Source organism: Monodelphis domestica, chromosome 4 (genome assembly GCF_027887165.1).
Source record: "Monodelphis domestica isolate mMonDom1 chromosome 4, mMonDom1.pri, whole genome shotgun sequence".
In the NCBI taxonomy this organism is placed as follows: domain Eukaryota; kingdom Metazoa; phylum Chordata; class Mammalia; order Didelphimorphia; family Didelphidae; genus Monodelphis; species Monodelphis domestica.
The window spans coordinates 357,711,570-357,775,105 of record NC_077230.1 but is presented as its reverse complement, the minus strand read 5'-3'; the positions used below and the strand labels follow the sequence as shown (position 1 = coordinate 357,775,105).

The following is a 63,536-nucleotide window of genomic DNA, read 5'->3' as shown; positions in this document are numbered from 1 at the left end:
CCCTAAATTTTAATCTTTATAATACATCTATAGTTAGAAGGTTGTAGGACTACAAGATGATTCCATTAAATGATCAATGGGGAGACTAGTCTCCCAATGATCATCAGGGGGATTGTGAAGATTGAATTTAGCTCTCCCCTGATTGTAACAATGAAGGTACTTAACACTTCCTTAATTGTGAAGATTGAATTGCAATCCTCTGTCTATTTATTTATTTAATCCCCAGAAATGTAAGCACAATACTTGAAGTTGAGTGGGAAGATCTGCCCATGTTAGATCTGATTACCAAGGGTGTAAATCTCCCACTTAATCATGAGGTGGGAGATCTGTGACCCATGTGCATGATCGTGGGTAATGAATTAGAATCGACTAATTGCCTCTGGGCAGTCCTAGAGCAGAGTGTCTGCTGTGATTTGTAGAAATGAAATTTAGGGGAGTTGACACAAGAGAAAAAGATCTTTAAAAAGAGGACCATGGAAGGGATTGGGGATGGAAGAACTCTGACTCAGTGTAAAGTCTGGAGGACATACACTTGAGGAGAGACTGGAAAAAGAACTGGACCCTGGAGGAACTCATGTAGGAGACCTCAGACTCCTTTTCTTTTAGATGGTCACCGTTGGTGAGTGAAAGGCTGACTTAGTGGCCCCACGTTTCTGGAGGCATGAAGCCTCCAGGAAAGGCCCATCATCTTGAAACTCTTTTCCCCTGGCTGGGGCTTAGAATTTCTAACTGGTATCTCTCTCTCTCTCTCTTTCTGTTTCTCTCTCTCTCTCTCTCTCTCTCTCTCTCTCTCTCTCTCTCTCTCTCTCTCTCTCTCTCTCTCTCTCTCTCTCTCTCTCTTTCTCTCTCTCTCTCTCTCTGTCTCTGTCTCTCTCTCTCTAATCTTCCCTCTATTGTAAGTAAACTACAATAAATTCCATTTATGTTAGTAATTTATTTCAGGATTTAGAAATTAAATCCCTGGTGACCACATGTTAATATTTTTCGGTCTCAACCACAATTACATTTAACAAATCCTTTGACTATTTAACATTAGGGAAATGGTTCTCATTTTTATTAATTTGATTCAGTTTTATACTCAGTATGTATTTGAGAAAAAAAAGCTTTTATCAACGAAACTCACTGTAAAATTTTTTATATTACTTCATTGTCTCTAGTATAAAAACATGATTTATCACTTGGTTCTATGGGTATATGATTGGGGGTTAAAAGATCACTGTATTTCAAATTTGAATAATATGGAAATATGTTTTGAGTAATAATACATGTATAACTGAGTAGAATTGCTTATCACCTCCAGGATGGGGGGAGGAGAGAAGAGAGGGAAAAAACATGAATCATGTAACCATGGAAAAATATTCTAAATAAATTAAAACATTTTTCTTCTAAAATTTAAAATTTTATTTTTTTCCAAATTACATCTCATAACAATTTTTAACATTAGTTGAAAAAATTTTTGGATTCTAAATTTCTGGCTGCCCTCACCTTCAGAAGGCTAGCAATTGAATATAGGTATATAAATATGGAGTCATACAAAACATATTTCCACATTAATCATGTTATGAAATAAAATGGCGCCCCCCAAAAAGCAAGAAGAAATATTAAGTTAAAAAAATTCAATTTGTACTTGGACTCCATCAATTCTTTCTCTGAAAAAGGACAGCACTTTCCATTATAATTCCTTTTGGAATTGTCTTGAATCATTGCACAGCTGAGAAGAGCAAGGTAATCTACACATGATCTTCATATAACATTGCTATTACCATGGAAAATGTTTTCCTGTTTTTGTTCATTTCATCTTGTATCAGGTCACATAAGTCTTTCCATGTTTTTCTGAGAGAATCATGCTCACTGTTTCTTATAGCAAGATAGTATTCCATTATAACCATATACCACAACTTGTTCAGTAATTCCTTAATTGATGGGCATTCCCTCAACTACAAAGTTTTTTGAAACCACAAAAAGAGGTGCTACCAATATTTTTCTATATATAGGTTCTTTTTCTTTTTGTTCTTTATTTCTTTGGAATAGAGAGCTAGTAGTGCTACTGTTGGGACAAAGGGTATGCATAATTTTATAGTCCTTTGGAAATATCTGATTATCTCTTTTTAGTTGTCTATTTTTGCTTTTACTTTAACTGCTATCATGATTATTATCTCAGAACGTTTTTGCTTCAACTAAAGCATATTAGAATCTACCCCAGTTTTATTTTATCTCTACATGTATTTTTCTGTTATAACAGTATCTCTTATATACAATGTATTGTTTGGTTGTGGTTTCCAATCCATTCTGCTATCTGCTTCTATTTTATGGTTGAATTCATCCCATTCACAGTCATAGTTATGATTACTACCTGTGTTTTTTTAATCTCATTTTCTTCTATTTCTTATTTTCTCTCTTTTTATACTATCCCTCCACATTAATCTATTTTGATCTACAATCTATTTTTATTTAAAAATCCAAGTTAAGACTTCTGGTCAAGATGGTGCCATAGAGGCAGTGAACTTTCAGACCTCTGAAAACCCTTCCTTACCAAATACAACTAAATGCTCCCAGGGAACTGAAAATCAAACCTAACAACAAGACAGAGCCAAGGGACCCTCCTTCTGGACTCAACTTAAAAGGTACACCCCCCCAAAAGCCAGAATTCGAGAACACTCCAGTTTAAGGGGAAGGAAGGAGGTCCCAAGACCCCTCCCCCACCTGGAGGACTAAGCCCCCAGTGGAAGCTGGAAACTCTGGGCAGGCAAAGGTGTTGATCTGGAGGGAGTACCTTGTGGGCAAAGTTGTGCTAGGCTCAGAGCATCCAACACAGGCAGTGGGGAAGCAGTTAGAGAAGAAACACAGAGTGCAGAGGGGGCACCAGTTGCAGTAGCAGAGACATTCCATATTGCCCCACCTTCCCAAGGTTTTGGCCTCAGGGAATATCCAGCAACCCAGCTGGACTTAATCCTATCAAAGCCTTCAGAGATCAGGGAAGCTCAAGCTCCATCACTTCTCCCCCACAGAGTGCTGGACTTAATCCCATCAAAGCCTTCAGAGGGCAGGGAAGCTCACGCTCCAACACCCCTCCCCTACAGATTGCACTGAGAGATTTATTGAAAGGGTGAAGATGGACAGAAAAACCACAAACCACAAAAAAATGAGAGGAGTAAGAGGTCAGGCAACTGTAGGGAGTAAAGAAGGGGTAAATATGAGCAAACAACAGAAAAAGAAAAAAGAAATTACAATCGACAACTTCTATACAGGTAATGAACAAAGAGCAAATGGAACCGAGAAGGATGAGGGAACACCAAGCAAAAAAAAAACAAACAAAAAACAGAAACCCAAGTGAATTGGATAGAGGCTCTAGAAGAACTCAAAATACAATTCAAATCACAATTAAGAGAGGCTGAAGACAACTGGGAAAAGAACTTTAAAACTAAGATAAGTCATCTGGAAACAGAGGCACTTGAACTAAAACAAGAAAATAGTGTCTTGAAAGTCAAAATCAACCAGCTTGAAAATGATGTAAAGAAGATGAAAGAAGAGGCAAAGGAGATGAAAGATGAGGTAAAGAGGATGAAAGATGACCTCCAAAGAAAATCAGACCAAAAGGAAAAGGATAATCAAAAAGCCAGGGATGAAATCCAGGCTTTAAGAATCAGAATACAACAACTAGGATTAAATGACCTCACAAGGCAGCAGGACACTAAAAAACAAAAACAAAAGAATGAAAAAATTGAGGAAAATATGAAGCATCTCATTCACAAAACAGAAGATTTAGAAAATCGCTCAAGGAGAGACAATTTAAGAATCATTGGTCTACCAGAAGACCATGACAAAAGAAAAGCCTGGACATCATACTACAGGAAATTATCCAAGAAAACTGCCCTGATATTCTAGAACAAGAGGGGAAAGTGGAGATTGAAAGAATCCACAGATCACCCCCTGTACTTAATCCCCAACTGACAACATCCAGGAATGTTATAGCCAAATTCAAGAACTACCAAACCAAGGAAAAAATATTACAAGCTGCTAAGAAGAAGTCATTCAGATACCATGGAACCACAGTGAGGATAACACAGGATCTGGCTGAATCTACACTGAAGGACCAAAAGGCATGGAATATGATATTCCAGAAAGCAAGGGAACTAGGTCTACAACCAAGACTCAACTGCCCAGCAAAACTGACTATATTCTTACAGGGGAGAAAGTATGGTCATTTAACAAAATAGAAGAATTCCAAGCATTTGTAAAGAAAACATCAGACCTGAACAGAAAATTTGATGCCCAAGCACAGAACTCAAGAGAATCATCAAAAGGTAATTAAAAAAGAAGGGAAAAGAAAAACAAAAGAAAACAAAAGGATTTTTAAGAGATCTAATAGGTTAAAATGATATGTATCCCTATAAGAAAAGAGGTCATTGGTAACTCTTAAAAATTGTTATTATCACCTGGGCAGCTATAAAAATTACATTTAGAGGGAATATTGACAAACTGTATAGGATGAAATGCCAAGACATAAATATGTATATAGATATATGTATGCATAAATACATACATATGTGTATATATGTGTATATATATACATATATATATATATATATACAACTAGAGCTAAAAAGAGGTTAATACTAAAAGAAATGGGAAAAGAAACAAAAGGAGGTAAATTTATATGTAACAAAGAAGCTCATGGTGGGAGGGGGGAGAACATCAATACATTTGAAGGGTACAGAGGTTGGAGATAGGAAATACTCAACTCTTACATGCATTGAAATTGACTCAAAGAGGGAAGAACAGTCCAATCCATTGGAGCAGAGAATTGATTTGCACCATAAATGGAAGTAGAAGGGTAACAAAGGGACTGGTGGGGAAGGAAGCAGTACAAGGGAGGGAGAGAGTGGGGGGTAGTTTTAAAAGACTGTAAAGAAAATAAGGGGGGAATCAGAAGGGAGGGGGTAGAAAGGGAAGTAAAATAAGGGTGGGAATTAGGGGGACGGATTAAAAACAAAACATTGGTGTAGAAGGAAATAGTGAAAGAAGAAAAGGCAGGACTAGGAGTAGAAATAAAAATGCTGGGAAAAACACAACTGGTAAACATAACTCTGACTGTGAATGGAATGAACTCACCCATAAAATACAAGAGAATAGCAGAGTGGATTAGAATCTAAAATCCTACCATAAGCTGTCTACAAGAAACACATATGAGGAAGGCAGACACTCATAGGATAAAAGTAAGAGGATGGAGCCAAAACTATTGGTTATCAACTGATAAAAGGAAAGCAGGAGTCGCAATCATGATATCTGATGAAGCAAAGTAAAAATAGATCTAGTTTAAAGAGATAGGGGAGGTAATTACATCTTGATAAAATGCAGTATAGACAATGAGGAAGTATCAGTACTCAACATGTATGCACTAAATGGCATAGCATCCAGATTTCTAAAGGAGAAACTAGTGGAGCTCAAGGATGAAATAGATAGAAAAATTATACTAGTGGGAGATCTGAACCTTTCTCTATCCTCTAGATAAATCAAACCAAAAAATAAATAAGGAAGAGGTAAGAGAAGTGAATGAAATCTTAGAAAAATTAGAGTTAGTAAATGTGTGGAGGAAAATAAATATGGACAAAAAGGAGTACACCTTCTTTTCAGCAGCACATGGTATATTCAGAAAGACTGATTATGTATTAGGGCATAAAAACATTGCAAACAAGTGGAAAAGAGCAGAAATAATAAAGGTAACTTTCTCAGATCACAATGCAATGAAAATAATTAGCAAGGGTACATGGAGAGGAAAATAAAAAAAATTAATTGGAAATTAAACAATAAGATTCTCCAAAATTGGTTAGTTAAAGAACAAATCATAGAAATAATTAATAACTTCATTGAAGAAAATGACAATAATGAGATATCCTCTCAAAACCTATGGGATGCAGCTAAAGCAGTACTCAGGGGAAATTCATATCCATGAGTCTATATATTAACAAATTAGAGAGGGCAGAGGCCAATGAATTGGGCATGCAAATTAAAAAACTAGAAAGTGAACAAATTAAAAATCCTCAGATGAAGACTAAATTAGAGATCCTAAAAATCAAAGGAGAAATTAACAAAATTGAAAGTCAAAGAACTATTGATTTAATAAATAAGACTAGAAGCTGATACTTTGAAAAAACAAATAAAATAGGCAAATTACTGGTCAATCTAATTAAAAAAGGAAAGAAGAAAACCAAATTGACAGTATCCAAGATGAAAAGGGAGACCTCACCTCTAATGAAGAGGAAATTAAGGCAATCATTAAAAATTATTATATCTAAGTATATGGCAATAAATATGGTAATCTAGGTGATATGGATGAATATTTACAAAAATACAAATTGCTTAGACTAACAGAGGAAGAAATAGACTACCTAAACAACCCCATATCAGAAAAAGACACAAATTTTTTATGACACAAATATAGTACTGATTCCAAAGCAAGGCAGGTCAAAAACACAGAAAGAAAACTATAGACCAATCTCCTTAATGAATACAGTAGCAAAAATCTTAAATAGAATACTAGCAAAAAGACTCCAGCAAGTGATCATGAGGGTTATTCACTATGACCAGGTAGGATTCATACCAGGAATTCAAGGACGGTTCAATATTAGGAAAACCATCCAAGTAATTGACCATATTAACAAGCAAACTGACAAAAATCACATGATTATCTCAATAGATGCAGAAAGAGCCTTTGATAAAATACAACACCCATTCCTACTGAAAACACTAGAAAGCATAGGAACAGAAGGGCCTTTCCTAAAAATAATAAACAGTATATATCTAAAACCATTAGGAAACATCATCTGCTTTGGGGCCAAAATAGAAGGCTTTCCAGTAAGATCAGGAGTGAAACAAGGATGCCCATTATCACCTCTATTATTTAACACTGTACTAAAAACATTAGCTGTAGCAATTAGAGAAGAAAAAGAAATTGAAGGTATCAAAATAGGCAATGAGGAGACCAAGCTATCAGTCTTTGCAGATGATATGATGGTCTACTTAAAGAATCCTAGAGAATCAACCAAAAAGCTAGTCGAAATAACAACTTTAGCAAAGTTGCAGGATACAAAATGAACCCACACAAGTCATCAGTATTTCTATATATCTCCAACACATCTCAGCAGCAAGAATTAGAAGGAGAAATTCCATTTAAAATCATCCTAGACAATATAAAATACTTAGGAATCTATCTGCTGAGACAAACACAGGAACTATATGAACACAACTACAAAATATTCCCCACACAATTATAACTAGATCTAAACAATTGGAAAAACACCAACTGCTCATCAGTAGGATGAGCTAACATAATAAAAAATGACAATCCTACCCAAATTAATTTAATTATTTAGTACCATACCCATTGAACTACCAAAAAATTTTTTTACTGAATTAGAAAAAAACATAACAAAGTTCATTTGGAAGAACAAAAGATCAAGAATATCAAGGGAAATCATGAAAAGAAAAATGTGACAGAAGGAGACCTTGCAGTACCAGATCTCAAACTGTACTATAAAGCAGTGGTCATAAAAACAATTTGGTATTGACTAAGAGACAGAAAAGAGAATCAGTGGAATAGACTTGGGGTAAGTGACCTCAGCAAGACAGTATATGATAAGCCCAAAGATCCCAGCTTTGGAGACCAAAACCCATTATTTGACAAAAAAACTATTGGGAAAATTGGAAGACAGTATGGGAGAGATTAATTAGGTTTGGATCAACATCTCACACCCTACACCAAGATAAACTCAGAATGGCTGAATGACTTGAATATAAAGAAGGAAACTACAAGCAAATTAAGTGGACACAAAATAGTATACATGTCAGATCTTTGGGAAAGGAAAGACTTTTAAAATCAAGGAAGATCTAGAAAAAAATCACAAAATGTAAAATCAATAATTTTGATTACATCAAATTAGAAAGTTTTTGTACAACCAAAACCAATGCAACCAAAATTAGAAGGGAAGCAACAAATTGGGAAACAATCTTCATAAGGAAAACCTGTGATAAAGGTCTAATTATTCAAATTTATAAAGAGCTAAACCAATTGTACAAAAAAATCAAGCCATTCTCCAATTGATAAATGGGCAAGGGACATGAATAGGCAATTTTCAGTTAAAGAAGTCAAAATATTAATAAGCACATGAAAAAGTGTTCTAAATCTCTTATAATCAGAGAGATGCAAATCAAAACAACTCTGAGGTACCACCTCACATCTAGCAGAATGGCTAACAGGAAAGTAATGAATGTTGGAGGGGATGTGGCAAAGTCAGGACATTAATGCATTGCTGATAGAGTTGTGAATTGATCCAACCATTCTGGAGGGCAATCTGGAACTTGTACTATTTAAAAGAGTTGGTTGTCATAAACTGTAAAAATTAAAAGAGTGGGAGCCATAAACTGTAACAGTTAAAATGGTTGTGAACATAAACTGCAGTGAGTTAAATAGTGGAAGATATAAATTATGATAGATATAAAGAGTGGATGAATAAGTTGTGGCCACAGGAAATATGTTTTCACTACAGTGTTTTGTTTTTAAATCAAATATAAGGTGGTTGCCAGGGAATTATTCCCAATTATGAAATATACCCAAGTTAACTAGGTTTTATAGAGATTTTAATTAATACAAATGAGGAATTAAAGAAAAGGAGAGAAAGAGAGAAAAGGGGAATAATGAAAAAAGGATAAGCCGGCCCTGGCCAGTCCTGGTCAACCCAGGCCTAAGCCCTAAGAGAAAAGATCAGTCAGTCCTTAATCACTCACCACAAGATCTGTCCAAGCAAGGATTCTAGTGACACCAGGCCAGCTCCATCTCAGCTGACTTCACCAGCTCAATCCTCAATCTGAATGTTTCAGAATGTCCCCGAGAGAGTCTCGAGAGAGACCCTTCAAGGCAGCCTTTCCCAGCTGACTGTTTCCAGAGAGAGCTTTTCGTCTCTTTTTAAAGGGCATTTTCTCCTTTGTCACCTCCCCTAAATTCTTACATCTACCAATCACAGTAGATGTTTTTCAAAGGACAGACCATTCTTAGTTCATACCTAAGAAGGTGTGAACTTTTGAGTAATTCACACCAGGAAAGCTCTGAGTAAGTTTCTCAGCTTTTTGTTCCTTGTAAATTCACAAGTTGCTTGACCTTTATAGGTACTTAGCACCCTTTTGTATTAGTTCTAAAAATAGGCATGGCTTAAGTATGGGTTTAAGTACTTTTCATTGTTCAGCAAGGAGTTTTCTCCCCTAAAGCAGGCTTAAGTATGGGCGGAGTAGAGGTCTCACATTTCTGATCTAAGTAGAGTTCACTGCCCAAATGGGGAATGGTCTTAATCCAATCTTATGAAGTAGGGTCTGGGAATTTTTACAGTTCATAAACTATGCCCAAAGGGCACTAAAAGACTGTCTGCCCTTTGATCCAGCCATAGCACTGCTGGGTTTATACGCCAAAGAGATAATAAGGGAAAAGACATGTACAAGAATATTCATAGCTGAGCTCTTTGTGGTGGCAAAAAAATTGGAAAATGAGGGGATACCCTTCAATTGGGGAATGGATGAACAAAATGTGGTCTCTGTTGGTGATGGAATACTACTGTGCTCAAAGGAATAATAAAGTGGAGGATTTCCACAGGAACGGGAATGACCTCCAGGAAGTGATGCAGAGTGAAAAGAGCAGAGCCAGGAGAACATTGTACACAGAGACTGATACACTGTGGTATAATCGAATGTAATGGACTTCTCCACTAGTGGCAATGCAGTGTTCCTGAACAACTTGGAGGGATCTAGGAGAAAAACACATTATCCACATTCAGAGGGAAAATTGTGGGAGTTGAAACACAGAAGAAAAACAGCTGCTGCTTGAATTCATGGGTCAAGGGCATATGGCTGGGGATATAGACTCTAAATGAACATCCTAATGCAAACACCAGCAACATGGAAATAGGTTTTGATCAAGGACACATAATACCCAATGAAATTGCACATTGGCTGTGGGAGGGGTAAGGGAAAGGGAGGGAGGGAAATAATGTGATTCTTGTAACATGTTCTAAATTGGCTAAATTAATTAATTTTTAAAAAAGACAAAAAACCCAAAAAATCCATGTTAATAATAAATCCATTTTAATTCTAACCAGTCCCTCTCTTAATTTATCCTCTTTTTTTTAAACACTCTGCTTCCTTCTCTTATCTTCTTCCCTTGAGGTAAGTAACATCTCTACATATGATTGTGTTTGTGTGTGTGTGTGTGTGTGTGTGTGTGTGTGTGTGTGTGAGTGTATTCTTCCTTCTTTGAACCAACTCCAATGATGATGAGTTTCAAGAATTGCTCACTACCACCCCATTTTCCCTTACGTTGTGAAAGCTTTTCCCTGCACACCTCTTATATGTGAGAAAATATTACCCATTCTACCTCTCACTTTCTCCATCTCCCAGTGCATTCCTCTTCCTCTTTCTCCTCATTTTGTGTTTTTTTGAGATTATTTCAATATAATCTACTCATACTCATATATTCTGTCTATGTAAACTCCTTTGAACTGCCCTAATAATTATAACATTCTCATAAGTTACATGTATCAGAGACATTCTCAGTGGATTGAGAATCAGGCCTAGAGATGGGAGGTCCTGGGTTCAAATATGACCTTAAATGCTTCTTATCTGTGACTCTGAGCAATTACTTAATCTCCATTGTGTATCCCTTAAGATCTTCTGCTTTGGAACTGATACACAGTATCAATTCTAAGAAAGAAGGTAAGGGTTAAAAAAAGTCACATGTATCATCTTCCCATATAGGAATGTGAACAATCTAACACAACAAAACAAAAGAAAAAAAAAGACCACCACTTTACCTCCAAGGTGGAAGAACAGTAAGGGCTTGGACAATTAGGGTTAACAGGCTTGCTCAGAGTCATGTAGCTAGGAAATATCTGATGTCATATTTGAACCTAGGATCTTACATGTACAGGATTGTCTCTCCATCCACTGAGTCACCTAACTTCCCCTAAACATACTAATTTGTCTGACCTTCTTATGCTTCTCTTGTGTCTTGTGTTTGAGTGTCAAAATTTCTATTAAGAGCTTATCTTTTCATCAAGAATGCTTGAAATACCCTCTATTTTATTATATATTTGTTTTTTTCCCCTCAAGGATTACACTTAGTTTTGCTGGGTAGATAGTTCTAATCCTAGCCTCTTTGCCTCCTAGAATATCATATTCAAAGCCCTCTGCTCCTTTAATAGGGAAGCTGCTAAATCTTGTGTGATCCTCACATGGCTCTATGATAGTTGCACTGTTTCTTTCTGACTGCTTGAAGTATTTTTTTTTCTTTGACTTGGAAGCTCTTGAATTTCGATACAATATTCCTGGGTGTTTTCATTTTAGTAGCTCTTTCAGGAAGTGAATGGTAAAATCTTTAAATTTATATTGGAGGGCAGCCAGGTGACTCAGTGGATAGAGAGCCAGGCCTGGAGACAGGAGGTCCTGGATTCAAATCTTGCTCAAATACTTCCCAACTATGTGACCTTGAGTTAGGTACTTAAGCCCCCAATTGCCTCACCCTAACTGTTCTACTGCCTTGAAACCCATAATTAGTGTTGCTTCTAAGATAGAACATAAATGTTTTAAAGAAAACTTCTTTGGGGGCAGCTGGGTAGCTCAGTGGATTGAGAGCGATGGGAGGTCCTAGGTTCAAATCTAGCCTCAGACACTTCCCAGTTGTGTGACCCTGGGCAAGTCACTTGACCCCCATTGCCTAGCCCTTACCACTCTTCTGCCTTGGAGCCAATACACAGTATTGACTCCAAGACAGAAGGTAAGGGTTTAAAAAAAAAAAAAGAAAACTTCTTTGGCATGGAGTCAGGAGAACCTGGTTCAAATATGACTTCAGATACCTACCTATATGACTCAGGTCAAGCTACTTAATCTCACTTGCCTAGTCCTTGCTACTCTTCTGTCTTAGAATTGATTCTAAGACAAAAGGTAAGCATTTTTTAAAAAGTGTTTGAGGAAGTGAGATGCTTCTGTGGATATAGAGACAGTTCAAAAGGCAGGAGGTCCTCGGTTCAAATCTGGGCTCAGATACTTTCTATTTGTGTAGCGTTGGGCAAGTCACTTAACACCAGTTGCTTAGCCCTTACTGATCTTTTGCCTTGTGCGAAGGGTGAATCAAACTCTCTTTGCCTATCATTCAGAAACTTTTAAGTACCCCCTACTTAGTTCCTTACCAGTCACTAAGTATGAGAATTCATAAGTCATTTGCTAGAGTGGGTGACAACTCCAGAGGACACTGCCCACTGTAGTCGAGAAGGTTTGTAGGTGATAAAAGACACAGGATCTAGGAGAGACAGATGATGTTTAAGATTGGCTCAGAGAAAAGATAAGGGATTTGGAGATTTTACCCCTTCAGCCTTCCTTCTTCAGCTATGGCTGCTCTCCCAGATTTGCTCTTGTCCTTCTCCTCCTCCTCCACTACTAGAGACAAAAATGTTTCTTCTTAGAAAGATGTCTCTCCCTTTGAAGCTGTTCACTCACACTTGATTCAAATTCAAATTTAGGAAAGGGTAACCACTTTAATATCAATTAATTCAATTAGGGTAATACAAAGGAATGACTGGCAGGCTTTGGCAGCCTGAACCCCCTGAGAGATAGTTAGGTTGACTGACCCTGTGACCAAGGTTGGTTCCTTGGCCACAGTTCAGACCCAGGGCAACCAGAGCTGAGGTAAAGTCTGACAGAGACTCCAAATGTCTTTCTCAGGTTCCTCTTTAGTAGTCTTTTCAATTGGGAAATGTTGGGGGGGGAAGGATCTCCAGTTACTAGCAGGAAAAAAGTAACCCTCAGGAGAAAATCTTAACCAGCCCTCTCTCTTCAGTTTCTCAAAACTGAGAGACCAATTGCTCATCAGAAAGAACCTTCTGGCTCCTCAAGATTCCAGCCTCCTGGGCCCCCCCCCCCCATGAAAAGAAAGCTCTTCCTTTAGTGCAAGCCTCTGTCACACCACCCCCTGGGCAGTGCTAGGCAAATTGAAAGACTGTGATTCGTTTCCATAAAGTGGGGGAGCAACAGAAAATGACATCAAGAAAACTGTTTTAAAAAGGCCAGCTTGAGGATTCATTCTGTCTCTCTGTACTGGTGAGCCAGACTGGAGGGGGAGACTTTTCCCTTGGATCCTGTGGTGGTGAGTGGAGTGATTCCTTTCTTGGTTCTTCAATGCAGAGTCCCCCTCTGCTCAGTTGAAATTTTGGTGGGACATTCCCTTCAGCATGAGTTCTGGTGAGATTCTTGGTGGCTTTAGCTTCATGTGCACTGAAGGTTCTTGGTGGATTCTTCAGTGTCTCCTGGTTCTTCATTTTGGCTTCCTAATTAGGACTTTGGATTTTGGTGAGATTCGCTTTTGGATTCACATTTGTGGTCTGGAGACATTAGGATTAAACTTAGGGTATTTGTAGCTAGGCAGTACTTTCTGTCTCTATCTACATTTTTCCACTTTCACTCTTTTCACCTCTTTGTAAATAAAGCTGCTAAAAGTCATTTTGACTGGAGCTGTAATATTTTTAAATCAGTGACCTCAATATTATTTTAGAATTCTCATATTTAGCATAAAATCTAAATTTAAATCTTTATACTTAGTAACAATATTTAGTATTGAATTTTAAGGCAGAAGTTAAAAAATTTTAAGAAATTTTCTATTGGGAGGGGCAGCTATGTGGCTCAGTGGATAGAGAACCAAACCTTGAGATAGGAGGTTCTGGGTTTAAATTTGGCCTCAGATACTTCCTAGCTGTGTAACCCTGGGCAAGTCACTAAACCTCCATTGCCTAACCCTTAAGATTCTTCTGTCTTAGAGCTGATACTTAATATTAATTCTAAGACAGAAGACAAGGTTTAAATTTTTTTCTTTTGATTTCTATTGGAGTGTTTGGAATGGGAGGACTAGAGTCTTTTCAGGGCTATTCATCAACTTTTGTTTTTACCTTTCACTCAATTCTGACTTGTGACTCCAAGAAACATGCACAGTGGCCACAACCTGATAAAACAGTTCAGATGATAGTCTAAATCATATTGAAGATCACCAACAGGCATCAAACCCAGCAGTAAATTAATGGGAATGTTTACCTAAAGCATGTGAAAACTTCCCTCTAAGAATGGGTAGATGAGAACAATTTTTCTAATTGACATGAAGGTACATGAAGTGCACACCATGGAGTGCTTAGAGCTTGGTCAGACATCAAAGATGCAAAAGTCATCCATTTTATCCTGAGCCATCACCAGTTGCCCTGAGTTTTGTCCTGTCACTGGACTTCAGTGACTCTTGTGAAGATAGGATTAACTCTCCCCTTGCCCATTTCTAAATTAATCAACAAACACTGAAAACATCCTTACTTAACACTAAGGAGGGGAGGTACATAAGCCACTTACTAAAATGGGTGACAACTCCAAAAGTGACTGACCACCCCTTGGGCAGTGTTAAGAAAATTTAAAGACTGCAATTGGCTCCTGTGAAGTGGAGGAAGGGACAGGAAGTGATGTGAAAAAAGGACTATAAAAGTACTGAACTTCCTGTCCAAGGGGGTCTTCAGCCTGAATCTTGGGCTTGGAGGATCTTTGACTGGGACTGTGGGTTGGAGCTATGACTTGTGACTTCTACCTGGGACTCTGGCTCTGGGACTGCTTCTGGTAAGACTGCTCCTGTATCTTCTCCTTTGGAGCTTTGCTTGGGTGAGTGAGAGGCTGGCCCTCCTTTCCTGGCTTCTGGAGAGGCCTTCTCCTCTTAGAGGAGGCTGTGGGGGTAGAACCCTTGTTTAAATGGGTCCTCAGATTGAGGATTAAGAAGCCCTGCTGGGCTGACCCTGGTACTGGAGCAACATTTAGGGTGATAGGCTAGACATCTTCTCTACTTATATATTTCTCTACTTTCACTCCTTCCACATTTTTATAAATAAAACTACTAAAAGTCATTTTTGGCTTGAACTATAATATTTTTAAATCATTGACCACAGTATTATCTTAAAATTCTCACATATTTAGTCAAACCCTTAATTTAATTCCTATACTCTGGAAGAGAGAGTAGGGCTGATGATTTTGCAAATCTCAGTTTCACTTAACTGTAACTCATTTGAGTTGACCAGGGGTCCCCAAACTATAGCCTACGGACCACATGCAGCCCCCTAAGGCCATTTATCCAACCCCCACCACATTTCTGCAAGGGGCACCTCTTTCATTGGTGCTCCTGGGGTACTGTATGTGGCAGTGCCACAAAGCGAGGCATTACTTACATACAGTACTACTTCCGGTGACATAATTCTTTGCATGGTGCCTTGTTCTGAGAGTAACTGAATGAGAATGAGGCACCACTCAAAGGATTATGTGGTTGCACAATGGAAGACATCATCATGGTGAGAGGTGATCTGGGGGAGGAGATTCAGTACTATGTATACTGCTGCCTGGTATAGTGGTGGCAGTGATGGGCCTGTGCAAGGTGTGACAGACCCATCACAGCTAGCACTGCAGCCTCTGCTAACCCAGACAGCGGTATACAGTGTCACAGGCCCAGCATTGCCTCCAGTACTGTATATGGGCATCGGATAACAGTGATCTGGCCTGTGACATCAGTGGTGGGCCACTACTGTGAGAAGCCCACCACTGCCACTGGGTGTTTTATAAGACACCAACTGTTTTTTGGGGTCAAATTAATATAAGACAGTGGCTTATTTTGGGGGAAACATGGTAGTACAATGGCCCTCATACTCCCCTAGATGCACAACATAATGGCCCCTATATAGGGGCCATTATGTTGTCCGTTTGTTGATTTCAATTTACTTGTTCTTTATTTTAAATATTGTATTTGTTCCCATTTTGTTTTTTTACTTTAAAATAAGATATATGCAGAGTGCATGGGAATTTGTTCATAGTTGTTGTTTTTTTTAATAGTCTGGCCCTCCAACGGTTTGAGGGACAGTGAACTGGCCCCTTGTGTAAAAAGTTTGGGGACCCTGGTCAAGACGTTACTCTCACAATGTCATTGGTCTTCAAAATAAAGGATAAACAACAAATTTCTTTTGTGCACTCTGGAGCTAAGATATCAGGACAGTTTTCCTTTTTCATTTCCTAAAATATTATATCTAGGTTCTTTCTTTAGTAACAGCTTTCAGGTAAGCCCAAAATTCTTGCATTATCTTTTCTCAATATATTTTTCATGTCAGTTATTTTTCTGATGCATATTTTCTTCCATTTAAAAAATTTTAATCTTGTTTTATTGTTTTTTAACATCTGGTGGAGTCATTAGCTCCCACTTGTCCAATTCTATTTTTAAGCAGTTACTTATTTCAGTGAGATCTTGTATCTCTTTTTCCATTTGGCCAGTTCTGGGTTGTTTTTTTTTAATACTTACTTTCCATCTTAGATTCAATACTGTGTATTAGTTCCAAGGCAGAAGAACAGTAGGGGTTAGGTAATGGGAGTTAAGTGACTTGCCCAGCATCACAAAGGTAGAAAGAGTGTGAGGCCAGATTTGAATCCAGCATCTCCTCCTCCCTAGACCTGCCTCTCAATCCATTGAGTCACCTCACTGCCTGCTGTGGATTTTCTCTTGTATCCTTGTTCTCATAGGGATTGTATGCTGTTTATGTTTACAGTGCCCCTCTTAATTACAAAGAACTGATGCTCCCCAAGCCAATCCCCACATTTACAGGCAACAAAGATTGGGATGTTTCAGTTAAAGACAGTGAATTGTTATAGGTTTGATTGTGGTATTGCACCATGAGTATGGTTAGCACTATAGGGGGAAATTATTGAAATTTGTTCTGAACCAGTTTAAGTGACTCCATTGTTCCCAGTCTTTCTGTCTTCCAGTACGAGTTAATCAGTCTTTTGGGATAGGTGGCATGTACTTTGATCCAATTCCCTTGTCCTTTGGATTACCTGCGAATCAGCCCATAGCCACCTGAGTTTTCATCCTATCCCCTTTATCTCTAATCTTACTTCTCTATGATGTGGCAGTGATGGAAGAGCTAAGAAGCAATTGCCTAGTCTTTCTTGGAAATGTATCAAGATTGTCTTGCTCTTATTAGGACAAGCAGAGAACAGTTTGAAATTGTAGCCTGGCTACATTCAACACACTTTTGTTTTGGATGCTACAATTAAGTCCTTTAAGTTTTCTCTTTCTGGATTTGCTTCATTATTGAAGGCAAGGCCCAAAGAAAGACTTTATTTTAATAGTACCATTCTGCATTGGTGGTTTTTTCATTGGAAATTCCTTGTATCAGAGAAATTTGAGGTCCAGGTCCTATTACTATGTCTCTTGTTACTTCATTTCCCTCTAATCAGCTAAAAATTGAATTTTTCAGTAATCTACTAAGTTTTTCTTTCTCTAACTTTTCCCTTCTTCCCCTTTCACATTTTACTCTAAGATGTTCAACCTGTTACCTGATTAATGTTCCTCAAGAGCAGCTCTCATTCTATTACTCCAAAGTTCAACTTTCCCTTATCTTTAGAGACACTCTACTCCTGGATCTTTTCTATGTGTACCCTTCACTCCTCTGCTTGTTGCCACTACATTGGTGCGGGCACACATCACCTCACTCCAGGACAATATCCTTTTAGTTAATCTTCCTGCCTCAAGTGTCTCCCCTCTCCAACCCATCCTCCATTCAGCTATCAAATTAATCTTTCTAAAGCAAGTCTTATCATTTCACCTTTCCCCCATCCATCTCTCTATCACCCCCAGAATCACATTAAAAAATCCTCTGTATTATGTTCAAAACCTTTTATAACAAGCTTTGCCTCCTACCTTTCTAGTCTTCTTACATTTTACTGCCCACCAAATATTCTGCAACCCATCTACACTCAATCTCCAGCTCTGGACTTTTCAATGGCTGTGTCCCCTCCCTGGAATATTCAATTCTACCTCCTAGCTCCCCTGAGCCTTCCTTCAAGTCTCAGTTAAAATCTTGCCTTTTGCAAGAAGTCTTGCCAGATCCCCTTTATACTACTGCCTTTCTTCTGTTGATTATCTCCAATTTTTCACGGTTGATCAACTCCTGAATATATCTTGTTTGTACACAGTTGTTTGCATGTTGTCCACCCCTAATAGGCTGTGAACTTCTTAAAAGTAGAGATTACACTGTTGGTGAAACTCTGAACTGATCCAACTAACCATGTTGTAGAGCAATTTGGAACTATGCCCAGAGAATTATAAAACTGTGTATACCCTTACACCCAGCACAACCACTGCTGAGTCTTTTCCCCAAGGAGATCAGAGAGAAAGGAAAAGAAACTATATGTACCAAAATATTTACAGAAGCTCTCTTTTTGGTGGCAAAGAACTAGAAATCAAGGATATCCATCAGTTGGGGAATGGAACAAATTATGGCATGTGATTGTAGTGGAATATTGCTGTATTGTAAGAAATGATGAGCAGGTTAATTTTAAAAAGAATTTGGAGGGGGTAGTTGGGTGGCTCAGTGGATTTAGAGTCAGGTCCAGAGAAGCGTGGCCCTGGGTTCAAATTTGACATCAAACACTTCCTAGCAGTATGACCCTGGGCAAGTCACTTAACCTTCATTGCCTAGCCCTTACTGCTCTTCTGCCTTAAAACCAATAACCAGTATTGTTTCTAAGAAGGTAAGGGTTAAAAAAAAGAATTTGGAAAGACCTACATGAAATCATAAAGAGCAAAATGAATAGAATCAAGAGAATATTATATACAGCTACAGAGTTAATATTTGAATAATAACTTGTGAATGTCCACCTCCAGAAAAATAATTGACAAATAGAAATACAAAATACATAATTTTTATATGTACACTTTTCTGTTGGGTGATACTTTCTATGGTATGGGGAAGAGGGGGGCAAGGGGATGAGATAACTGAGAGTTTTAATGTACCAATGAACAAATTAATTATTTTTTTAAGAGCAGATTGTCTTTTTATCTTTTTTTGTGTGTCCCCAGTGCTTACAACAGTGCCTAGTACACAGTGAATGTTTCATAAATGCTTGTCAACTTTTTACAAATAGATTTTTCGTAATAGCTTTTGGGTTTTTTTTAGCATGTTTATTTATTTTCTTTTAAAATAATAAATTTTCCAGATTATATGTACCAATGAACAAATTAATTATTTTTTTAAGAGCAGATTGTCTTTTTATCTTTTTTTGTGTGTCCCCAGTGCTTACAACAGTGCCTAGTACACAGTGAATGTTTCATAAATGCTTGTCAACTTTTTACAAATAGATTTTTCGTAATAGCTTTTGGGTTTTTTTTAGCATGTTTATTTATTTTCTTTTAAAATAATAAATTTTCCAGATTATGTCAATATAATTTTTAATATTCATTTTTTGATATTTTGCAATCCATGTTCTCTCTCTTCCTCTCATTCCTCCCCCCTTCTGAAAAAAGCAGGTAATATGATATAGATTGTACATATAATACATATTTCCATGTTCATCATGTTGTGAAACAAGACCCATATTGCTTATACTAGATAGCTTTTGTTTCTACATTGTCCAGATTTCTCTCTGAACCTCTCCCCCTCCCTGCTCCTTGAAAGCTATTCATTATAACAATTTTTAAAAGAAAAAAAAGTAGAAGAAAAAAATAATCAAAATCAATCAGTACACTGAAAAAAATTGATGATAGATTCAGTGTTCCATACTCACAGACCCTGACCAGGAAATACACAGGAGGTGGTGGCTTCTATCTCCTCTTTAAGGTGAAGCTTCTTTATAATTCAAAGTATTCCATTTCTATTTAGTTGTGTTTTGGTTGTGCTTTCCACTTAAATTGCTGTAATCATTGTATATATTATTTTCCTGGCCCTGCTTACTTCAATTTGTACCATTAACTGAAAATCTTTCCATGTTCTTCTGTAGTCATCACACTTGCCATTTCTTAAAAACAAAATAATATCCCATAATATTTGTTTATAATTTGTTTAGCTATTCTCAAATCAATGGGCATTTACTTTGTTCCTAGTTCCTTATAACCACAAAAAAAAAAAGCTGCTATAAATAATTTGGTGTTTATGGAGCTTTTCTGTCAATAGCTTCCTTTCCTACTACATTTCAAGCTGTTCCTTCTCTGGCTTCACATCCTCTTTCTGATTCTTTAATGCAGATGTTCCCCAAGGATCAGCCCTGTGACCTCTGCCCTGCAACATTTACATTTTCATGAAAATTTCATTTATTGTCATGGCTTAGTTATTACCTCATTGCTTACTGATTCTTCATGTTGACTTTTTTTTAAGCACATTATTTTAGTCTCTTTCAAAAAATTGTTTTTGAGTTCCTTATGTATGCTTCTCCTTTTGTTTCTATGAGAACTATATTTTCAAAAATTTCATTTGAGTTATACATCCCTTTGGGGCTGACTTTTCTACATATAGTGTTTTAGTTCAGAGGATCCTACTTCTCCTTTGAACCATTTAAAATCTATTCATCCCAAACCCAAGATATACATCAGTTTATGTTCATCTTTCTTGTCTTCTATTAAATTCTAATTTGAAGTGGTCAACTCTCCCTAAAGTTCCCAATATTTCCACTTCAGGAACAAATTATTTCTTCCTAATTATAGTCAAGTCCAAAATAATAGTACCCATTGTTGCTTATTGCCCTTGGAAGAATGAGATTATTATGGCAACCCAAGGATTTAGCAGATGTCCTACTTTTGGCAGAAAGCTCTGAGAGATTTAGTCAGAGGTCCTGCATATGAATCCTGATTCTACCATGCTATCTACTACCTGAACCTGTTTGTTCATCAGTAAAACAAGGGGGTTGGATTGGATGATTTCCTAGGTCCCTTCCAAATCTAAATGAATGATCCTAATTGATACTTAATTGACATCTTCCATTATTACTATACCATTCCTCCATGCCATGTAGGTAATGGTTCCAGAAGCTGTCACATTACTTGCAGATAAAAGGCAGTTTGTTGAAATTTTTTAAATTGCCCATCTTCTAGTCAGATGTCTACTTTCTCCTTTCCCCCAGTCTGATTTTCTAGGTTCCCTATAATCTTACCTCTTTTCTAGGTTTCAATTTACTTCTTAACATATCCCTTCTAGTTCTAACAAGATATTCTACTAGCCACTTCCTAGGACTATCTCCGTCAGTGATGCCTCTAAACCAGGAGTTGGCAAACTATTGCCCAGGGAGCAAAATGCAGCCTACTGCCTCTTTTTGAATGGCCTGTGACAATTTTATTGTTTTCTAAAATGTGAAAACCATTCTTAGCTCATTGGGTGTATAAAAATAGGTGGCAGACTGGATTTGGCCATTGTGCCAGTTTGCTAACTTCTGTTTTAAACTATGGCTGAATGGTCTTCCATTTTGTCAGCACCCACCCCACCAAACTCTTCTCCACTGGGGAGTCTTTGCTAATGAACCCTTCCCTCCTCCCAGACTTTTGATATACTTAGGGACAATCAGGAGGTTGTAAATGATTCAAAAAGTCTTTATTGAGCTCTTAATACAAATCCAGTTTCATGCTATTATAGAAAAATAAGACATACACAAATAATACATTCAACAATAATTTATTAAGCACCCAATATGTGCTTTTCAAGGCACCGTGATAAGCAATGAAGAGACAAGAATGAAAACATGGTCCTTGAATTCAGATAAAACACATATGTACATAAGAATAATAGTACACATCTTGTTTTAAATTAACTTCACACTTACTAATGAACAAGCAACCCAAATATGGAATTTCCACATAAACACTTTAATTTTTATCTGCATTTTCATTAAGAAAAAACAACTAGCGAAATTGAAAATATTACTTTCTTTTGAATTTCTGCTTTTTTTTTTTTTATAAAACCCTTACCTTCCATCTTGGAATCAATACTGTGTATTGCGTTCTGAGTTTCTACTTCTAAAACTCCATTAACTTTTAGCCAGTGTTCTTATTCTGACCTCTCTTTGAATGAGTTCATATTTGTAATTCCTCATATTCTTATTTGAGAGGCATATGGGCCTCATAGAATCAATCTCTTGAGCCAGACCTGAATTAAAGACTTGCTTCTGATATATACTACCAGTAGGATCGTGGATAAATGTCACTTAATCTCTCAGTGCTATAGGCAATTATCTAAATAAACCTCTTAAGTGATAAAAGTACTGATGTGACTTTTTACAAGGAGGATTTCCCCTACCAATGAGATCTCAGGCCAACTACCTATCCTATTTCTTTGTGTTAATGGTACTATAGTATGGAATTGATAGTAACCGAACTTGTGGTTTCACTGGTGAAAAGAACTCCTGAAGAAACTCATTTCATCGATGTGGACTGGAATCTTATCAGCAACGTATTATCTTAGACTACTATGTTTTAGAGGTGGGGATTCCTAAAAGTGCCCAGCTCTCTATCTACTATGCCATGCTACTTCTCATCTTTAAATCATAATTAAATGCAGTGGGGATGGCTAGATGGTGCAGTGGATTGAGACAGGAAGTCCAGGATTCAAATCTGTTCTCAAACCCTCCTAGGGATCCTGGACAAGTCACTTAACCCCCATTGTCGAGCTCGTACCACCCTTCTGCCTTGGAACCAATATACCATATTGCTTCTAAGAAAGAAGGGTTGAAAAAAATTCAATGCGGCCATTTCCAAATGGGTAGTTCCTAGTTTTTCAAATAGCATATATCATATCTGTAACCTTCCTCATAATCCCATGAGGTAAGGTAATGCAAATATTATCTAGTTCAATAGATTATGGTTCATAAAGGTTTAATGAGACTTGCCAATTGTTTACACAGCTAGTTAAAAATGGGAACCTAGGGGCTCAGTTGAGAACCAGGCCTGGAGATAGGCCCTGAGTCCAAATCTGGCCAATGACATTTCCTGTGTGACCCCAACCGAAAAATTTAACCCCAATTGCCTAGCCCTTATCAATCTTCTGCCTTGGAACTGATACTCTCTATCAATTTTAAGGCAGAAGGTAAGGATTAAAAAACCAACCAACCAACCAACCAACCAGGAGTCTGAATTGAGGCCTTGGTCTTGACTCCAAGTTTTAATAGTATGATATAAAAGTGCCAAGAGAGACAAAGGGACACATTTTTAAGACTTCTACTTAAGTTAATAGGGTAAATTTTTTGGGTTGTATTTATATTGGGTCTTAAAAAGTGGATCAGAACATTCCTAGTGTTGGGCATGGTTTATGTGCAATCTTAAAGAGTCTGGCATATTCCAGCAGAACAAGTCATCCAGGGTGACTTTGATATAGGGTTAAATGAAGAAGAGCAATGGAAGACAATGCTAAGAAGATAGGTTGGGTCCAAATCATTGAGGTCCTTGAATGCCAAATGTTTGGACTTTAATCAGCAGATAACAGGGAGTCATAGATTATGTTAAAGCAGGGACATTTTATCATTGGTAAGATTATTCTGACAGTTGTGTGAATGATTAGAAAGGGAAGATGTAGATTATTAAGATTATATCACAGCCTAAATGAGAGGTGATATGTGCCTTAGAATGTTAGTATCAGAATTAGAGATGAAGCGGTTACAAAGGACATCACATAAATAAGTCAGGCCTTGAAAACAGTTTCAGCTTAAGAGAAAAACCAGTAAAAGATGACTCAAGAGACATACCTCATTATCTATAGGAAAATAGTAGCAACTATAGAAATAGGGAAATTAGAAGTCTGGAGAAAATATTAATCTTAAGTTTTGACAATGTCACTTTTAGGTGAGGTAGTTAAAAAAAAATTATGGGGGCCCCTGTCCAATACTGGAAAAATCAGAGGAAGGAGAAGAGACCTTTAGATTTGGCTATAAAATAATTAAAAACTTTTCAGTACAGTTCTGGGAATAGAAGCCAGATTTCAGGGTATCAAATAATGTTGTGAGAAAAGTGGGTGAGAAAATAGTGCTGAGAAAAGTTTATTATAGACTATTCTTTCTAGGAGTTTGACAGTAAAGAAATAACAGCTGAAGGGAGTAGCAAAGTCCAGGCAAAATTTTTGAGTTTTAGGAGGCCGCTGGGTAGCTCAGTGGATTGAGAGCCAGGCCTAGAGATGGGAGGTCCTAGGTTCAAATCTGGCCTCAGACACTTCCCAGCTGTGTGACCCTGGGCAAGTCACTTGACCCCCATTGCCTAGCCCTTACCACTCTTCTGCCTTGGAGCCAATACACATTTAAAAAAAAATTTTTTTTTAGTTTTTTTTTTTTAGGAGATTAAGAGTCAGAGAAATAAAGGAGAAAATGTTTGTATAGGAATGAGAGAAGAGGGGTGACAGGTGAATCAGGGTCTTAGAGGAGAGGCCAAAAGAATAGAATTTAAAGTACAGGTGGAGATTTTAAAAGGAAATAAGCCACTAAGAAACAAACAAAAAGTCTAAGGAAACTTCTCCAACAGCTCTGGGCTTCCTGAATCCAAAGGCCAAAACTTTGAGGCACTAACCTTTTCTCTATCCTAGATCCCCAGTCCAAGAGAATAAGAAGTCTCAAACAACTCCTATCCTGTTTCCCCTGAAGCAAGCACACACAGTCCATAGAAACTTGTAAGGACTTTACTGCTAACAGGCAGGTTCAGGCAAGGGGAAAGGTACATAGTTAGGGATGTTTCCAAACTCACAGAAATGCCATAGCTGGGTTTCAGTGACAAGGGATTAGAAAGATAGTTATAATTGTAATGAACTAATAAATATTTCCTTCTCTTATCTTCTAACCCTTTTGAAGATTCAGGTAGTCATTCTCTCCATTCAGTCACCTCTGGTCCTAGTCCTTTGAACTATTTCCTTTTGAATTTAGAAGGTATCCTTGGCTTACTCTCCCTTTGCCTGAGTATGCTTTGTAGGAAACATCAGGCCCCTGAGGTGATGACACATGGGCATTTGTGTAATTGGGCATAAGGGCAGAGGTGTAATTGACACAGGATGCCTCCATTAACCTCCCTATGTTGCCCAAGACATGCTACACAAACTCCTGAGGCCAGAAAGCACTATGTTGAGCTTTCCATCCCAAGATGGTAGGCGAACAGAAATCCCCTAGCTTTCTGGGCCTGGAGCCCCATGCTGGCCAGCCACAGGATTTGATGGAGATCCAGTTGTCTCTGCCAATGCTGCACTAGCCTCATAGTCTGCTATGCGACGCTGTACCAGGGCAGGCATCAACTGTACATAGGCAGCCATTAGGCGGTGATTGGAGTGGACCAGCTTTCCTGCACAGCTGTCCAAGCATGCTTCCTAGGAGGAAAATAGAAGGCTGGTATCAGTCTCCCTCTTCTCCAAGAGAACTTCCCATCCACAGTTACCGTTTCCCTCTTCAGTTTAGAGAAGCACTCCCCACCTCCTTGCAGGAAAACCTCTTACACACCTCTTCTGCATCTAGTGCTCGATGGTGTAAGCTGGGCACACAGCGCTGGAAGCACAGTTCTGTCATTCGGTTGTATACCAACAAGAAGTCCCGAAGCTGAGGGAAAAGAAAAGAATTCGGAATAAGAAAGTAGATAAAGTCCCTGAGAGGGACCATCTAAAGAAGCTGCTTAGATGAAGATCTTAACGATTACCTCGTTAAATTCTTCCTTTCCTTTTATAGATAAGAAAACTGTCTCGGAGGGGGCCGAGTGACCTGCCAGGGTCAAACAGTGAATCAACCGGAGAATGAGAATAAAACTTCGGAACCGAGAGCTCTTTCCAATAATAGGGCGGAGAAAAGAGCCCGAGGCTGCAGAACCATGCAGTTAAGTGTGAGCAGCAGTAATCAGGGGGTGGGGTTGGGAGACGCCAGTCCCAGAAGGAAAAGGGAAAAATTCAGGGCTTTCGGGGTCCCTGCTTTCTAAGCATTCTCTGAAGGCTCCTCTGCTCTGCCCTGGGCCACCCAGGCTGCTCATCCTGCAGCCCACGATCCCCGGACTGAGTATGCACCCAAGCGCGCATGCTCTAATACCGGCCGCGCAGCCTGAATTCTCTTTAACATGCTGAATCTCTCCCCTTTCTCCCAGACTGTGGCTACTCAGGCTGCGGAGGCCTGCGGGGTAGGAGCTGGGCACACACCAGGCCTAAGAGCCACTCAAAGAATGGGACTCACGTTTCTCAGCTGCTGCTGTTGATGCTCCGTCGCCTGCTGCTGCGCTTCCATGGCACCCCACGGCGCAGGCCCCCCTACGTCACTTCCGTATCACACGCGGCTTTCTTTAGTCCGCCTACGGCGCTGCGCGGCGTGTCTCGGCTTGGTGCGTCACTTCCGCCCTAGCGGTGAGCAACGCGGCTGGCTTCATTTGCCCGGTCGAGGACGTCATTTCCGCTGAGTCCCTGACCTGCTGCGAGGAGCGCGAAGGGAACCGGAGCCCGAGGTCCCAGGACGGCCCCGGGCCCGGCGCCCCGAGGGCAGGGCAGGGACAGGCGAGGCTCCCGGGAGCCGGGAGAGAGGAAAGGAAGTAAAGGGAGCGTGGCCTAGCCAGAGGTGAGGGGGCCGGGCGACACACACCTGAGCCCTAGGGGGAAGAGGGCTCACACCTGAGTCAATGGGGGGAGGGAGCTTTCTGCTGCGCCCACCTGTGCCCGGAGAAGAAGGGCACCCACTCGAGCCCAGGGGAGAAAGGGAAGGAGAAGGACACTCAGCTGAGCTCAGGGCTTAACAGAGGAGGAGGGGCACCTAGCTGAGCCCAGACTTGGAGGGGAGGAGGGGCACCCACCTGCGCCTAGAAGAGAGGGAGGAAGAAGGGCACCCACTTGAGCCACGGAGAGAGGAGGAGTGCCTACCTGAGCCAAATGGGGGGGAGGAGGGACACTTACCCAAATCCAGGGCAGAATGCTCCTGAAGGAGGAATGCACCTGAGTCCTGTGAGGGACACCTGGGTCAGTGGGAAACAAAATGTTTTCCAAGAATAGATGTCCTTACCTTAACTTTGGCCATCCCCAGCCATGACTGACGGGATCCTGGGGAAAGCGGCCACCATGGAGATCCCCATCCACGGGAATGGTGAGGCTGGACGGCTTCCTGAAGATGATGGCCTTGAGCAGGTGGGTGCCTGTTTGCTTCAAGCACTGCTGTGTGCTTATATCCCCGGTGCAGCCAACCATGTCTTGATTTCCTTACCCAAGAGCCCATTCTCTGACTTTCCTACTGTGTTCCATTAATACTGTCCCTACTCTTCAATTTCCTTGTGCCCCCAAACATGCTTTTACCTCTCTTAAACCTCACAATGTCATTCCATCTGTGGATTCCCTACCATGCCCTAGTACTCCTTTGAATACTCCAACTTCCAACTCATCCTCCAATCTCTCTTGTACCTGAACATTAGGCATAACCTAGCCATTCCAACTCATAGTCCTTGACCTCCAATCTTTCCACTTTCTGCCATCCCAAAGTTATTCCAAATCTAATTATCTTCCTATCTCCTGAATTTTCTAAATTCCCCCATGGGTCCTCCATTCTTCATTTCTGTGTCTCTACTTAATTGTTCCATTCCCTATTCCCTCTTGGCCTTTTGTAGGACCTGCAGCAGGTGATGGTGTCTGGACCAAACCTCAATGAGACAAGCATTGTGTCCGGAGGCTATGGGGGTTCAGCTGACGGTCTTATACCCACAGGTATGAGGCAGAGAGCTTGAGAAAATATTGGTGGTGAAGACCTAAGGAATTATTGAGTAAAGTAAGAAAGGATTGGGTAGAGCCAGAAATGGTTATCATGCAGATCACAGAACTTTATCCTTTAGGGCCTGGCCGTCAGCAGCCTCACAGTGCAACCCCTGCTGGCCCTGGTGACGAGGTAGCCCGGGGCATTGCTGGGGAGAAGTTTGACATTGTCAAGAAGTGGGGCATCAACACCTACAAGGTGGGACTTGTGTCCCCTCAGCCCCCTCAGTCCTATGGGTTCCCTCAGAGCCTACCTCTTGTTAATTCCCTACCTCTTCTCAGCCCCCTGTCCTAGTCCCTGGATCCCATTCCTTCCTTTGCCCCTGCCCTTGCTTATCCAGGGGCTCATAGTCACCGAAGCCTGGGAGGTGGGAAGGATTTCCATTTTCAGGGTGGGGGCGGGGCTTTTGTCTCTGGGAGGGCCCTCTGACTACCCGGGACCTGGGGCCTGCTCAGTGTACAAAGCAGCTACTGTCTGAGCGATTTGGCCGGGGATCACGCACCGTGGACCTAGAGTTGGAGCTACAGATTGAGCTGCTACGGGACACAAAGCGCAAGTATGAGAGTATTCTTCAGTTGGGCCGGGCTCTCACTGCTCACCTCTACAGCCTGCTGCAGACTCAGCATGCCCTGGGTGATGCCTTCGCTGACCTCAGCCAGAAGTCCCCTGAGCTCCAGGTGTGTGTGCCTACCTCTCTACCACTTTGAGGGCGACTGGGGGCCAGGGGCAAACTGTGACCTCAGGGCTTTGATGTCTATCCAACCCACAGGAGGAATTTGGCTATAATGCAGAGACACAAAAGCTGCTATGTAAAAATGGGGAGACTCTGCTGGGGGCTGTCAACTTTTTTGTGTCCAGTATCAACACCTTGGTCACCAAGACCATGGAGGACACCCTTATGACTGTCAAGCAGTATGAAGCTGCCAGGTAGGAAGGCACACACCAGAAGGTTGGAGTGGGAAGTGGGTAGAGTGCTGAAGATCAGGATGCCTTAGACCTTACTCCCTATGTTTTATTCATGTATTACCTTTAATTCTCTTAGACTGGAGTATGATGCATACCGCACAGACTTAGAGGAACTGAGTCTGGGTCCACGGGATGCAGGGACCTTAGGTCGACTTGAAAGCGCCCAGGCCACATTCCAGACACATCGTGAGAAGTATGAGAAACTTCGTGGGGACGTGGCTATCAAGCTCAAATTTCTGGAGGAGAACAAGGTGCTAAACCATCCCCCTCACCCCTACCCCCTAACTCCTCTCAATGTTTTTCTCTTCCCACCTCCTCCCAACTGACCCCCATCCATGCCCCCAGATCAAGGTGATGCACAAACAGCTGCTGCTTTTCCACAATGCCGTGTCCGCTTACTTCGCTGGGAACCAGCAGCAACTTGAGCAGACCCTGCAGCAGTTCAACATCAAGCTTCGGCCCCCAGGCTCTGAGAAACCCTCCTGGCTGGAGGAGCAGTGAGATGGCCTGACCTAGCCCTCCACTCCCAAGAAGCACTCCTGGCTACAGGAGCAGTGAGGCCTGCCCCTTGGATTGGCGCCCCCGTCCCCAAGAATCCCTCCTAGCTGGAGGATCAGTGTACTTCCTCCCTAGGAGGGGGTGAGGGGAACAGGAATAAGTGCCCTCTTCTCCAATAAGCCCACTAGGGGAGCAGAGAGAAGCCTTTTTTGATAGGGAATAGATTGGGACAGGGAAAGCAAGAATGTAAACTTCCCCTTTTTCCTTCATCCTTCCTTGGCCAGGATCTCCCTCCTAGGACCATAGCTTCTTGTGGGTGGTAAAGGAAGGCATACCCCAGGAGAGGGGACCAGGTAGGGCAACTACTGGACCAGGTGCAACAGTACTTGGTTCTGATGCCCAAGGAACTGCCCCTCTGTCAGCTATTTTGGCCTCACTTTCCAGATCTTTTCCCACTACCCCACAGCCAATGGTTGTTTTCCCTAAGGGCCCTCTTCCTAGCCAATGGTATCACTCCCAAGGCCCTCCCTTGAGCCAATGGCATCACTCCTGGGTCTTTCCCTTGGCCAATAGCAGGGCTCCTAGGGCCCTACCCTGAGCTGGCATCACTAGGGAATCCTTCAGCCAACAGCATTGCCCTCAGTGTCCTCCCCCTCCACTCCCTTCAAAACTGCCTGGGGAGAAAGGGGAGGGTCTTAGGACCAAAGGAGAGCAGGCTGAGGAGGGTTAGGACAAGGACTAGGGGTGCCATGCTGTCTGTTCCAGCCTCTGCCTGTCTCTTTCTATGCCCTGGAGCCAGGGTGGTGTTTCCCCTAATTTAATTGTGGGTGGGACTCTGGGGTGCCTGTCCAGTCTGTAGAAACTGTCACACCAGCCCTAGGGTGGCCTGGGAGCCTGGGACCAGAAATAAACCTTTCATAAAACTTGGCCCAGGCCTGTTTGTTGGGGGCAAGGGGTCTGGGAGGATGATGCATAAAGCACAGGCTTCCTGATGCAAATCTTCATTAATGTAGGTTCTTCTAAGTTTGGGCCTGGGCCCTTTGCACTCACACTCTAGAGCACTCTGTCCTTTCATTAATGCAGACCCTAGGCATTGTGGAACTAGACTTCCTTTGATTGTACTCAGATCCAAGGCCATCTGGTCTTGGCATTTTCTCACTACTGCTGCCAATATTTGTTTCTTCTTGGAAGTTGTTATCTTCAGCCTAGCCACACTTCTGACTCCCTGTTGCCTTTGACACCAGCACAGTTTAAAAAGGCCCTTGGGGGCTTCCTGAGGGGAAGCTTGTTAGTGACTCTAGGGAAACAGACAAATGGGAAAAGTTCACATTGCAAATTGGATCAGAGTAATACAGACCCATTGTGGATTTCTTGCTTCCTGGGGCTTCCTTTTGGCCATTGTATCACTCTTCCATTCCATGGGCATCTAAGTTTTATATTAGCTCTAAATGAGACCTGTTGCTTTACCTTTCTGTTCAGATCTGGAAGGGGGAAAGATAGAGAGAAGTAATTGGTTCACTAGGTATCACAGAAAAGTAGTCATATAGACCAGGGGATGCAGTCAGTGTCACTGGCATCACACCAGACAGCTTTTTTCCCCATTCACCCTTGTTTCTTATTAGATTTGGCTAGTCTTCATTCTCTGTCTCACTTTAAAGCAAATAACAATGTTTATTTGTTTAATATTCTCTTTCCCTATGAGTCAGTAAAATGACTTAAGCAGTTCCTGGATTGTAATGAGATTCATAGATCTGTAAATACCTTGTATTAGGATTATGAACTGTAGATTCTCCTCCAATTTTTACAATTTAGAATTTGAATTCTTCAAGGCAATGTAATTGGAATGGTGTTTCCTAATGAAATATTTTAAAGAATCAAAGACTCCTAAACATTTAGAGGAATCCTAGGTATCTGGCCTAAGGATGAGTCAGGAGAGGTCACTATGCTGCACTGGGGGGTTAAAGCAAACAACTAACCAGAATAAGTCATTCTACCAGCTTCAGACCTTTGGATTTCCTCCCCTCTCTCCCTCCATTAGTAGTAGTCAGTTTTATTACAAAGGGGCACTCCTATCCCCCAGTTTGTAATATTAGCCTGATGGACTAACTTTTTGAACTACACACAGAATTATCACAGCTACATCCCTAGAGATAGATGTGTCTTTGTACAACGTGAATCTTGGGCATAAAGGTAGAAATCTTCATAGTGTCGCATTTTAGATTTGGAAGAGATGAGGTATATATTACTACAGCTTCTTACTGGCAGATATCCAGGCTCACTATCTGAACTATAAAGGACTAACAGGATTATGGGGTAGCCAATTGTTACAGGGAATAGAACACTAAGCTTGAAATCAGGAAGCCCCATCTACATATCAAATCTGATTTCAGACACTAGCTGTATGACCCTGGGTAAGTCACTTAACCCTGCTTTTATTTCCTCATCTGTTAATGAGGTGGAGAAGCAAATGGCAAACTACTGTAACTTTGCTACAAAAAAAAACCCAACCAAAATGGGGTCATGAAGCGTCAGATGACTGAAACAATTCAACATTAACCAAGATTATGAGTTGTGTGAGACATCCTCCAAGAGTGCTTTTTTAGCTCACTTAAATACATCCATTTAGCAACTTAACTCCAAAGTTGGGTTACCCCAGGAGATTGTATGTTGAACCCAAATCTGACATTCTGTAACTTCTGTCCACTGGTCCTAGTCCTGTCTGTAGCACCATACGTAGTCAATCTAATTCTCTCCCATATGACAATCTTTCAGATAATCAGGACAGTAATGCAACTTCCATCTTCAGGCTAAAGATGCCTAATAAGTACTTATTACTATCTAACAACCAGTACTTATGAAGTCTCTGCTATTCTGTTTTGATGGATGTGCTCCTGCTTGGCAATGTCTTTTCTACAACGTATTACTAAGAGCTGAACACTCCAGGTGTGTTGTAGCTAAGATATGTGAGATAGTTATCACTATTTTCTCTCTTGACAGTATAATCACTTAATACACCTAATATGACCAGTTTTTTTGATTACTACAACATTCTGCTGACAAATTGAGCTTTTAAATTCATTAGAATACCTAGGTCTCTTATCACATGAGATATTTTCTAGCCTCATCTGTCCCAATCTGTGCAACTAAAATTTTCAGCTCAGATACAAATCTTTACATTTATTCCTCTTAAATTTCATCTAGTTAAACTTTAGCCTGAGATCTTTTAAAATCCCATCATCTAGAGGCAGCTCCAGATTGACAACCAGTCCAGGAGATGGGAAGTCCTGGGTTCAAATGTGACCGCAGACATTTCCCAGCTGTGTGACCCTGGGCAAGTCACTTAACCCCCATTGCCTAGCCCTTACCACTCTTCTGCCTTGAAACCAATACACTGCATTGATTCTAAGATCGAAGGTAAGGTTTTAGAAATAAATAAAATTTTATCATCAACTTTGCAGATTGAAGCATGTTGGGTTTTTTCACTTTTTTTTTCCACAGCATGGCTAATATAGAATTGTTTCCCATGATTTCACATTTTTAATGGGTATCATTTCTTGCCTTCTCAATTTGAAGGTAGAGAGGGAGAATTTGGAGATGAAAATTAAAGGAAAAAAGCTAAAATAAATAATAAAATTCTATGATCCATATTCTTATTCCTCTCAGGTTCCTGTCCTCCACAAATTTGGTAAGCATGCCCTATTAGAATTGAAAGAGTGCTAGACTTAAAGTCATGCAGACCTGGGTACAAATTTTTTTGACAGTGGGCAAATAGCTTTGTTTCTGAACTTCAGTTTCTTCATCTATGGAACAGAAATGGTAGCACCTATCTCACAGGGTTATTCTGGGAATTAGTTAAGGTAATATATATTATACACTTATAATGGCAAACTGTCATTAGTAATATTCAGACAAAATTGAACAGATTTGAGCCCCAAGCACTCTTGTGGCATTCCTTTAGAGTATTTCCTATACTTTTTTTTTTAACTCTTACATTCTATCTTAGAATCAATACTGTGTATTGGTTGCAAGGGAGAAAAGTGGTATAGGCTAAGCAACAGGGGTTAAATGATTTGACCAGGATAATACAACTAAAAAGTGCTCAAGGCCAGATTTCAGCCCATGACCTCTTGTCCCTTAAATCCACGGAGCCACCTAGATACCCCTGTTTCCAACACTTCTTCAAAAGCAGCAGTTCAGCAATCACATTCAAAGTACCTTTGGAGTAGTTCATCCCAGGACAGTGACTCAAACCCTATGAAGGCAACTGAACGTTCTCACTTCCCTCAGTCATTTCATTCTGTCCTTTCCAACATTAAGACTTCTAGTTCCAGAAAATAAGCAAATTGGGAATTGAATAGTTCTGCTTTCTCCATTGTTTTATTATCTTTCCATTTGTTCCAAGTAGTCCAACCCAGGAGTTCTTAAGTTCATCAATGATGGGGAAGTGGAGTAGTAGAAATCTGGGAATGAATTTCAGGAGGCCCATGAATCTGAATGAGGAAAAAAATACATCTTTATTTTCACTAACTTCTGGCTGAAATTTAGCATTTTCCTAAATTGTGAATTAAAAAACAATTATACTTAATACTCTGCAAATTGAGGGGGGTGACAAAAAATGGCAATGATATTGAAGGGTTGCAGAAAGATAGGCATACTAATACATTGTTGTTGAAACCATTTTGAATTATGCAAATAAAGTGACTACAATGGCAGTACTCTGAACCAGAGCCTCCATTACTAGATTTATAATTTATACCTCATCATCAATGAAAAAAAAGTTTCTATAAACTACAAAATATTTATAGCAGCACATTTTATGATAGTTAAAATTGAAAACAGAAACCCATCAACAAGGGAATGACTAAACAATTTGTAATACATTAATTTAATGGAATTATAATGCTGTAAGAATCGGTGTATAAGTAACAGAAACATGGAAAAATCTATATGAACTGATACAAAGTAAGCAAAGCCAAGAAAATATACGTAGTAACCACAATAATGTAAATGGAAATAACAAGACACCTCCCCCCAAAAGTAAATATAACAAATTGGTAAAAAGTAACACTCAAAGATATGAGAAAATAATGCCAAGGATACCCCCCAAACCACCCCTTTGTGGAGTTGGGAGATCCACAAATTTTAAACATTGAATATGTTTTTGGACTTTTTCAATGTATTACAGTTGTGCCGACTTTTTTCCACCTCTTAAAAAATAGCATCCGCTATGATTGTCTAGAAGAAGGTAAGAGAGGAGATATGGGGCACTATGGTAATGTAAGAAACAGATAATATTAATAAAAATAATAAAAAAAAACAGATGTCATTCTGAGAAGACAGCCTTAGGTTTCACCAGATTGCTAAAAGACTCTGTAACACAAAAAAGGTTAAGAACTCCTTTGTTAGGTCTTGGGTCTTTCTCTTGGCCTAAAAAAGCTTAAAGAAAACCTATGCCTTTAAAAAAATTAATTTGAGCGTTTATTGAAAATTGAGTTTTTTCTCCCCCAAACTATTCTTTTGGAGGCAGCTGGGTGGTTCAGTAGATAAGAGATCCAGGCCTAGTAGTGGGAGGTCTTGGGTTCTAGCTGAGTGATCCTGGGCAAGTCACAACTTCAATTGTGTAGCTGTTACTGCTCTTCTGTTTTGGAACCAATACTTAGTATCAGTTGTAAGACAGAAGGAAAGGGGGGAAAACCAACCCTATTCTTTTAAGACCTTATTACTCTTTTGTATTCATCTTTCCTGCCCTATAGGGTCCACTATATGTCTTTTTTAAGGCATGCTATGATCTTTGGGGTCATGAAGAGTTGGATATTAATGAACAACAATATACATCCTTTTACATTCTGAGTCAATTTGCAATCTGTCTAGACATTGTGCTTTTTAGGTATCTGCTCTTTTTCTTTCTCATCAAAATAAATTTCAGATTCATCATCAAAACTTTATTAGCAGGATCATAAATTTAGAGTTGAGAGAGACCTCAGAAACCATTTAGCCCATTCCCTTAATTTCTCTAGGGAGGACATAGCTCTAGAAACTTGAAGGGCTTTGCTCAGCCACATCCAACAGTCTTTCCATTGTACTACACTGCCTTTTGAGAGACTGATCTCTCTTGAACTTATTACTTCCTATATAGTCTCTGGCTATATGAACCTACCTAGCTTGTTGCTGAATTCTTTGAAATCTATTCTCCCAAACCTTAAACAATTTGTCAATCTAAATCTAACATTCCCCTCCTCATCCATCATCCATTGTAAGATGGTAATATCCACTGTTCCTCAAAGTCCCCTTTATTACAACTTCAGTCAGGAGTTATACGGTCACATATCCTTACTTCTCTCAACTTGAGTCTTTAAAACCCCTTGACTAAGAGTGTTTTCTTGATGGTATCTGAAAGGAAAAATATTAGTAATACTTCTTAACCCTCTTTGTAGTCTCTGTATCTGACCATCCATTCTCTTTTTGGGTAATAAATTCCTAATGTTCTGCTCAACAATTTTCTCAACTCAGTAGACTTAAGCAGTTCCAGGGGTGCTGGATAGGGCTGCCCAGATAAATTTATATCTAAATTGTTTTTGCTTTGCCTAAATTTCTTCCCCTCCCCTTTCTAGGATAGTTATCCCGCATAAAGAATTTTTTTAAAAGAGAAATTGAATAAAACCAATCAATATACACAGAAAAAAAATCTGACACATACCATATTCTACCCCTGTGGACACACAGTTTGCTTATATCTTTTTTAAGGCCAAGTTTTTCTTCGTAAATTTGCAACATTCATTTTGTATTGCTTTGTGGTTCTTTCCATTAGCATTGTCGTAGTCATTGTGTAGTTTTCTACTTTGCTTTGCATCAATTCTAAGTTTTTCATGCTTCTCTGTATTTGTCATATTTTTGTCATTTCTTACAGAGTAATAATATTCCATTAAATTAATGTACCACACTTTTTCAAACCAGTCCCCACTTAACTGATACTACAAAAAGTCCCAGGTAGAATTTTAAAGCTCAGACTTTGCACTCCAGTATCTGGTCTCCCTGAGATCTTATGGAGATTTGCTTTTTGTAACCTGAGCCAAGAATTCTCTTCTGCCCCTTCACAGAATAACTGGGTCAGAGGGCTCTTAGTCATAGTACTTGGGAATCCTTTTCAAAGAGATTGTTGCAAGGTCATGCCCATGTCCTGTTGCATCTGAAACATCTCCTAATATCATTAGACTTATCACAAGTAAAAGATGAGAGGGATATAGTTAGGTGGAAATTTATATGAAGAAAACCTAAAATTTTTTGTGGATTGCCAGTTCTATATGAGTCAATAAGAAGCAAATGTGGCAGCCAAGGAACAAATGTGATTTGGGGCTGTACCAAGAGCAGCACAAGTTCTAGAAATAAGGAGGTGACATAGTCTCACTGTATTTTCTCTGACAAGATCAGTCTGGAATAATGTGATTTGTACTACACTTTAAGAAGGATATTGAAAAGTTTGGACAATAAAAGAAGGTGATGAGGGGGGCCCTTGATTGGGGGTGTTTAGGCCAGAGATAAGGCTTAAGGGAAATATGATAGCTGTATTACTTGTAATAGAAAGATTATAAGAATAAAGATTAGCTGTCCTTTTTGGACCCAAAAGGAAGAACTAGAAGTAATGAGTGAAACTTGCAAAAGAGCACATTAGGTTTGATGCAAGGAAAAGTTTTCTAATAACTCAAATTGTTACAAAGTATAATAACCTGCCTCCAAAAGTAGTGAATTGCTTATCACTGGAGGTCTTTAAGCAAAGTCAGGATGACCATTTGTCATGTGCTTTGTAGGAAATTATATTTTGGATATGTGTTGAAATAGATGGTGAGTGAAGTTTCTTCCAAATCCAAGCATCCTATGATCAGTTCCTTTCTTCCCTACCTATCCATTCAGTTATTAAGCATCTAAATATCTAAAAGATTTATCTACAGGTCTCTGATTCTTTCAGTCCTTTCCTGAAAGACAGGATTCCATGTGACTTTACTTTATCATCTGAATGATAACACTTTATTTCCATACTCCACTTCTGAGGGAGAGATAGACAATGTACAATTAATTTCTCCCAATCACCTTCTTCCTGAAGCTGGTACCTTCTGAAATTCTTTTTTTGTTTTGTTTTATTTTTGTTTTTTGTTTTTAATAGGCTATACAATTCATTTTCTTTTTATTTATTTATTGAGTCAATTTAGAACATTATTCCTTGGTTCCAAGAATCATATTATTTCCCTCCCTCCACCCTTTCCGTAGGTGACGTGCAATTTTACTGGGTATTACATGTGTCCTTGATCAGAACCCATTTACATGTTGTTGGTGTTTGCATTAGGATGTTCATTTAGAGTCTGCATCCCCAACCATATCCCCTCGACCCATGTAATCAAGTAGTTGTTTTTATTCTGTGTTTCTACTCCTACAGTTTTTCCTCTGAATGTGGATAGAGTTCTTTCTCATAAATCCCTCCAGGTTGTTCAGGATCACTGCATTGCCACTAATGGAGAAGTCCATTACCTTTGATTGTGCCACAGTGTATCAGTCTCTGTGTACAATGTTCTCCTGGCTCTGCTCCTTTCACTCTGCATCACTTCCTGGAGGTTGTTCCAGTTCCTGTGGAAATCCTCCACTTTATTATTCCTTTGAGCACAATAGTATTTCATCACCAACAGATACCACATTTTGTTCATCCATTCCCCAATTGAAGGGCATCCCCTCATTTTCCAATTCTTTTCCACCACAAAGAGCGCAGCTATGAATATTCTTGTACATGTCTTTTTCCTTATTGTCTCTTTGGGATACGAACCCAGCAGTGCTATAGCTGGATCAAAGGGCAGACAGTCTTTTAGTGCCCTTTGGACACAGTTCCAGATTGCCCTCCAGATTGGTTGGATCAATTCACAACTCTACCAGCAATGCATTAATGTCCTGACTTTGCCACATCCCCTCCAGCATGCATTACTTTCCTTTCCTGTCATGTTAGCCATTCTGCTAGGTGTGAGGTGGTACCTCAGAGTTGTTTTGATTTGCATCTCTCTGATTATAAGAGATTTAGAACACTTTTTCATGTGCTTATTAATATTTTGACTTCTTTAACTGAAAATTGCCTATTCATGTCCCTTGCCCATTTATCAATTGGAGAATGGCTTGATTTTTTTGTACAATTGGTTTAGCTCTTTATAAATTTGAATAATCAGACCTTTATCACAGGTTTTCCTTATGAAGATTGTTTCCCAATTTGTTGCTTCCCTTCTAATTTTGGTTGCATTGGTTTTGGTTGTACAAAAACTTTCTAATTTGATGTAATCAAAATTATTGATTTTACATTTTGTGATTTTTTTTCTAGCTCTTGCTTGGTTTTAAAGTCTTTCCTTTCCCAAAGATCTGACATGTATACTATTCTGAGTTCACATAATTTGCTTATAGTTTCCTTCTTTGTATTCAAGTCATTCACCTATTCTGAGTTTATCTTGGTATAGGGTGTGAGATGTTGATCCAAACCTAATCTCTCCCATACTGTCTTCCAATTTTCCTAGCAGGTTTATTTATTTATTTTAAGTTTTTAATCAAATAGTGGATTTTGGTTCCAAAAGCTGGGATCTTTGGGCTTATCATAGACTATCTTGCTGAGGTCACTTACCCCAAGTCTATTCCACTGATCCTCCTTTCTGTCTCTTAGCCAGTACCAAATTGTTTTTATGACCACTGCTTTATAGTATAGTTTGAGATCTGGGACTGCAAGGCCTTCCTTTGCATTTCTTTTTCATGATTTCCCCTGATATCCTTGATTGTTTGTTCTTCCAAATGAACTTTGTTATGGTTTTTTCTAATTCAGTAAAAAAGTTTTTTGGTAGTTCAATGGTTATGGCACTAAATACGTAAATTAGTTTGGGTAGGATTGTCATTTTTATTATGTTATCTCGTCCTACCCATAAGCAATCGATGTTTTTCCAATTGTTTAAATCTAGTTTTAATTGTGTGGAGAGTGTTTTGTAGTTGTGTTCATATAGTTCCTGTGTTTGTCTCAGCAGATAGATTCCTAAGTATTTTATATTGTATAGAGTGATTTTAAATGGAATTTCTCTTTCTAATTCTTGTTGCTGAGATATGTTGGAAATATATAGAAATGCTGATGACTTATGTGGGTTTATTTTGTATCCTGCAACTTTGCTAAATAAAGTTGTTGATTATTTCGACTAGCTTTTTGGTTGATTCTCTAGGATTCTTTAAGTAGACCATCATATCATCTGCCAAGAGTGATAGCTTGGTCTCCTCATTGCCTATTTTAATACCTTCAATTTCTTTTTCTTCTCTAATTGCTACAGCTAATGTTTCTAATACAATGTTAAATAATAAAGGTGATAGATCTTATTGGAAAGGCTTCTAGTTTGTCCCCATTGCAGATGATGTTTGCTGATGGTTTTAGATATATATTGTTTATTATTTTTAGGAAAGGCCCTTCTATTCCTGTGCTTTCTAGTGTTTTCAATAGGAATGAGTGTCGTATTTTGTCAAAGGCTTTTTCTCCATCTATTGAGACCTTCTGGAATTCTTAATATTAAGGAGGAACATTTTTTGTTCCTGTCATTGAAGTCAATCTAGAATGAGGCTAAAGGGCCTAAATTAGCCTGATAATTGTGTTCAGAAAAAATTCAGATTTAAAATGCCACAGATTCTTACAATGATTTCATATTAGCATCTTTGGATTTCAGTTTATTTTACTCCTGGGCTTTATCCTGAGGACTCTTAGTTCACCCTCTGGGAGAGCTGTCATCTTCCTAGCTAGTTCAGTTTACTTTCTCTCTCCTGTTGAAAGTCCAGGCTCCCTATGACTATCTCTGTGAGAATGTCTGACTTCCTTGCAAAATAATATAGCAGTCCTGGTCAATTATTGATTAAAAGGTCTCTAGAGAGAGAGAGGAGTATTTTATGTCCAGAACTACTAAGTATAAAATTTTGGCAAGACCTGTGCTTAGACAGGCTAATAAAATTGGAATGGAACTCTCCATTAGGAAACCTGTATGTTTGCTATATGCTCCCATGAACACAGGAATAGATGAAATTCATACCTTTTGCTGATCAGGGAAATACTTTGAGATGATTTATCTCCATTTCCTCATGTTGAACTTAATTATAATCTAAGCCCATGTTGTCTTCATTTTTCTCCTTGTTTTGCTGCTCTCTTATTCTCTCCTTAGTGTCTTCGAGATTTGTGACTCTTACCTTCTAAGAGGTAGGTTTTCCCAGAAGAGGGAATTGTCCATCTGCCCTACTCAACAACATGACTACTCCTCTGAGCTTTCTCTTTGAAATGATCCCTTGGACCTCATACTTCTTATCTCCACATAGTCACTGACAGCAAATCTCTTATCCAAGACTTTAGGGATCTTCTCTCAGAATTCACCTGATATCATTCCTGGGCCCTCATGTGGCTTCCCATCACCCACTTCATTTGTCTCATTTGGTTAGGAAGTTTTCCCTCTGTAGGCCCAGAGAACTGGCCATCAGCTTCCCTGCTTTGTTGCCACTACATGCACTTCTAACTGAGATACTATCCTGGAACTACTATAAGAAAGGATATAATCTTCCAACTCCTCCTCTCTTGGCCTTGAGCAAACATAAGACCTTTGGAATATTCAAGGCTATCAAAGTTTAAGAAGTTTTAAACATCTCAGGATTGAAGCATCAAGGTAAAAACAATGGATAGAGTGCCAGGCCTGGATTTGGGAGGATCTGGGTTTAGGTCTGGCCACTTCTAACTATGTGATCTTGAGCAAATCACTTAATTCTAATTGCCTAGCCCTTACTGCTCTTCTGTCTTAGAATCAATATTGATTCTAGGATAGAAAGTAAGGGTTTAAAAAAAAAAGTCTCATGATTTTCTTCCTGGTCTTCCACAGAATTTGGATGGGGTTAATTCTAGTGTCTCTGAGTTCCTTTCACCAACTCCTCACATCTCAGAAGGACCTCCAGATAATTGGATTTTGCTTCATATAAGAAAGTTATCTGAGACCAGTCTTATTTCAGTCAACTCTCTATTTTCCATATAGTCATTCGCTGCCCTAAACCTTCACTCCCTTCCCTAATCCCTCATTTTCAAAAACCCAGCAGTATGAACCTGCAGAACTGATGGCAGCCCCAATTTCCTGCTCTCCTACTTACGTCTATATCTTCTCTCTCAGCCTCCCCTCCTCCCTTACAACCTTTCTGGCCCAACAAAATTATTGTGGCAGGTTTCCAGAAGTAGGATTTATACTTCAAAATTAAGAGCTTGAGAAGGTCATAATGCTGCTAATACTAATAACAATAACAATAATAACAAAACCCCTTTATCTTTGTGGACTAAGTTACAGTTTACAAAGTACTTCCCTAACCATTATCTAATTCAATACTCACTTCAATTCTGTGAACTAGGTATAGCAGGTATTATTATTCCCATTTTACAGATGAGGAAACAGAAGTTGGCTTGACCATTGGCTTAACCCATGTCATTGTCCAATACTTTAGTGAGTCTATGATCTCATGGCCATAAATACAGTCATCCCTTGCTATATTGTAGTTCACTTATCATGGCTCCACTGTATTGTGGTCTTTTTAAAAAAAACAAATCTAATTCTTTATCATGGAGTTACACTTATTGTAGCATACTATTAACTGGTGGAATGAAAGGCAACCAACCACAGGACTGTGTTGTGTATCCTGGACACTGATTGACTATGTGACTATATGTTAATAAGAGTGTGGAAAAGGTTTATAGGAGAGTGGGAAGGGTTTATAAAGTCTTAAATATATATATGTGTATATATATATATATAATAAAATAAATATAACACCACTACTTTGTGGATTTTCACCTATCGCAGGGGTCTGTAGAATGTAACTCCCACGATAGGTGAGGGATCACTGTATTCCCTCCAATGATGGAGATTATAAACCATCTCTGGCTGCCCATCCTGTTCATGCCCATCATGTTCCCCTGTACATTTAAAGTACGGTGATTTTCCTTGGGTTCTCGTGACATTATAAGGAGGTCAGTGGATCACATAGGCTATATATTCATCAGTTATCTCTCACTGTTTCATATATACATATATATATATATATATATATACCCTTAACTTCTCTCTTACAATTGATACAAAGGTTTGGTTCTAAGGGGCAGAAGAGTGGTAAGGGTTAGGCAACTGAGATCAAGTGACTTGCCCAGGGATACACATCTAAGAAGTATCTGAGGCCAGATTTTAATTATTCCTCATTCTCACCATATGACCAGTATAGTGATCCTTTGATGTCATCCCTTATGGCAGAGATACCAAATACATGGCCAACATATTGTAAATACAATACTCTCAAATAGAAATATTTGACCGAATAACTCAAAATACCATAAAACATAGCATTTCATTTTAAAACGAAGCCAATATACAGCCCACAAGAATCATTATGTATGGATTAGTGGCCCGCATTTCTAACTGAGTTTGACATCACTACTTTACAGAATATCTACTTCATGAATCCTGGTATATAATGTATTGCAGCCAGTAGTGCCTATCTTCATGTCTCCTCTGCTCTTTAGATGGTCTTGTAAACCTCAAAATTTCTTAGACTTATAAATGTTGGAAATTTCACCATTGGGAAATTTCATACTTGAAAAATTTCCTATTGATAGGGGGTCTTGACTATTGGAATGAGAACCCCATTGGCATGGGAGGTTCTTTCTCTTCCCTTCTTCAGATTACTTTAGGACAGAAACCTTTTGCTGAACAATGGAAAGGGCTTTGACCTATGCTTAAGCATAGAACAGGAATTTCTTTGAGTCATGATTGATTTTAGAATTGATACAATGGAGATACTTGGAATCAATCTCCACCCTACTCAGTCCTAACAGGATTGAGTAAGGGCTGCAGCCTAGATCAAAATTTAATTATTTCAATCTCTACCCTACTCAGGTTAACAGGATTTAGGAAGGGCTGTAGCAAAGGATCAAAGATTTAATTATTTGAAAATATGACCTTCAACAGACATGTGCAAAGCCAGACCTCTGGGCGGTCCTGGGTTAAGCTAGAGCCTCCATTGGCACAGGGAAATTGATGGACAGGTGATTGGTAGATGTGAGGACTGAGGGGAGGGAACTTGGATGGTTTCCTTAAGGATAGGGGGGTCTGAAGCCTCGGGGGGGGGGGGGGGGGGGGGGAGGGTGGTTGAGGAGTTTGCTGGAGTGGTTGCAGTGTGCTCTGAGAAGCTTGCGCTGAAGGAAGATGAAGGTGGGGGCCCCGGAGACTGTTTCTCCATTTTTGGTCACGTGAGTAATAGGGACTGATCTCCTTTCATTGCCCCAGCTATCTAAGGGCTTGGGCCTTTTGGCCCAGCCTAAACAGAAGGGGTATTTAAGCCCTATTCCCTTCTCTCCCTTTTCTCTCTCTCTATCTCTAATTCCTTTCTTCCTCCTATTGTAATTAAACTCCATAAAAGATTGACTGCAGACTTGAGTTTTCATTAAGGAATTACATAGCTGAATTCCTTGGCGACCTTAAATTAATATATATCAGTCTTTTAAAGTGATTTCCTTGTCACAGTCTTCAACTTCAATTCTTTAGTAGCTGTTATGTTCCTTGAGTCACAGCTATCCAATTTCACCAGAAGAATAAAAGGCATTAAAAAGATGAGCCTTCATTTCAAGGAGAAATTTTGGATCTTTAAAACAACTCTATAGTTTTCAAAGGGTAAACCAGTTTGACCTACTCCTTCTGTTCGGTTCTGGGTACAATTTAAAAAAAAATTTCAGGGGGCAGCTAGTTGGCTCAAAGGATTGAGAACCAGGTCTAGAGATAGGAAGTCCTAGGTTCAAATATGGCTTCAGTCACTTCTTAGCTGTGTGACCCTGGGCAAATCACTTAGACCCCATTGCCTAGCCTAGCCTTTACCATTCTTCTGCCTTGGAACCAATACACAGTATTGATTCTAAGACAGAAGGTATGGGTTTAAAATAATAAAATTTAAAAAATGTTCAATGTTTGTCTAAAATAGAGAGACAGAGACAGACAGAGAGGGGGCAGAAGCAGAGAGAGATATGGAACTAGACGGACAAATAGAAAGAAATAGACAGACATACAGATAGACAGAGATAGATAGACAGATAGATAAATAGATTAGATGTTTGGATGGATGGTTGGATGGAGAGATAGAGAGAGTAAGAGAGTAGGTAGAGAGAGAAAAGTTTATGTATTGTAGAATCTGCACTCTGGGTATTCTTTATTCACTTGGTTTTTCTAATGAGAATAGTTAAGCCAAATTATTTTGTGTGATTATGTATCATTTAGGAGGCAAGATTCCAAACTTTGCTGCAATAAGCAGTGTAATCTAGAAACAACATTTTGGGATAACTCATCCACAGAGTCCCTCTTTAACTTGGTAACCCCGAATTTCCCCCATTATGGTGACAAATACCTATTTATTGCTTGATAATAATGATCAGAGGGTCAGTAAACAAGATTATGTCTGTTGTTACATCGTTCAGGGAATCTTGTATAGTTTGACATACCAAGAGAGATATATTGCTAGTCTTTTGGTTAAAACACTGTTGTGAAGACCTAAATTATAAACTAGTAAATGACAGTGTTGAAATCAGAGTCCAGGTATCTTGACTCTAGAGCCCTCTCTATATATCATGTGATGGAAGGAGCTGGGACTATGATAGAGTTTTTAATTACTATGAATTTATGGCACCAGATTGTCCTTTCCTGAGGTAATTAAGGCCTGGTCACAAACACGGAGCCAGCCCAGTATGCAGCCCCACCCCCATTCCTATTCTTCACCTCACCCTGCTAGATCGAGAAGCCAGAATAAGCTCTCCTGACTGGGAGGTGACTGGGATTGGCACTGCTGCCAGGTGTAGCCGGATCCTCAATTCCTCCCGGAACCTGCCTCCTTAAGTGCATTATTCATTGTCCTTTCACTCTGTGGTTACACTAGGCCTTTCTCATTCTGTCCTCAGAGATTTTCCCAGATTCTGCTCTCTAAGGACCTTCCTTGGCCCTTTTAGATCTTACCCTAGTTTCATTAGATCAACCTAGCCAAATTGGGCCTTATCCTCGCCCTTTCAGATCTTACCCCAGTCTTGGTCCCCTGATGTTCCTGCAGCTCTGATCCCTCTAATCTTAACCTAGTCAAGTTCCCTCATCTTCCCTTGGTCCTGGGCTCCTCAGTCTGGTCTCCTCAGGTTCTAACCTACTCCTGGACCTATCAGGTTCTGTTCCAGGCCTGGCTTCCTTAGATCATGGTGCCTCATGTCCTAAAGGGCCCAACTTCTCAGGTTCTGCCGCAGTGAAGAACCTCTCAGGTCCTGCCCTAGACCTAATCCCTCCCAGTATTATTCTCAACCCTGACCCACTCAGATCTTGCCTTGGCCTTACCTTTTCAGGCTCTAATATGATAAAGAATTATGAATCTTCCTAATGTCTCCAAAGCTCAGTCCTAGGGGAGCTCAGTACCTACTCTGTCCTTCTTGGTCTGGTTATCCCAGGCTCTGGCCACCTAGACTGGATCCTTTAGTCACTAGCTACTTGTTAGGGCCCAACATGGCAGACATCTTGTGGTTCTCAAACCACAATGTCGTGGACCTAGCTCAGACTCCACTGGAAGGGTAAGCTAGACCAGTAAATTGTAGGGCCACACATACCAAAGAATCACCCACAGGGATCACTCATCAGACTTGCACTCTCAGGAATGGCACTCAGATATTGCACACACTTGGAGTTACATACTCGGGAATCTCCCAGTTGTGAGGTTGTTCAGGAAACACTTGATTCTCATGATGCCCTGACCAGGGTGCATGGGAAACACTTTGGGTCCCACATAGCTGGTGTTGCTTGCAGTGTGTATGTGTGTGGGGGAGGGGTATTCTAGAGCAATTGCTTCAGGGCACTGTATCTGGGTAAGCCAGCAGGTGGTACTCAAAGCCTGAGACCAATAGCTCACTACAAACTGAGCATGTGCAAAAAACACACACACCATTATCTTTAGTTTTTCCCTATATGATTCCTAGTGCTAAATTCTTCATTCCTTCTAAGGGTTTGGTTTAATTCTACCCAAATATATCAAAACTGTCTTGACTTTGTACGTCTACATCTTTGAATTCAAGGCTTTGCCCCATTCTCAGAAAAGACCCCAAAGAATCCACTCATTTGGCAGAGGCTACATGTATTTAGTTCAGTAAAACATGAAAATAAAACATAACACTGTGAAACTTAAAATTAGATGAATTTAGCCATCTTTAGATAAGTTTGAATTTCTAACGCCCTGACCTCTGTATCCTATATCTGGACATGGGTAACCAGGAACAGGTGGACCCAAAGACCATCTTAAGAGGAATGCTCTCAAGCATTCTTAGTCTTCCAAATCAAAGGAGGGATAGAAGTCTAGTTTCACCACAATGGCCTCACACTATTTCTCTGCTCCCACAGAGGTTATAACTTCTGGCTGGCAGCCAAGCAAAACCTGCTATACAATACTTCAGTAGGCTTGCCCTGGGGAAATAATGCCTCCGGGTTGCCCATGTAGCCAACTTCCTTCTCTAAATCTCCTCCCAGTGTGTTATGGATGCACCTAAAATCCCCAAAGAGTCAACTATCAGCACTGTGAACAGCCCTTAACATGTCTTTCCAAAGATTAGCCAGAACTGGTTCCTGGCAACTTTAATATGTCCCTTGACATTCTTCCATTTGTACTTCCTCCTCTCGGGTGCCTAAGATATGGGGGAAATGGAAGGGAAAATTTATAGGCTGTGAAACAGAAATATGCTTCAGAAAAGGGTTATACATTGAGAAACCACATGCACAGGGGCTGCACACATAGGTTGCACATAAAGGAATCAAGCACACAGGAATAGCATGTAAAAAGATTACACATACAGGTTGCTCACACAAAGGAATATATACATATGGATCTCACATGCACACTCAGGGATCATATCACAATGACTTTTCCTACCAATAGGAGGAGGTTGGATTCCCCTTAGAGCTCAGGGTCTAGGACGTGATGACATGGTTGGAGAACAGGGTGATGCCTTGGAATAGGCTTTAAGTAGCCTTTGGAACTTTGATATTGTCCACATGTAATCTAGAAATCCCAAACTTGTAGCCTAGTAAAATCTGATGAACCCCAAGTTTTAGGACTAGCTTGTAAGTTGGAGACCCCAAAACTTGTACTTGTTCCCTGTTCCTGTGAGAATCCACCCTGAAGTGAATCTCAGGCTAGCAGTTTCAGAATGAATAATGGATCCCAAGGTAAAAGGCAATCACCATGGGAGGTTGGGGGGGGGGAGAAGCCCAAGCCAAGTGACTCTTTAGCACAGTAGACAGCAAGTCAGTCTTGTAAGCTGAAGGTCCTGAGTCAGATCCTCAAAAGGAGGGTGTGATACAGTAGGAGAGGCTTCTGGAGACAAGAAGAGTCACTTGGCTTGGGCTTGGACCCACCTGACATGATTGTCTTTTACCTTGGGATCCATTATTCAGTCTGAAACTGCTAGCCTGAGATTCCCTTCAGTGTGGATCCTCACAGGAACAAGGAATAAATACAAATTTTGGGGTCTCCAACTTACAAACTAGTCCTAAAACTTGGGTTCATCAGATCTTCCTAGGCTACTAGATTCCATGTTGACAATATCAATATTCCATGGAAGTTGGTGGGTCAGCAGCAGTTGGTAGTAAGAGGACCATGGAGAGATAGCGTCTTGATAGACTCTAGTGCCAGGGACTCTAGCTCATCCTTCCTAGTTCTCTTGCTCATTGCTTTCACCTTCCTGTTTGTCATGCTATCTGTTATTGTCTTCCATTAGTATCTATTTTCTTCCTAGAAAGAGAATGCTATGGATGGAGCATTCCCCCAGTGGGCAGGCAGCAGGCAAGTGAACCAGCAGACACTGCAGGAGAAGGAACCTTTACTAGGGGATAGAGGGCAGGCAGAATTACTAGGTGATAGAGGACAGACAAAATTACTAGGGGACCCAATTAACTAAGGACTTACAGAGTTCTCAGGAACAGATTGATCATATTTTTCAGAAACAAGGAGACTGAATTTATCAGAGATCATCAACTAAATCAGGGATAGATAGAATAACTAGGGACTAGCTGGTTTAAATCAATTGAACTGGGGTAGCGAGACTGACTAGGGAAAGGAAAATCTGACTCAGAAGAGAAAGGCCAATTGGACTTGTCATATAGAGAAGAACTGGACAGGAAAGAGATGAACCAAACCATCCCAAGAAAGATATACTGTCCAGATGATAGATGGACCACACTAAGTATGAACAGAGATTGACAAGGATACAGGTGAATGATCAGAGGACACATGGACACAATCAATCAAAGACACACTGACTAGAGGCAGACATATTGGCCAGGTACAAGCAGATCATACCAACTGAGAATAAATGGTTTAACTGGGGGACAAATAGTACCAAACTAATTGGAGAAAAACAATCTTATTGGAGGACAAATTAATCCAACTGATATGGACCAATAAAGAGACAAATGGGCCAGAACAAATGACTAGGAGATAAGGAAGATTTAATCTATTGTATAGGTACAGACTGATAAGGAGACAGACAAAGCCAAATGGCAACAAATGAATTTTCTAGGGTTGAAAAGGCCAAACCAACTAATGATGGACTAGGGATCTGATGGCCAAACTGACTAGAGATAACAGATTGACTGGTAGTATGGGGACCAAACCATCTAGGGTCAGATTGACCAGGGGAAAAATGGACTAAATTAATCAGGGACAGATGGACCAAGTGAAGAAGATAGAGGACAGAAAAACTAAACAGAAGAAAGTTCCACGAGGGAGAGACTGAAGGCCAAAAACACAGAAACACTAACTATATGTGAACCAGAAAATAGATCAAATTGAAGAAAACAAAACCACCAGGGACAGATAGAGTAGGGAAAAGGAATACTGACCAAAAAAACAAACAAGATCACTCAGGAAAGGAAAACTTTCAGAAGAGGTGGCAGACTTGATGACAGACAAAAGCAGAACACATTTATCTATGAATTCACATTACTTGGCCTTGAAGTGTGGAAGACTCAGCTTCAGCTGTACCTGCCCCAAGTTCTACCCAAGACCTAGCAATTGATCTATTGGCCTATCCATGCCTCTTCTAGAGAAGCTGTAAGTGTGGAGGAAATATCTCAGGAGGGGTAAATGGGCTGGACATAAGGAAAAAGGCTATGGACTCTTTCAAAGAGTAACAATGGGGAATCTGGGATTGTATTTATATATTCAGGGGGAGCAATGGGGATGTATGGAAAGCACTGGGGAATTGGTTTGTATGGAGAACAGTAGATATCTGCCAGGAGGGCATTGAGCCTATGAACTTCCTGGTATCTGAACTGGTTTGGCTCTCTGGAGTCTGAGATCTATCATGTTCTGTCTCTCATTGCTTTTCCTACTCCTTCTGCCACGACCTCCATTTCTGAGGCCCCAGCATCAGTGTGTGTGAAGGGAATCCCTTGGGGGTCTTACCTGTGCCCAGGACTGCTAGCTTTATGTCAAATGAGTGGACTCCAAACATAGGTTGTGGGGAAAATGACCTAGGTACAATGACTGGGAAAGGATGAGTTTAGGATCCAGGGGTAGAGAAGAAATAAAAGAGGGGGTTCTGGGAAGTGGGCTCCCTCTATTCCCTTGGATGCTGCAGTAAAAGGATGGTGGCTGAAAGAAAGTCATGAGAGTCCACATGGCACGATTAGAATAGGGATAATCTCTATCTCTATGCTCTCTATTTCAAGTAAATGTTAATAAACTCTATGGAAATTAAGGACCAGAGTTTTAATTTAGCTTTAACGAGTGCTTACTCTCTTTGTTTTCCCCTACTGCTACCCACTCCCAACCACAAGAGTACATTGTCCATAGTCTATTTAATGCTTTATTATTTCAATGGATCTCTGATCTATTCACTATGGATATTCCTTCTGAAATTGTAGATTAAAACTTGTTCATGCCTTCTCATTATCCTGTGCAATTTTTTTTTCTATGTTCTTTCTTAAATTCTCTATAAGACTGTCTATGAAACACCCAGGAGGACTTCCTCCAACATTCTATGGGTACCAGTGCATAACTTTGCCCATATATCTTTGATCTTTCTGGCTTATTAAGTTACTAGCACATTTCCTTTTCTAATCACATGATACCTGGATCATGTATTTTATACAGCTTCTTGAGCACAAGTCATTATAAGTAATATACTACATCCCGTTTATTACCAACCTGCATTTTCCTATTGTCCTTTGGGTCACTAAACAATTTTGGCTCTTCAGAGATTGTGACATTTTATAATTCTTGGACAAATAGTATCAGTAGAAAGAATTTGTTTACAAAGGAACAATAGCATTAATGATAATTATAATAACAATTTTTAATTCAAAAGTTCATTAAAGTTTACAAAGCCATTTCTTCAAAAACCTTGTAAAGAAAAACTGAGAGAGGTTACATGGTTATTCAAAGTCATATACATAGCATGATTTAAAACCAAATTAATAGATTTAAGGGTTGAAGGTACTTTAACGATCAACTAGCTCCATCCCCTAATTTTTATAGATGTTACTTAGGGCCAGGTCTTCTACCTTCTGCAAAAGTTGGGCATCAAAAGTATGGACTTCAGTTCTAGAAGAGCTTGATTCCAAAGGGAGAAGTCAGTCTTTTCTTGTATTCTCTGTTTCATTGCCCCTGCCTTGGAATTCTAGAGAAAACCTCCTAAATAAATAAGCTTATTTATTATTCACATGTTGGATCTCCCCTGAAAGGATTTACAAGCTCCCTTTAAAGAAAGATATTCAATGAACTGGTGACAAAGCTAACTCTACCCCAATCCCCTACATATGTTTAAATCAGCTATTTATTCCCTTTACCACAAAGAAAAACTTAAAAAACCAAAGATTCATAAATGTGTATTAACAAACACTTTAAAAAATGAAACAATAATTGATTACTCATAATCTCCCCAGATAGCTTTATAGGTCTACCTATCCTTAGATAATTCCCAATCACCTCAAACCTGCAACTGCTGACTCATATGTCTACATCTTATGGGTAGCCAGGTCACAATTTGGACTTTCTTCATCCTTTTGGCTGCAGTCTCTTTTCGGTGGTAGTAATCTTTCCCTCCCAAATTGTGGTAATCACTTCTTCTGGGCAACCAGCACTCAACTTGGGGTCTTCAGAACTCTCAACCTTACTTGGTTACCACTGGGAATCTCAATTTCTAAGGTCATGACATGGGTTTAGAAAAGAAAAAACAAAAGTGAAGAAGAGGCAGTCAGGGACTTGAGGTCTAGTCTCGGGCTCTCTAAACAAGCACGTGTTCTTAAAGCAGTGAGTGTATAGCTGAGGGAGGTGAGGGGTCAGTGAGGAAAAGGTAAGAGAAATCCCTTTGACTTGTTTGCTAGAGGCTCAAGAGAGATAGGCTGCTTGCAGTCTAAACAATATATATATATAAACAAACAGGCACTTTCCCCCCTTATTCCTCATAGACCTACTGAAGAGGACAGTTCTTCTTTACAAGGCTAGTCAACCTCTATACAGCGCTCACTCATGAAGAAACAGGTGGACTCTTTAGCAAAGGGGCCCAACACCTCACTTACTAGCAGGGCCATGGAGCATGCGCAGCCTTATTGGATCTCATAACATTGTTAAAGACATGATGTCATAGAAATTAAATGACTTGACTAAAATCACAAAGGTTCTAAAGAGGAGCAGCCCTAAGATTCTTTTGTACCAGATCTAGTACTCTTTCCCCTTCATCTTTATTTGTTTTTAAGTCTAGCATTCTTTCTATTACCTTACTATGAAGGTACACATACAAAAATCGTGCATTAAGGAAAAGAAGGTCAGTAGATGTGCAGACAAAAGAAACTACCTGCCAGAATGAGTTAGACTCAAGTTTTTTCATCTGTTTTACTGAGTTCATTTCCCACTGACAATTATTTCCCTCTGGGACTGTATTTTAATTTAAAATCTAAGAATTTTTTTTATTATTTTTGAATTTTTTTTGTTTGAGATTGTATTTTTATAAAAACCCAAGAATTTTGAATTTTATTTAAGATTTTACTTTTAGAAAAAAATTCAAAGGTTTTGATTCTGTTTGAGAAAAGATCTTCAAGAAAGAAGCTTGAAACTTTTATATCCAGAGAATGAACTGTTGCAGAAAGATGCTGAAAACCTACACTTCATCAAGAAGATCAAGAATGAACTTTGGATGTGATTGATTGGACTGAACTTTTGATTGAACATTTCTTGTAACTGTACACATTTATGGCAAAAGGGACTGCCCCTAATTTGGCTTTCTGTCAATGCGCCTAGCAAACACTGGTTTTGCTTTCTTTTCTATTTCCTCTCTCACTATTCTAATTTCTCTTAGAAAATTGAATATTGTGTATATCTTTAGTTAGAAGTGAATTTAGAACTACAAAATGATTATGTTAAATGATCAATGGGGAGACTAGTCTCCCAATGATCATCAGGGGGGATTGTAAACCTTAAAATTTCTTAGACTTATAAAATGTTGGAAATTTCACCATTGGGAAATTTCATACTTGAAAAATTTCCTATTGATAGGGGGTCTTGGCTATTGGAATGTGAACCCCATTGGCATGGGAGGTTCCTCCTCCTCCCTTCTTGAGATTACTTTAGGACAGAAACCTTTTGCTGAACAATGGAAAGGACTTTGACCTATGCTTAAGCATAGAACAGGAATTTCTTTGAGTCATGATTGATTTTAGAATTGATACAATGGAGATACTTGGAATGACAGAACCAAGTCTTGGAAATTGCAATCTCCACCCTACTCAGTCCTAATAGGATTTAGGAAGGGCTGCAGCATAGATCAAAATTTAATTATTCCAATCTCTACCCTACTCAGGGTAACAAGATTTAGGAAGGGCTGTAGCAAAAGATCAAGATTTAATTATTTGAGAATATGACCTCCAACAGACATGTGCAAAGCCACAGACCTCTGGGCGGTCCTGGGTTAAGCTAGAGCCACCATTGGCACAGGGAAAATGATGGACAGTGATTGGTAGATGTGAGAACTGAGGGGAGGGAACTTGGATGGTTTCCTTAAAGATAGAGGGGTCTGAGTCCTGGGGGGGGGGGGTTGGAGAGTTTTGGCTCTGAGTGGTTGGAGAGGTGCTCTGAGAAGCTTGCTCTGAAGGAAGCTGGAGGTGGAGGCCCCTGAGACTGTTTCTCCATTTTGGTCATGTGAGTAATAGGGACTGATCTCCTTTCTTTGTCCCAGCTATCTAAGGGCTTGGGCCTTTTGGCCCAGCCTAAACAGAGGGGGTATTTAAGCCCTATTCCCTTCTCTCCCCTTTCTCTCTCTCTCTCTCTCTCTCTCTCTCTCTCTCTCTCTCTCTCTCTCTCTCTCTCTCTCTCTCTCTATCTCTAATTCCTTTCTTCCTCCTGTTTGTAATTAAACTCTATAAAAGGCTGACGGCTGACTTGAGTTTTCATTTAGGAATTACATAGCTGAATTCCTTGGCGACCTTAAATTAATATATATCAGTCTTTTAAAGTGATTTCCTTGTCACAGGACCTATAAAATCCTACTCCTGCTAAAATCCCAAATAAGAAAGTAATCTCTCATTCTAATCCTAACAATCTCTTTTCCATCTCTCTCCTTCCTTTCCCCTTTATATTCATTCATTCATTCAGCTTCTAATACCACAATCACCTGCCAATCAAGAATTAGCCTCATCAATGACTTGCAATCATTCCTATTTAACCATTAACTATATGAGACTTATCATGATTTTGCTCCCTTCTGACCAAGGAAGACAGTAAAACATTTTAGGACTGTAACATTTAAAGCTGGAAAATACCATAGAGATCATCTAGTTTGACTCCCTCATTTTATAGATAAAGATGAGGCCCAAAGACAATATGATTTACCCATGGGTGCACTGAAAAGAGATAGCATAAACCACATCTTCAAATCCACTGTTTTCCAATATACATATGTCCTCTTGAGACCTCCTACAGAACATTATTGGTTTTTCCTATTATCCACAAAGAAAATATTTATATAACACTTTGATTCCAAAATTCACAGAAATGGGAAGTCTTTGAGAAGAGAGGTAGAGTCTGATAGGGAAGGAAGGGGGAAATAAACAGTCTGTGTGTATGTAGTGATATGGAGAGTAGTGGGCCCCGCATGTATAGTGAGACTACCTACGTTAATGGGGGCTGTTGTGGCATGGCTTGAAGGAAGGCAGAATTGACATCTCTAGCCTTTTCTCCCATTCTCCAAGGGAGACTTTTATTACTGCCAAGAGGTGAAGTAGGATATGGGGGACTGGAGGTCACCACTCTGCTCTACTTAGACATAGAGGTATATCTAATTTGCTCCCTTAAATGTTATAAGTCTATGGGATATGATCGAGTTCCATAAAACTTTTGATTATTTTCATCATTTTGAGGGCAAGGAGGAGTCCAAGTTCTATGGCTAAGGCTGTGCCCCTTTTCCCATCTAATACCAATTTCACAATCAACATACATAGAGAATAGAAACCCGTTTATCCAAATCATAGCAAAACAGAAATCAGAGGAGGTATACCTAGGAGAATATATACCAGACAATACAAAATGGAGCAGTTCTCCCATTGTGATATGATAACTCAGCTCAACCTAGAGGAAAAATCCTGGATCTTACCCAAGGGGAAACTGTTTGAAGTCTCTAGAGTAGCAAGTTGGGAATATAGACATGGAGACTGTTGGTTCTTCTCATGTCTTACTAGAGCTTTTTCCTTCAGTAACCAGAATTAAGGTTGGCCACTTCCATTTTCTCTCTCAAAGCTGGAAGCTAGCTAAATATTATGCTCAAAAATTCATGTGGAAGATCCCCAAAGGCAGGACTGACTAGGAACTGAAGCTCTATCCTTTTGCTAAACTCCTCCCCTCCTCTCATAAGGGCAGGGCCTTTAGCTCCATGTTGGAACAGGGATTAAATGTGGAAAGCAGAGTGTACTGTGGGGACAAAGAAAAGTCTTCATAAGTGAAGAGTCATATGAGGTTTGAATGGGGGTTTACTATTGGGTTTCTGTAGTAAGTCACATATGTGTGGAGGTGAGAACAGAAACTTGTGAAGGGATTGTTAGTTCTGAGTTAAGGAAATGAATGTGTTCATGTTTGCATGGCAGTCTCTGGGAATCATTTTGAGGAAATGGGAAGTCAGTGGGAATAAAAAATATGTGGACATGTCTCTCTGAGGGAAATAGTATAGAGCTATTGGTAAAGGCAAGAAGAAATTTCTGTGTGGCAATATTGTGAGGGATTTTATATGTATGTGGAAATTTGTGAGTTGATGGCAGGGAGACAATCGTAGATTCATATAACAAGGAGAATGGGAAGTATTTTGGGGATAGTAGGAGTTTCATAGGGGACATGAAGTTTCTGTGAGATGAACAGTGGTTATAATTATAATTTAAAAAACTGGGACAGCTAATACCTTGAATGATAGATTTAGGCCCCCAAAAGATCTTGATAGACTAGATCACTGATTAAATCTGTTATGATGGAATTTGACAGGGATTAATACAAAATCCAACACTTGGGTTCAAAAAAATCAGCTGGAAAGCACAAAATGGGACCAAAGTATGACTAAAGAGCAGTTTATATGACAGACAGAAGAGTAGTAAAGGCCAGGCAATGGGGGTTAAATGACATGCCCAGCATCACACAACTAAGAAGTATCTGAGGTTAGATTTGAAACCAGGACCTTCAGTCTTTAGGTCTGGCTCTCAATCTCAATCCACTGAGCCACTCAGTTGCCCCTAGAATGGCATCAATTCTAAGACAGAAAGTAAGGCTTAAAAAAATACAAACAAGCTGCATTGAAAGGCTTAGGAAGGTGATAGTGCTGTTATTTTAGACCACATTTGAAATATTGTATTCAGTATCAGAAGGACATTTTCAAAAGGACATTAATAAGCTGGAGAGTGTCTATAAGAGAACATTTAGGATAGTGAAAGGCCTCAAGATCAAAGTATATGAGTATTAAAGCTGTTATTTGAAATACAGATTAGTCTTCTGCTTAGTCCCAGAGGACACAAGTAGGAAGTTAAAAAGAGGCAAATTTAATCTTGATATAAAGGAAAATACTCCAAATAGTTAGAGCTATACAAAGTGGAGTAGGTTCCTTCTCACTGGAAGTCTTTGAAACAAAGGCTGATTGATCAATAGAAATATATACTGTAGCGTAGATTCTAATTTAGACACAGTGTTGGACTAGATGAACTCTAGGGTCTTCCAACTCTGAGATTCTTGAATTCAGTTTGAGTCATGGGATCCTAAAAGGGGAAGGAGTAGGAGTTCTGGGTTAAGGGATAAAAAGACCTGTTAGATGGAAATTGTGGGGAGCATATATCAAATTTATGATGTGGGGATCTGTATGAGAGGGATATTGGAGAGTTTCTAAGGAGAGGCAATGGGATATTTGCATGATGGTCAAGGTTTATGTCCAAGGAAAATGATTAGGGAACCCTCTGTGTCAATGGGGAATTGGAAAATCTGTATGTAGGGCAGAATAGTATCCCTTTGAAAGAATAGTTGATATCTATGTGTTGAAGGATAGATGTATCAAGGACACCGAATGACAATGGAATTTTTTATGGAGGTTTAGGTGGAGAGATACTGAAGGCCTGTTTTGGGTGAATAATGAAAATGTCTGTATTTGAACTATTAGTGTGTATTGGGAAGAGGAGGAGTATAAATGGTAGAGGGCAGTGAGTACTCTCTGTGAGTTGACAGAATCCTAGACTTACAGGGTTGATAAGCATATCAGAGATCATCAAGTCCATCTCTTTTTCAAAGTATGAATCTTGTTTACAGTACCTCTTTCAAAGTGGCTTTGTTTAAGGTATCTAATGTTACAAAACTCACTCCCCTTTGTCCTTGCAAAGGACCTCGCATGATCCTTGTATGAGTGTGTTCTCCAAGCCTCCAGTCTTCCTATTTGTCCTATTCCAAACATAAATTTGTCAATGTCCTTCCTTCATAGACTGACACCCAGAGCTTAACATAGGTGTGGCTTGGCCAGTGACAAAGTACAATGGAAGTGTCACTATTGTGACTCTATTAATATATCCTAAGAGCTCATTAGCTTTTTGACCTGAATAACACTGCTAACTCATTTAGCTTTCCAAAAGTGACCATTTCTTTTTCACATGCATTGAGTCCCTCTCCTCAAACCATTCTTGAACAGTTGATTTTTTTAACCCACGTGTAGAACTTTATATTGACGCATATTAATTTTCTTCTTGTTAGTTTCACTGCAGGTTTGTTGAGATCCTTTGAGATTCTGATTTTGTTGTCCAGTATGTTAGTGATCCTAGCTCCATTTCATCGATTATTTGGTCATGTCTTCTATATCTTTGTTTTTGAGTCATTGATAGACATCTTATATAGAATAGGGCAAATCCCTAAGGCATTCCATTAAAAACTTCATTTGAACTTGTCACTATATTAATCAGCATTTTAAAATGTTTTATTAATCAATTAACAGAACTATCACCCAGCCCACATCTCACCATCTTGTACACAAAGATATTGTAAAAGACTTTGTTGAATGCCTTGTTGAAAAACAGATGTAATACCTCTTTGCTATTCTACCAGTCTAATCATTTTATTAAAAAAAGGAAATAAGTAAGTCTAGTTTGGCACAACCTATTCTTAATGAACCCTTTTGGCTATTCATGACCAATGCCTTCTCTGAGTACTCACAAAGAGTCTCTAATAGCAAGTTCTAAAATTTTACTAGGATGAAATCAAGTTCAAGGATCTATAGCTACAAGACTCCAGCTTTTTTGAAAATCAGTATATCAACAAGTTTCCAGGCCTGGGGACATCTCTATTACACAGATATATCAATCTACTTAGCCACTTCCTTCTTTTTTTCGTCAATGGAATAAATTATAACTTCACCCCCATCCCACATACATACTCAAAGACCCTAATACTCCAAATTCCCTCCCACTTCCACTGTCTGTCCTTCTTATCTTTTGACTAAGAAGATGGTATCAGATAGTAGTATTTGGCTTTGTGGACCAATGTATATGATATAGAAGTAATAAGAGGTGATACATCTGAGAAGGTATTTGCCTGGAGATTAGATCTGGTTTGATAAAGAAAGATTTAAGCTAAATTCAGAGGTACTAGGAGAAAAGTTCTACTGCATAGTAGCTAACTTAGATTCCATAGAAAGCAGTAGGTAAGAGATAAGAATAGCTGTGAAGAGGTCCAGTAATTCACAGGAAGAAGGGCAGGCTTAAGGCTCAGAGATAAATACATGGATTCCAGGAACAGGGCTGAAAAACAAAGAACAGTAGAGCTTGGAATTCAAGAAAGGTAAATAGGACCTCAAAGGTATGTTGGAGAGTCCCTGGAATGCAACTCATAAATGGAATGCAACAATGGGAGGGTGGACTTTGCACCAAAGGAAAAGATTAGATAGTAGAAATTGGTTTAGCAATTTAGGTTAAGATGTGAAAGGAAGTGGAAGGATATAGATATGGTCTTAGTAGGTGGATGGTACTAATTTTTACACAGGATAAAGAGGGAATTCTGTATTTGACAGTGTAAGAGTCTTTGAGGAGCACTGAAAGTTTCATATTGTGGAACTGTGCTTTTATGTGGGTATGAGGGGAAAGGACTATGATAGATCTTTGTAGGGGATAGGTCCCTGGGAGGGGGAACAGTCAGACTCTGGGTTTCAATGGGGAAGATCAATAGTGATATATGTATATAGGTATAGTACTGTGAGTTTGTGTGAAGAGAGAGTTTGGGAAGGTCTATACAGTGGCAGTGGGGATCTGATTTTGAATATCTTGTAAGGGGTAGTATGTACTGTGTCTGGGGTTTTAAGGGTCTGTACGGGGCAGTGATAGATCTGTGTGGGGTCAACAACGGTTGGTGGTGGAGTCTCTGGGAGGGAAGTAGGGAAATTATGAAAGAAAAGTTGGAGGCTTGTGTGGAGTGGAGAATGGGGCAGAGGAGAGTCTATTTAGGGAAAACAGGAGGAAGTAGATAATTCAGAAACATTTATTAAGTACCTTCTCTGGGAGGGGCAGGATGAGGAGATCTGTGTGGAAGTAGTGAAGAGAAATCTTAGTAGTGAAGACCAAAGGAAGTGAACAGTAGAGGATGGGGATGGGAAATAGTTGGGGTTGTTTCAAATTGATTGCGTGGGTGTGTATGTATGTGTGAGAAAGTGAAGGGCTTTGTTGGGGAATATTGGTGGGAATTATGTGTATGTAGGGAGCAGTATTTATTGGGTCTGGTAGGGAAAGGTCCATAGGGGTCAGTGGTGGGGGTGGGGCCCATCTGGGGGGAGTGGGCCTGTGTTTTGACTGGACAGTGTAGGGTATGAAATATCCTGTGGGGGGACATTGAGAGTGTATAGAAGGCAGTTATGATTCTGTGTAGAGGAAGAAATTGGCAAGCCAGGGACTTTGGGAGCAGTAGGGAGATCTTTGTAGTGGAAACAGAAGGATGTACATAATAATTGGCATGTATGAAATGAATGGCAAAACATTTATTAAGTGTTACTATGTGCAAAGCACTGTGCTAAATACTGGGGATACAAATAGAAAATCTAGACTGCTCCTGTTTTCAAGGAGTCAATATTCTAAAAGGCGATTCAATACACACAGAAATGGGAGGCTATCAGTTGGATGGAAAAGTCCAGTGGCCCTTTATAGTCTAGTAGAAGCAAAACAGTGATATTAATGTCATTTCCATTGATAAAAACAGATCAATTTCTGCTATTGAGCCCTTTGACAATGCTAAGAACTTAGTGTAGATAATTTTTTTTATTGGGCCTTTGGTATTTGTTTCTGCTGAGGAAGTGGAAGCCAGTTGCCAGTTAGGTCTGATCTCCACAAAAGCTGCTTCCCTGGCTATGGCCATGTGACTAAAAGCAAGGTTAGTAAGCTGAGGAGCTCTTGGGCTTATTAATTGTCTGGACAACTGGTCAGCTATCATAGCAGCTGGTCAGCTTTTGGTGTTGGTTGTGGTGAAAATGGCGGGACCCATCTGAAGACTCCTCTTCCCACCCATTGGTTATGGAGGGCCAAATTTAGAAGCAGGAGTCAAGGTAGGAGCAGGGGGAAGGGAAGGATTTTATTTCTGAGTCTCTTAAAACTCAGAGTTCTAGGTGTCTGCAACACAGTTTGAGAAAGTTAATGGTTCAAGAGCTGATGGCTCTTTGCCCTGCCTGACACCTTCTATCCCTTGTCTCTTCTCAGGATACTTCAGTGTTTCATTTAGGATGGCTTGCTGCTTGATAATGGTGTTAGTGTAGTAGGGATGGCTCTTCTCAATGGGTGTTCTTCCTTCTGGGTGATGACTGTGGTGGCCATCTGGTGGTTTAGGAGGAGGCTGCTATTTCTAGGGCTTGTGTATGTGTTTTAAAGTTTAAAAAACATTTCATAGGTATTATCTCATTTGAATCTCAAAACAATTCTATGAAATAAATATTACTCCTCCCATTTTATAGAATTAGAATATTTGACTTACATTACGTGATAGATTTAGAACTGGAAGGGATATTCTGATGTCATCTAGTTCAACTCTTCCCATTTTATAGAAGAGGAAACTACCCTAGAGAAGCTAAGTGGCCAAGGTCACATAGGTGGTAAATGGCTTTGAACCTAGTGCTTTGACTTTCCTGTGGCTACACAATTAGTAAGCATCAGAGGCAAGGTTGGAATCTAGAACTCTTCTGATTCCAGGTCTAATGCTGTTTCTGCTACACTGCTACTGCCTCAAAAAGTATGCAATTAATTGAATTCCATAAAAATTTATTAAGTGCCTACTATAGGGAGGGCAGGATTCTGAGTGTAATCCATGGGGGAGAATTGTGGGGAGAACAGTGGTGGTGGTGGTGGCGAGAATCTCTGCAGGAGACAAAATATAGAATTGAACTGTAGGGGTTCTGTATTGGTGAATAGTGACAGTTGTTTAGAGTGGATAATGTTAGTATGAATAGAGAGGTCTGTGTGAGAGACAATGGAAGGTTGTGTGGGGAAGACTTGGGTCATAATGCTGGTTCGGGGCACTTTGCAGGTGTGTGGAGGGATCCATTAATAGGTCTGTGGAATACAGAAGACAGTTGGTAGGGGAATAGTGTAAATCCAGTGTATGGGATCTTCTGTCTGGCTTTTAAAGTCCTTTATAACCTGGTTTCTTCCTACTTTTCCCATGTTCTTACACTTTACCCACCTCAACATACTTTATGATCCAGTAACATTGGTTTCTTGTTGTTCTCTAGACTTAAAATAAGCTAATTTTAGTTATTGATTAAAAGAAATGTCAAGAAGTAGAAATTAGAAAGTCGGGGAGGGGGCATTGTCAAGAAAGACCTCATTGAGGGGCAGCTGGGAAGCTCAGTGGATTGAGAGCCAGGCCTAGAGACAGGAGGTCCTAGGTTCAAATCTGACCTCAGACACTTCCCAGCTGTGTGACCCTGGGCAAGTCACTTGACCCCCATTGCCTAGCCCTTACCACTCTTCTGCCTTGGAGTCAATACACAGTATTGACTCCAAGACAGAAGGTAAGGGTTTAAAAAAAAAAAGACCTCATTAGGAGGTGACATGTGAGTTACAGATTTGAGGAGAGTGTGCCTCCAGCCTATATAGTATGAAGGTGGTAGAAGGAATTTCTTGTAAAAGAAATAGCTAGCAGGTCAATATGAGTCGAACAGATAATCAGTGAGGACAGTAGTAGAAAATAACTGGAAATTTAAATAGGACCTACCTTGTGAAAAAAATGTCAGCCTGAAAAGTTTGCATTATATTCTAGAGGCAATGGAGAGCCATGGAAAATTTTTGGGTAGAAATGTGACATAACTGGATAATTTAGGCAGATCACTTTGGTAGCTGTATGGAGAAAATGTTAGGAAAAGGAAAGACTGTAAGCAGGAAACCAAATAGAAATTATTGTAATAGTCTGGGTGAGAGGGAATAGATTATTTTTTCTTTTATAATTGAAAGATATTTTATTTTCCCAATTACATGTAAAAATAATTTTCAACATAACCATCACTCTCCCTACACTTGGAGGTGGTAAGCAATTTGATCTGGGCCATACATGTGTTATCATGCAAAATACACTTTCACATTGGTCATTAGTGTATGAACACACTCATACAAAACCCAACCCCCCAAATAAAACTGTAAATAAACAGATGTGGAAGATAATGTACTTTGATGGACATCTGACTCCAAGGGTTCTTTCTCTGGAGGTGAATAACATTCCCTGTCATAAGTCCCTCAGAATTGTCCCAGATCATTGCATTGTTGAGAATAACCAAGTTTTCACAGATGATCATTATCCAATATTGCTATTATTGTGAACAATGTGCTCCCAATTCTGCTTATTTTTCCCTGCATCAGTTTCTGTAGATCTTTCCAGATTTTTCTGAAATTAGCTTGCTTTTCATTTCTTATAGCACAATAGTATTCCATCACCAACATGATTTATCTAGCTATTCCCCTACAGATGGACTTTGAGGGGATACATTCTTGCAAAACCAGGTTAATAGCTGAGTGAGGGGAGAAAAGTAGACATATCTAAGTGTAGGAAGAATCCACAAGACTTGGCAACTGATTGAATATTTTAATTGAAGCAGGAAGAAATCTATGGGGGTTGAGGTGTGTGTGTGTGTGTGTGATAGGAACAGGAGAAATTATTCGTGGGTTACATGGTGCAGTCTCCAACAGGGAGGGCTGTGGAGGAAGCAGAAGGTAATGTCTGTAGAGGATCTGAAACAGTGAACAGTTGCAGATTTTGTGTGTGAGAAAAATAGGCATTATTCGGAATGAGTAGAGAGAAGGATATTGGCGTTGGAGACAGAGAAATTTGAATTCAAACCCCTGCTCTGACACTTGTAAACAAGTCGCTAAAGGATTTCAGTTTCCTCATTTCAAAATAATGAATGACCTTGGAGGTCCCTTCCAGCTCTTAATCTGAGACAAAGGTGTTTAGGAAAGGGGGTCTCCCCCAAATTGGTAATATTTATGTGCGGTAAGATGAGTTCTCTATGGGATACATAGAAAGCTCCTGAAGTCCATTTTTGAAGAAAAGGCGGGGAAGTCTGTGTGTGGGAATGGTGCAAGGGGAATTGGAGCGGGGGTCTAAGTTTAGGGAGTCATTGGTTTCTAAGGAGGACAAAAGATGTACATTTATAGAGGACCTTTGTGGAGGTAGATGATAGTGGGGATAGAATGCCTTGAAGAGACCACTGACTGTCTCTAGGCAAGGTATCTATGTGACCATTTGCTGTTTTCGATGGTTTAGGGCACTCATGGTGAAGGAAACCCCTTGTACCTATGCAGTTCTTCCCCGGTTCGGTACTTTGTAATCTAAGAGAGTTGAGGGAGGGCGGCGGGCGGAGGTTAATAAATCCGAGGCTGAACTTGAACCCAAGTCTTCCTGAC

At 39.7% G+C, this 63,536-nt stretch overlaps 2 protein-coding genes across 3 annotated transcripts; one reads left to right on the top strand and one right to left on the bottom strand.

Moving 5' to 3' along the window:
- Positions 1 to 21,514: 21,514 nt before the first annotated feature.
- TIMM10B (translocase of inner mitochondrial membrane 10B) lies at positions 21,515 to 26,170 on the bottom strand. 2 transcript variants are annotated; one of them, XM_016433342.2, is made up of 4 exons: positions 26,032 to 26,109; positions 25,511 to 25,572; positions 25,318 to 25,413; positions 21,515 to 25,187 (listed from the first exon to the last, which is right to left on the bottom strand). In XM_016433342.2, the coding sequence occupies exons 3-4, from the start codon at positions 25,381 to 25,383 to the stop codon at positions 24,990 to 24,992; spliced, it is 264 nt and encodes an 87-aa protein (XP_016288828.2). In that variant the 5' UTR covers positions 25,384 to 25,413; positions 25,511 to 25,572; positions 26,032 to 26,109; the 3' UTR covers positions 21,515 to 24,989. The 2 variants fall into 2 exon arrangements, with proteins under 2 accessions (XP_016288828.2, XP_056651090.1); XM_056795112.1 differs by lacking the exon at positions 25,511 to 25,572 and having other exon boundaries at positions 26,032 to 26,170.
- A 93-nt stretch (positions 26,171 to 26,263) lies between these two features.
- On the top strand, positions 26,264 to 29,973 carry ARFIP2 (ADP ribosylation factor interacting protein 2). Its single transcript, XM_001363350.4, has 8 exons — positions 26,264 to 26,406; positions 26,866 to 26,966; positions 27,440 to 27,536; positions 27,662 to 27,780; positions 28,038 to 28,259; positions 28,352 to 28,509; positions 28,625 to 28,799; positions 28,894 to 29,973. Exons 2-8 carry the CDS (start codon positions 26,868 to 26,870, stop codon positions 29,047 to 29,049), a joined length of 1,026 nt encoding a protein of 341 aa, XP_001363387.1. The 5' UTR covers positions 26,264 to 26,406; positions 26,866 to 26,867; the 3' UTR covers positions 29,050 to 29,973.
- Positions 29,974 to 63,536: the final 33,563 nt, after the last annotated feature.

Excerpts from the sequence above, each read along its gene's own strand:
- ARFIP2 (XM_001363350.4), top strand. The coding sequence starts at position 26,868 with ATGACTGACGGGATCCTGGGGAAAGCGGCCACCATGGAGATCCCCATC. Across the intron at positions 27,537-27,661 it reads TGACGGTCTTATACCCACAG|GGCCTGGCCGTCAGCAGCCT; the intron begins GTATGAGGCAGA and ends TTTATCCTTTAG. Across the intron at positions 27,781-28,037 it reads GGGGCATCAACACCTACAAG|TGTACAAAGCAGCTACTGTC; the intron begins GTGGGACTTGTG and ends GGGCCTGCTCAG.
- TIMM10B (XM_056795112.1), bottom strand. The coding sequence starts at position 26,082 with ATGGAAGCGCAGCAGCAGGCGACGGAGCATCAACAGCAGCAGCTGAGA. Across the intron at positions 25,414-26,031 it reads AACAGCAGCAGCTGAGAAAC|CTTCGGGACTTCTTGTTGGT; the intron begins GTGAGTCCCATT and ends CTTTTCCCTCAG. Across the intron at positions 25,188-25,317 it reads GAGCACTAGATGCAGAAGAG|GAAGCATGCTTGGACAGCTG; the intron begins GTGTGTAAGAGG and ends TTTTCCTCCTAG.